Consider the following 72,089-nt stretch of genomic DNA (forward strand, 5'->3'; position numbering starts at 1 on the left):
GGCAGCCTGCTCCCCCTACTGGCCTGTGACAGGAGGTATTGCATGCTAATGGCCCTTGACTAGAGGACCTCCCCTTTGCTCTCAGACACAGCTTTATTATACATTTGTGGCATCCAGGCCAGGGTGACACACATTGTGGTCCTGTTCTTGTCACAGTTTGGGCAGCGACCATTATTTCCTCTTCTCTTCTGATCGAGAAGTTCCCTTATCACTCATCTTGTAAAGTGGCACAGAGCGGTAGTCGTGACTGAACGTCTGTCTGATTTCGCTCTGGCACTTTACAGACAATGGGTGTCCCAGTCCCAGTGTGTTCTAGGGTGTGGGGTGCAGCACATTCTCTTGTAGGCCGCAGGCCTCCACTGCCTTCAGGCTTCTTTCCTCAGGAGCCGCCGCACACAATTTAGGGGACACAAAGTTCTTTGTAACAGTCAAACATATACTTGACAGTTCTAGTTCATCAGGTGGGTACAGACAGGATAAGGCACAGCAATTCACATTATCCTCCTTCTTAGCATAACTCCTCTTCAGCCCTGTTGCTAGCTCATCCTGTATTTCTCGTCCACCTCTGCAGTGCACCCGGGACTGGCCTTCAACTTCCATCTATGCAGGTCCCTGTCCATCTTCCTTTGTACTTCAGAGTACACAAAGTGTCCGGCAGCTCCTATACCAGACCTTAGGCTCTGGACGTGACTGGAGCGACTGCTCTGGATCCCAGTAATGCCTCCCACTGCCTGGAACAAGTGACACATGCTGCCCCTAGCAGCCCACCGCACCTGAACTTCACCTTCACTATGCACTTCACTAACTCTCACTGAACTCACACTATTCTGACTCCATGACTAAGCTGCAAGCATAGGGCGCTGTGAGACACCGTTTCTAGGCTGTCTCTTTACCGTACTCACACATAGTGATGTTTTCAGATAGTTTAACTCGACTGCAAGAAGCACATTGTTGAAGATTTATTTTCTAGCAGAATACTCGATGATGTGCAAATGTACAGCAGGTAAAAAGACTTTTTTAGAAACGGGCTGGAAGCACATAAGCTTCTAACATGGCTGAAGATGGTGAATGAGGAAGAAGAATGGAGAAGAAGGGAGGGGTTACTGACATCACAGCTACATCTGAGAGAGACAGGGAGAGACAAAGGACAAACTTATAAGAAAGGAAAACCTAACTGCATAGCAACAAAACAGCAACTTAATGATAGTGCAATATGGTCTGTAAGATTCCCAAATCATGGGACATGGCGCACACTATCAGGAAGTGCCCCTCTTTTTATTAACACTAGTGCCCATCCACTGCACTAGTTCTATCAATAACTATTTCCTATCTCATATACTAAACCTATTATCCTTATCCTATGTGTTATGCAATTCAAAAATTCTATAAACAAATTAGGAAATCCCAGAATTATAATAGAAACCCTAAAATACAAATGTTATTAAATCTCATTAAAAGCGGGACATATATCACCCTAAGTGAAAACAAATTAGTCACACCCCTAACGATAGACCCTTATTCAGACTGCCAGAAGAGGCACTTCTCAATCAGAGGCAGGCCACACCCATTGAGTACTATATACAGTGGGTACGGAAAGTATTCAGACCCCTTTACATCTTTCACTCCTTGTTTCATTGCAGCCATTTGGTAAATTCTAAAAAGTTCATTTTTTTTCTCATTAAAGTACACTGTGCACCCCATCTTGACTGAAAAAAAACAGAAATGTAGAAATTTTTGCAAATTTATTAAAAAAGGAAAACTGAAATATCACATGGTCATAAGTATTCAGACCCTTTGCTCATATTTAAGTCACATGCTGTCCATTTCCTTGTGATCCTCCTTGAGATGGTTCTACTCTTTCATTGGAGTCCAGCTGTGTTTAATTAAACTGATAGGACTTGATTTGGAAAGGCACACACCTGTCTATATAAGACCTCACAGCTCACAGTGCATGTCAGACCAAATGAGAATCATGAGCTCAAAGGAACTGCCTGTTACGATGTTAGTAGATACCCTGAAGTCCAATGGCGTGGGCCAAAAGCAGAGACTGAGACAAGAGTAGTGTGAAAGTCTATTTTAAACTCAAGTGCAAAAGATCACAGCAAACAGTTTATGAAGGTAAGTTCATTCCAAACAATACTTCTTAGAACCTAATCTGTAAGGCACGGCCTTCATTACTATTAGGGTATGTAAACGTTAACGATAGTCCAAGTTTACTTAGGTACAGTAATATGCAAACAGAAATAAGGATAGTAAGCAGACGTAGGTATTCCTCAGTTGATTGTGGACTCACGTAGTGCAGAAGAGAAGACAAACTGGAATATGGATTTGGATATTGAAGAATGCAGAAGGTGCAGCGGAGCAAACAGCGATGTCTTAAACCAGAATGAGGGAAATTATGCCAGAATGGGGACAATATGCCAGAGAGGGGCCCATGATGGGGGAAAATGTTATAGCATGAGGTCTGACCCAATTCCCAACTCCATTTGCTGAAATGCAGCCCCAAACTTACAGGACCCTTCACCGTGGTTATGCATCACTATTGACCACAGACACTCATTATTGTTCTGCTCTCCAGCCCTTCAGTGAACAAACTCCCTACAGTAACAACCACATTTTTCATATTTTGGCTCAACCGCGCACATCTTGCCAATCCCCCCCCCTCCTTCCCCGTTTTCTCTGTTTTAATGCAGTGACTCAGCGTCACTTGGCCTTGTTTTGATGTGGAAGATATGGCTTTTTCACCATAATTCTGCTATGAAGACCACTTCTGGCCAGTCTTCTCTGAACAGTAGATGAGTGAAGCTGAGTCCCACTGGTTGTTGCCAGTTCTGAGCTGATGGCACTGCTGGACATCTTCCGCTTTTGAAGGAAAGTAACCATAATGTGTCATACATCTGCTGCACTAAGTTTCCTTGGCCGACCACTGCATCTATTGACCTCAACCTTGCACATTTTCTTGTGCTTCTTCACTAGTGCTTGAATGACACATCTTGAACCCTCAATCTGCTTTGAAATTTGTGCCTTAGAGACCTTGCTGATGTAGTATAACTTCCTTGTGTATTCTTGCTCAGTCTTGCCATGGTGTATGACCAGACACCTGACTGCATTATTACAAAATCCCTGACTTTGCGCAGGTGTACCTAGAAGAATTGACGCTGTTTTAAAGTGAAAAGTTGGTCACACCAAATATTGATTGGATCTAGATTTTTCGTTTGTTCATTCACTTGTATTTTGTTAATTGATTAAATAGATCATTAACATTTCTATTTTTGAAGCATTCTTACTTTACAGCATTTTTTCTACACATTTCTAAAAATTATTTTTATGTGTCTTTTATTTGCTCATTAATAATCTGATATACCTTTTGGTATTTTGTGTATAGTTGTTTTTTTGCTGTTGGGGTAAATTGTAGGATATTGATTTCAGAGGGGTTTCCTGATCCTTTGATTGTAGGAATGAGTGGTATATATGTGCTAATAAATTAGGACAAACGTAGGAAATTTAGGAAAAAAATTGGACATATCGGCAGTAATAACATGCTGATTGTGCTGTCATGAAGATGACTTGAATTTCCACCATTAAGAGAACAGCATTGCTGGTCATTTATATTAAGTAAATTGGATATTCATTCTTCTCGATTGTGATGTCATGAAGATGACTTGAATTTCAACCAATCAGAGATCAGCATGTTTCAGGTCACCCAGATAGAACAGTCCATGAAACATGAGTCACGGCCACTGTGAGGTCATAATGCTGATTAGAATTTCCACCAATCAGAAAACAGAATTGCCCAGAAGAACCACCCAGGAGGTATGAGTCATCGCCACTGTGAGGTCATAATGCTGACCAATCACAGAGCAGCCATGCCCAGATTTTCCACCAATCACAGAGCAGGCACCCCCAGATTTTCCACCAATCAGAGATAAGCAGTGGGTATAAATAGCAGCCACACCCAGATTTTCCACCAATCAGAGATCAGCAGTGGGTATAAATAGCTGCTGCCGCCTGCCCGGCTTAGCCTTGCACTGGTTGGGTCTCTCTCTTTTTCTCTCTCTTGGTATCTCCCGGTATCTCTCCCTCCCCTCTCTCTTCTCTCTCTCTCTCTTTGACCCAACGGCCCTCTTAAGGGCTACCCCAAATGTGTAAAAGATAGAACCAATATTTGTGTTGTTTGTCCGTTTTATGAGCCTTTGATTAACCCCTTCCCACTCTTTGCTATATATATATATATATATATATATTTATTATGTGCAGGTGGGCCTTAAAGGGATTTTCCAGGACAAACATTTTGATGGCTTATCCCCTGGTTAGCTCATTAATATCAGATTTGTGGTGGTCCGGCACACGGCACCTCCACTAATCAGCTGTTTGCAGCTTCGGCCGAGGTCAGATGTAAACAGTGTTGAGGAGCTGAAAAATCACTGATCTGTTCACTCTGTAGTGGCCGCTCCCTGGTGCTGCAGATCAGCTCCTATTACATGAATATTAGCTGATCTGCAGGACCCACAGTACAGTGAATGGAGCTGTGATGTTCAATCTTCACACTATTTACACTTGAGCGCTGCAATCAGCTGATGGGTAGAGCCGGTGCCGCGTGTCGGAGCCCCACCGATCTGATATTGATAACCCATCCCCAGGATAAATCATCATTATTATACTACTCATACATGAAGAAAGCGAGGTGGCACACCGATTTAATAAAATCTTCTTTTATTCCATTTCCATTAAAAATACAGGGAAGCGGCGCCTTTTGCGGACGACGGCCGTTTCGCGTGTCTATCACGCTTCTACGGGTCGAGGCATATGGTCATGGGGGTGTGCAGGGGTTAAAATACTCCCGACCCCACCCCCTGCACCAAACAGCCATACAAAATGTTACAACAAAAAATACATTAAAAACAACCACCCAGGAGGTATGAGTCATCGCCACTGTGAGGTTATAATGCTGACCAATCACAGAGCAGCCACACCCAGTTTTTCCACCAATCAGAGCAGCCATACCCAGATTTTCCACCAATCAGAGATCAGCAGTGGGTATAAATAGCCGCTGCCGCCTGCCCGGCTTAGCCTTGCACTGGTTGGGTCTCTCTTTTTTCCCTCTCTTGGTATCTCCCGGTATCTCTCCCTTCCCTCTCTCTTCTCTCCCTCCCCTCTCTCTTCTCTCTCTCTCTTTGACCCAATGGCCCTCTTAAGGGCTACCCCAAATGTGTAAAAGATAGAACCAATATTTGTGTTGTTTGTCCGTTTTATGGATGGAGCGAGACATGATGTCCCAGATGTGTCCCGGATTCAGGTCTGGGGAACGGGCGGGCCAGTCCATAGCTTCAATGCCTTCATCTTGCAGGAACTGCTGACACACTCCAGCCACATGAGGTCTGGCATTGTCCGTCATTAGGAGGAACCCAGGGCCAACCGCACCAGCATATGGTCTCACAAGGGGTCTGAGGATCTCATCTCGGTACCTAATGGCAGTCAGGCTACCTCTGCCGAGCACAAGGAGGGCTGTGCGGCCATCCAAAGAAATGCCACAGAACACCAGGATTGGCAAAGTCGCCACTGGCGCCCTGTGCTCTTCACAGATGAAAGCAGGTTCACACTGAGCACATGTAACAGACGTGACAGAGTCTGGAGACGCCGTGGAGAGCGATCTGCTGCCTGCAACATCCCTCAGCATGACCGGTTTGGTAGTGGGTCAGTAATGGTGTGGGGTGGCATTTGTTTGGAGGGCCGCACAGTTCCCTTTATTTTTTGAGCAGTGCATATACATATATAAAATGTTCCTCCCCCACCATGTGACATACTGCATACCTCATAGGGACAGCAGTCAGGAAGCACCAGTAGTACCAGCAGCTCCCACAGTACAATGCAAATGTAGCATTCTCAGCGTGTACTGACCAATGCTGTCCACCAGGTGGCATCAGCAGGAAATTACAGGGATGAGACAAGCACTGCATGACAGCCCCGCCCCAATCTGCCCTATACCAGACACGCCCCCTACCAACGCCCCACCCCCGCTGCCATGACAACCGAATTGTTTAATGGCAGAATGAGACCTTATATGAGCAAAGAAGTAGCGGCCGGAGAGCGGGGTCCGCACAGGTGAGCGCCCCCATAACACAGTGTATGTACTGCACGTCAGCTCTATGGCAGACTGTCACCTGTGCTGGATCCAGTACGTGTTACACTTATATCTGTACAGAGACACAGAGGACGCAGCGGGGCCCTGTTGCTATATATTTGTGTGTGTGTATATATACAGTATATATATATGTGTGTGTATATACAGTATATATATATATATATATATATATGTGTGTGTCTATATACAATATATATATGTGTGTGTCTATATACAGTATATACTGTATATGTGTGTGTGTATATACAGTATATATATATGTGTGTGTATATATACAGTATATATGTGTGTGTGTCTATATACAGTATATATATATGTGTGTGTGTGTATATATACAATATATATATATATATATATATATGTATATATATATATGTATATATATATATATATATGTGTGTGTATATATACAGTATATATATGTGTGTGTATATACAGTACAGAAAAAAGTTTGGACACACCTTCTCATTTAAAGATTTTTCTGGATTTTCATGACTTTGAAAATTGTACATTCACACTGAAAGCATCAAAACTATGAATTAACACATGTGGAATTATATACTTAACAAAAAAGTGTGAAACAACTGAAAATATGTCTTATATTCTAGGTTCTTCAGAGTAGCCACCTTTTGGTTTGATGACTGCTTTGCACACTCTTGGCATTCTCTTGATGAGCTTCAAGAGGTAGTCACCGGAAATGGTCTTCCAACAATCTTGAAGGAGTTCCCAGAGATGCTTAGCACTTGTTGGCCCTTTTGCCTTCACTCTGTGGTCCAGCTCACGCCAAACCATCTCGATTGAGTTCAGGTCTGGTGACTGTGGAGGCCAGGTCAACTGGTGTAGCACCCCATCACTCTCTTTCTTGGTCAAATAGCCCTTACAAAGCCTGGAGGTGTGTTTGGGGTCATTGTCCTGTTGAAAAATAAATGATGGTCCAACTAAACGCAAACCAGATGGAATAGCATGCCACTGCAAGATGCTGTGGTAGCCATGCTGGTTCAGTATGCCTTCCATTTTGAATAAATCCACAACAGTGTCAGCAGCAAAGCACCCCCACACCATCACAACTCCTCCTCCATGCTTCACGGTGGGAACCAGGCATGTAGAGTCCATCCGTTCACCTTTTCTGCGTCGCACAAAGACACGGTGGTTGGAACCAAAGATCTAAAATTTGGACTCATCAGACCAAAGCACAGATTTCCACTGGTCTAGTGTCCATTCCTTGTGTTCTTTAGCCCAAACAAGTCTCTTCTTCTTGTTGCCTGTCCTTAGCAGTGGTTTCCTAACAGCTATTTTACCATGAAGGCCTGCTGCACAAAGTCTCCTCTTAACTGTTGTTGTAGAGATGTGTCTGCTGCTAGAACTCTGTGTGGCATTGACCTGGTCTCTAATCTGAGCTGCTGTTAACCTGCGATTTCTGAGGCTGGTGACTCGGATAAACTTATCCTCAGAAGCAGTAGTGACTCTTGGTCTTCCTTTCCTGGGGCGGTCCTCATGTGACCCAGTTAATTTGTAGCGCTTCATGGTTTTTGCAACTGTACTTGGGGACACTTTCAAAGTTTTCCCAATTTTTCGGACTGACTGACCTTCATTTCTTAAAGTAATGATGGCCACTCGTTTTTCTTTACTTAGCTGCTTTTTTCTTAACATAATACAAATTCTAACAGTCTATTCAGTAGGACTATCAGCTGTGTATTCACCTGACTTCTGCACAACACAACTGATGGTCCCAACCCCATTTATAAGGCAAGATATCCCACTTATTAAACCTGACAGGGCACATCTGTGAAGTGAAAACCATTTCCGGTGACTACCTCTTGAAGCTCATCAAGAGAATGCCAAGAGTGTGCAAAGCAGTCATCAAAGCAAAAGGTGGCTACTTTGAAGAACCTAGACTATAAGACATATTTTCAGTTGTTTCACACTTTTTTGTTAAGTATATAATTCCACATGTGTTAATTCATAGTTTTGATGCTTTCAGTGTGAATGTACAATTTTCATAGTCATGAAAATACAGAAAAATCTTTAAATGAGAATGTGTGTCCAAACTTTTGGTCTGTACTATATAATCAAAAGATGTCAGCAGAACATCGGATGGAGTCAGTTTATTATCTGCAATGGAGCAGCTTAACATTGTATGTACCTTTGACATTGCTATGTAGTCCAAACCATCAGAGCAGTTAAAGACCACACACTGCACGGCCAGCGCCTTGGCCAAATCTTTGGTGGTCTCAGTTTTTCCTGTGCCGGCCGGACCTTCTGGAGCTCCACCAAGATTTAGATAAAAAGCACCGATCTACCAATGAAACATGAAAGAACTGGTATGAAATATCAATAATAATTGCTAATAAGTTTCATGCATCATACAAAAGTCAAAAACATTTCTGAGCATAACCCATCACATCATAGCAGAGTCCGCTAGCATCGGTCAGTGAGCGGAGTGATGACCAGGCGTGGGGAGCTGCCCAGGTACTCATAGGCGGACTTCACATTGCAGTTGATGATTCGCACTCTCGCATTCTCATTCTCCCAGTAATAGCGGAGTTGGGCAAGCCACCGGAAGTCTGTTCATGAGAAACTCCTGAGGAATGTAGGAAAAGATAGTCAACCTCTAAGACACTGCAGAATCACAAGGGAGAGTTTCTAAAGGGAAGGCAAATGCACATACATTATAGGACAAAACTCCTAGTCACCGAATTCTGCTTTTTTCATTTAGTCCCATTGCCCACGGTGTATAACATCCGGACTCTCAGCCCCCAGATTATAAAATCCGGCCTCTCGCCTCCCCCGGTGTATAACATCCACCCCTCGCCCCTAGTTTAGTATAACATCTCTCCCCTCGCCCCCCCCGCCAGTGTATAAAATCCATCCCCTCAACCCCACTGTATAACATCCAACCCCAAGCGCTCCATTGCATAACATCTGGCCCCCAGGGTATAACATCCGGCCCCCAGCCCCGGTGTATAACATCTGTCCCCTCGCTCCCTCCCCCTGGTGTATAACATCCGGCCTCTCGCCCCCCCGGTGTATAATATCCGTCCCCTCGCCCCCCCCGCCAGTGTATAAAATCCATCCCCTCAACCCCACTGTATAACATCCAACCCCAAGCCCTCCTTTGCATAACATCTGGCCCCCAGGGTATAACATCCGGCCCCCAGCCCCGGTGTATAACATCTGTCCCCTCGCTCCCTCCCCCTGGTGTATAACATCCGGCCTCTCGCCCCCCCGGTGTATAATATCCGTCCCCTCGCCCCCCCCCGCCAGTGTATAAAATCCATCCCCTCAACCCAACTGTATAACATCCAACCCCAAGCCCTTCTTTGCATAATATCCGGCCCCCAGCCCCGGTGTATAACATCTGTCCCCTCGCTCCCTCCCCCTTGTGTATAACATCTGGCCTCTCGCCCCCCCGGTGTATAATATCCGTCCCCTCGCCCCGGTGTATAATATCCGTCCCCCCGCCCCTGGTGTATAATATCCGTCCCCTCGCCCCTGGTGTATAATATCCGTCCCCTCACCCCTGGTGTATAATATCCGTCCCCTCGCACCTGGTGTATAATATCTGTCCCCTCACCCCTGGTGTATAATATCCGTCCCCTCGCCCCTGGTGTATAATATCCGTCCCCTCGCCCCTGGTGTATAATATCCGTCCCCACGCCCCCCGGTGTATAATATCTGTCCCCTCACCCCGGTGTATAATATCCGTCCCCTCACCACGGTATATAATATCCGTCCCCTCGCCCCTGGTGTATAATATCCGTCCCCTCACCCCTGGTGTATAATATCCGTCCCCTCGCACCTGGTGTATAATATCTGTCCCCTCACCCCTGGTGTATAATATCCGTCCCCTCGCACCTGGTGTATAATATCCGTCCCCTCGCCCCTGGTGAATAATATCCGTCCCCTCGCACCTGGTGTATAATATCTGTCCCCTCACCCCTGGTGTATAATATCCGTCCCCTCGCCCCGGTGTATAATATCCGTCCCCCCGCCCCTGGTGTATAATATCCGTCCCCTCGCCCCTGGTGTATAATATCCGTCCCCTCGCCCCTGGTGTATAATATCTGTCCCCTCACCCCTGGTGTATAATATCCGTCCCCTCGCCCCTGGTGAATAATATCCGTCCCCTCGCACCTGGTGTATAATATCTGTCCCCTCACCCCTGGTGTAGAATATCCGTCCCCTCGCCCCTGGTGAATAATATCCGTCCCCTCGCACCTGGTGTATAATATCTGTCCCCTCACCCCTGGTGTATAATATCCGTCCCCTCGCACCTGGTGTATAATATCCGTCCCCTCGCCCCCGGTGTATAATATCCGTCCCCACGCCCCCCGGTGTATAATATCCGTCCCCTCACCCCGGTATATAATATTCGTCCCCTTGCTCCTCAGTGTATAACATCCAGCCCTCGGACAGTATAACATCTAGCCCCTCGTACCCCTAGGGTATAACATCTGGCCCCTCGGCCTTGTATAACATTAAGACTCTCGCCCCCCACCAGTGTATAACATCAATCCCCACGCCCCCCGGTGTATAACATCCGCCCTCCCATGCGGTGTGCTGTTACTAACATATGACAGAACGGCTGGTGGTGCAGAGCTCTCTGATACCAGCGCGGTCCTGTAATAGGAGCCACCGGGGTAACAAGTCTGGATATTACATTTCTTCCCTCCTAAATCTTCCCCCATCACATGTGAGTGATATTATTAAGGAGTGGAAGGAACTGCAGCAACTCAGGAGACCCCAGAACATTACAGAGCGGGGTCACTGAGTGCTGAGGAGCAGAGGGCAGAACGCTCTCCTGACTCCATAACTGCAGAGTCCAGATCTACTTTGGTAACAACATCACCACAAACACTGCGCCCCCGCCTGGAGCTTTATGGCCGAGCAGCTGCATGCAGCCTTACATCACCAAGCACGATGCCGAGCGTCGGATGGAGTGGTGTGAAGCCGCCACCACAGGACTCTGGAGGAGACCTGTTCTGTGCAGTGACGGATCACACTTCTCTATCTGGCATCTGATGGACGAGTCTGGATTTGGTGAATGCCAGGAGAACGTTACCCTATTAACTGCATTGTGCCCGCTGGGCAGTTTGGTGGTGGAGGTATGGCCTTGTTTTTAGGGGGTGGTCTAGGCCCCTTAGTTCCAGTGAAAAGATATCTTAATGCTTCAGCACAAGACATTTTAAACAATTGTAGCTTCCAACCCTAAGGGAATAGAAGAGCAGAACTGTTTCCCACACGTTCTCAACCTCAACCCCACTAAACACCTTTAGGATGATTAATTAGAACAAATACTGGAGAATGGCAGCATAAATATGTCACCGCCACATAGGGAAGAACAATGTCAGGCACACATCAATTACATTGCCATATGTCTGCTCAGGCTTAGAATGGCTGACCACTCGGAGAATGACATAATACCTACAAAGAAACCGAACAAAAGGTCATTAAAGGAATTGGCATAAAACCCCTTTATTAGTTCATCCATGGTTATAGAACGACACTGCACAGAGGAGGGCACACACACCATTGATAGAAAATATTACAAACCGCACCTAGGCCATCCAAACCACTGACTATAAAGAAGATCAATTGTGGCAATGAGTCATATACAGGGGACGCCGACACCTACAGATGCCAAAACATTCCTATATAGGGACCACCATCTCAATATGCAGAAATGACTACTGCCCCATAGACGTCATTGTAAGTACACCCCAAGATTGCTTTACTGTGACAAGATCAATTGTGTCCTATGAAAACTCAAAGAAAAGAGGGGGGAATATAACATAGATATGGAAAGAGCATAGGAATATGGTGAAATGTATGAAGGTGCTCGGCATACTGAGCTGTGATATCTGTAGAGGGACGGACTCCATATTAACATCCTGGATATGGATTAGAATAGGAGGCCATAAAAGCCCCTGTAGGTGTAATGTGGAGGGGGCACAATACCTTTCTCCATGTAGTGTATAATAAATAGAACATGGAATTGGAAAGTTTGCTGCCAGCCATGATGTTTGCACAAACCTGTTTCGATCATTTCCCTGACCACGTCACGAGCGTGCCCCTCTATGGTGACGAGAGCCCCCAATGTGCTGCGAGTCTGCTGGGACAATTTGCCTCCTCGCAAATTGCTCCAAATACCCAGATGTACCTCTATAAAACCCTGCTACAAACAGCATGGAAAACTCAATGCAGATGGATTAATTTTATGCTGGTATTATGGGAAATCCCATACATTGTCTTCCCTTATTGGTAGATATGACGAGAGTAGAGATGGGCGAATGGATTTGCAGGACTCTGGTCCAACAGTCCGGTCAGTATTCCACGGCCGCAGGACCGGAGCCCCGTGAACCGGCATCTCCGGCTCCTCTTTTGATGTCGATGTCATAGTTGTGGTGTGAGGCACAAATGACATCACGCCTGGCCGGCTAATCAAAAGAGGAGCCAGGGATGCCGGTATGTAAGAGGCGGTTAGCAAGGCTCCCATCCAACAGCCACAGACTACTAACCTGCTCTCTTAGACCAAGGTCCTGCAAATTTAGTTGCGCATCTCTAGACAAGATGCATGAATCAATGCAAAATCCCAACAATACTATGGAGCCTTTTGGGTACCTTCAAGATATTGAGCCGCTGTACAACTGCAACCCCCAGGAGAAGACCCCTGGGCAAGAACACTACATGGGCTCTTTGCAGTCTAATAACGTACTGTTAAATAAGCTGCTTGCATCTTTGGATGTGAATGTGGGTCCCCTTACCTCTGTTGCACCAATGGTATATCCCCCCCTGGAAACTCCTATAAGCTGCGTCTCTGGGTATGACAGTCTATTAGCAGGAGAACTCATGAAGTCTGTCTATGAATGTATATATATGTATTTCTCCCAGAAAATTATTACAATTACACGTTTTGTTGTTCACATGTTTATTTCATTTGTGTATATTGGAACAACACAAAAAGAAGATATTAGTCAACAATTTTGGTTCTCAAGTCCTCAGACAGTTCTCTTCTCCTCTTTCTGTTCTCCCTGCTTAGTGTGGCACGTAACAACGCAAAGACTGAGTCAACTTTTCCCCTTTGTATCAGGTTTCAGGTGTGATTTTCATATTGCCCGCACCTTTTACTTGCCACAGGTGAGTTTGAACGAGCATCACATGCTTGAAACAAAATTGTTTACCCACAATTTTGGAAAGATGCCAACAATTTTGTCCGACCCATTTATGGGGTTTTGTGTGAAATTATATCCAATTTGCCTTTTTTTGTGTTGTTCCAATACATACAAAGGAAATAAACATGTGTATAACAGAAAATACACATGCAATTTTTTATGGAAAAATACTTCATTTTCTGGAACAACTTCAAGGGTGCCAACACTTCCGGCCATGACTGTTTATAGTGAAGCAACCTTGATCAGTAAAGGAGCTTATGCCGTACCTCCGGGCCACTGCCGATAGCTTCATGCACTTCACTTGTCCAGAACATGAGACACACAGAGCACGACCTGTCCCGGCCATTCCCTCACCCAGTCTTTTCTTGCAGTCGCAGGGTATGCCTTTTAAAAAAGAAAGTTAAATTACGTTGACAGAAGCATTTAAGAGAGGGACAACCTTACTAGTATTATCTAGCAAATTAATTTCTACCGATTGCAGGTAGAAGATCTGCTACCTGGCTCTATTGCAAGAGATACATCATCCACAAATCATTCACTGCCGCCAAATAATCTTATACAAATATAAAAGAACTAGATGGTGGCCCGATTCTAATGCATCGGGTATTCTAGAATAGGTATGCGGCCGACCGGGTGCAATCAGCAGAGCTGTGTTTAAATTTGGCGCCAAAATCGCTGATTGGTCGCGTTCGGCAACCGCGACCAATCAGCAAAGCGGTGTTTAAATTTGGCGGCAATATCGATGATTGGTCGCGGGCGGCGGCCGCGACCAATCAGCGAACCGTGTTAGTGAGGACTGGAGAGCGTGTTTAAATTTGGCACCAAAATCGCTGATTAGTCGCGACCAATCAGCCGAGCGGTGTTTAAATTTGGCGCCAATACTGCTGACTGGTCATGGCCGCCGACCGCGACCAATCAGCAGAGCGATGCACAGCGGGTTTAAATTCGGCGCCAAAATCACAGATTGGTCGCCGGTCGCGACCAAACAGCAGAGCATTCTTTAAATTTGGCGCCAAAATCGCTCATTGGTCGAGGCCGGCGACAGCGAACAATCAGCAGAGCGTTGTTTAAATTTGGCGCCAATCTCGCTGATTGGTCGCGGCCGGTGGTTGCGACCAATCAGCAGAGTGAGGTTTAAATTTGGCGCCAATACTGCTGACTGGTCACGGCCGACAACCGCGACCAATCAGCAGAGCGTTGTTTAAATTTTGCGCCAATACTGCTGATTGATCTCGGCCAGCGACCGCGATCAATCAGCAGAGCGTTGCTTAAATTTGGCGCCAATCTCGTTGATTGGACGCGTCCGGCGTCCGCGTCCAATCAGCACAGCAGTGTTTAAATGTGGCGGCAAGATCGGTGAATGGTCGCGGCCGCTATTTAAATGTGGCGCCCAAATCGGTGATTGGTTGCGGGCAGCGGACGCGACCAATCAGCAGAGCGGTGTTTAACTTTAGCGCCAAGATCACTGATTGGTCGGGTGTGGAGAGCGCGACCAATCAGCGAATCGTATTGGTGAGGAGCGGGGAGCGGAATCGTATTAGAGAGGACAGGGGAGCGCCCCTGCCTGTGCGGCTACTTCCGCTGCGAGAACCCGGGACATGAGCGGGCGCTCGGAGCAGAAGTATCCCGACCCGCAGCACCGCTCCCCGGTCCTCCCTTCACAACCTAGCCGCTGATGTCGCCACAGTATCCGCAGGGTGTTACAAAGGTCCGAACATTTGTGTTCAAAATCGCTGATTGGTCGCTGGCGCTGCCCGCGACCAATCACCGATTTGGGCGCCAATTTTAAATATCGGCCGCGACCAATCACCGATCTTGGCTCCACATTTAAACACCGCTGTGCTGATTGGTCGCCGACGCTGGGCGCGACCAATCACCGATTTAGCCGCCACATTTAAATTTAAATAGCGGCCGCGACCAATTGGATGTCAGCGCCGCTCCCCGGTCCTCCCTTCACACCCTAGCCGCATGGATGTCAGCGCCGCTGCCTGTGCGGATAGTTCCGCTGCAAGAACCCGGGACATGAGCGGGCGCTCGCAGCAGAAGTATCCGGACTCGCAGCGCCGCTCCCCGGTCCTCCCTTCACACCCTAGCCACTGATGTCCCCACAGTATCCGCATGGTGTTACAAAGGTCAGGACATCTGTGTTAAAAATCGCTGATTGGTCGCTGGCGCTGGCCGCGACCAATCACCGATCTTGGCGGCAAATTCAAACACCGCTGTGCTGATTGGTCGCCGACGCTGTGCGCGACCAATCACCAATTTTGGCGGCACATTTAAATAGCGTCCGCGACCAATCAGTACAGCGGTGTTTAAATGTTGAGCCAAGATCGGTGATTGGTCGCGGCCGATATTTAAATTTGGCGCCTAAATCGGTGATTGGTCGGCGGCAGCGTCAGCGACCAATCAGCGATTTTTAACACAAATGTCCGGACCTTTGTAACACCATGCGGATACTGTGGGGACATCAGCGGCTAGGGTGTGAAGGGAGGACCGGGGAGCGGCGCTGCGGGTCGGGATACTTCTGCTGCGAGCGCCCGCTCATGTCCCGGGTTCTCGGAGCGGAAGTATCCGCACAGGCAGCGGCGCTGACATCCATGCGGCTAGGGCGTGAAGGGAGCACCGGGGAGCGGCGCTGACATCCAATTGGTCGCGGCCGCTATTTAAATGTGCCGCACAAATCGGTGATTGATCGCTGACTTGGCCCGCAACCAATCACTGATCTTGCGGCCAAAGTTAAACACTACGGTGCTAATTGGTCGCGGACACTGACAGCGACCAATCACCGATTTGGGCGCCACATTCAAATATCGGCCGCGACCAATCACCGATCTTGGCTCCACATTTAAACACCGCTGTGCTGATTGGTCGCCGACGCTGGGCGCGACCAATCACCGATTTTGGTGCCACATTTAAATAGCGTCCGCGACCAATCCGCACAGCGGTGTTTAAATGTGGAGCCAAGATCGGTGATTGGTCGCGGCCGATATTTGAATGTGGCGCCAAAATCGGTGATTGGTCGCTGTCAGCGTCCGCGACCAATCAGCACCGTAGTGTTTAACTTTTGCGGCAAGATCCGTGATTGGTTGTGGGCCAAGACCGCGACCAATCACCGATTTGTGCGGCACTTTTAAATAGCGTCCGCGACCAATTGGATGTCAGCGCCGCTCCCCGTTCCTCCCTTCACACCCTAGCCGCATGGATGTCAGCGGCGCTGCCTGTGCGGATACTTCCGCTCCGAGAACCCGGGACATGAGCGGGCGCTCGGAGCAGAAGTATCCCGACCCGCAGCGCCGCTACCCGGTCCTCCCTTCACACCCTAGCCGCTGATGTCCCCACAGTATCCGCATGTTGTTACAAAGGTCCGGACATTTGTGTTAAAAATCGCTTATTGGTCGCGGGCGCTGCCCGCGACCAATCACCGATTTGGGCGCCAAATTTAAATATCGGCCGCGACCAATCACCGATCTTGGCTCCACATTTAAACACCGCTGTGCTGATTGGTCGCGGCTGATATTTAAATTTGGCGCCCAAATCGGTGATTGGTCGCGGGCAGCGCCAGCGACCAATCATCGATTTTTAACACAAATGTCCGGACCTTTGTAAGACCATGCGGATACAGTGGGGACATCAGCGGCTAGGGTGTTAAGGGAGGACCGGGGAGCGGCGCTGCGAGTCCAGATACTTCTGCTGCGAGCGCCCACTCATGTCCCGGGTTCTCGGAGCGGAAGTATCCGCACAGGCAGCGCCGCTGACATCCATGCGGCTAGGGTGTGAAGGGAGGACCGGGGAGCGGCGCTGACATCCATGCGGCTAGGGTGTGAAGGGAGGACCGGGGAGTGGCGCTGACATCCAATTGGTCACGGACGCTATTTAAAAGTGCCGCACAAATCGGTGATTGGTCGCTATCTTGGCCCGCGACCAATGACTGATCTTGGCGCCAAAGTTAAACACTATTGTGCTGATTGGTCGCGGACGCTGACCGCGACCAATCACCGATTTGGGCGCCAAATTGAAATATCGGCCGCGACCAATCACCGATTTTGGCGCCAAATTTAAATATCGGCCGCGACCAATCACCACAGCGGTGTTTAAATGTGGAGCCAAGATCGGTGATTGGTCGCGGGCAGCGTCGGCGACCAATCAGCACAGCGGTGTTTAAGTTTTGCACTAAGATCAGTGATTGGTCGGGTCCGAAGACCGCGATCAATCATCGAATCGTCTTGGTGAGGACCGGGGAGCGGCGCTGCCTGTGTGGCTACTTCCGCTGCGAGAACCCGGGACATAGCGGGCACTCACAGCAGAAGTATCCCGACCCGCAGCGCCGCTCCCCGGTCCTCCCTTCTGCATGGAGGTCAGCGACGCCGGCGGTCCTTCCGCTGCTACCGGCCGGGAGATGAGCGCCTCGCGGCGCTCATCTTCCGGCTGCATCTCCATCCCGCAGATGGGTCCGTCGGTCGGGTTCCTTCTGCTGTTGCCGGCCGGGAGATGAGCGCCTTGCGCCGGTCATCTCCCGGCTGAATCGCCGCTCAGCTCCGTCCCGCAGATGAGCCGCTAACGGCCGCCATCTTTTTTTAGAAATCCCCCGGCGCTGATTGGCCGCTGCCGGACCAATGAGCGACGCGGGATTTCCTGGACAGACAGACACACAGACAGACAGACAGACGGGATAAGACGATTATATATATAGACTAGATTAGTTCCAATTAATGCTTTTGGTCTGTAGGTAGATCCGTACCATTCGTGACCGAGCAATAACATCATGCACGCTCCTTAACATGACATCTTCCCCTTGGATGAGCCACTTCTCCACGGCCCCCCGAGCCTCGGAGGTGGAGATGGTCTGGATGAGCTCTACGCGTTCCCCCTCGGTGCTGTACATGGCTTTGATGTCCAGGTTAGGAAGGAACTCCAGCTTTGCGATGCCTTCAAAGCCCTTCTTTAGATGTGGTTGGACCCGCAGAGGATCTTTAGTCTCAGAGAGAATTTCTAGCATTTCGTCGTTGGACAGGAAGAAAAAGCTAAAGCGAAAATGCACAATATGATAAAGATGTCATTAAAGTATTGGGTCAGGCGCCATTTGTATTAGTGTCTATGTGAGAAAATAGAAAAGCAAAGCTTTAAAGTAAAGATTCAGTCCCCATACACATTGGATTAAAATAGTTTAAACCTGACGATTGCAGCAGGACCGGCCTACCCACTGATGTGTATGGGGGTCTCCTGACTCTCCCCCGATAGAGGATGTCAGGGCCAGAAGGATCGGGCAGATGGGATTTCAATACCCGGTCTTTTGGTTCTCAGGGGAGATAACCCGCTGCCGGAGGTGTCCAGTACCGACTTTCTCCTCTCTCCCCATTAAAACCACATGACTGTTCAGCAGAATAGGTGGGAGTCAGGAGAAATAGCCAAATAACCATTCAGACCACGGGTATCTCATATGTCATGCGTATGGTTAGCTTAAAGGGGCTATCCAGCTTTGGGAACTTTTTTTTATTTAACTGAAATGTGTATTCCCATCTCCAGGATTCTACCCCAATATGTAGTATGCGTAATAATAATAATATTAGCAAATACCTCCAATTAGAAGTTTAGTATAGTTCTTCTGATTTGTTTTGTCGCTTACCCCACGTGCAGGGCATTGCAGTAGCTTAGGTTACGACCACTAGCAAATAACTGTCACTATATGAGTGGTCGTAACCATGGATACCGAAGCTACTGCAATGCCTTGCACATGGGGAAAGCGACATAGTGAATCAGAAGAACTATACTACACTTCTAATTGGAGGTATTTGCTAATATTATTATTATTACTACGCCTACTACATATTGGGATAGGATCTTGGAGATGGGAATACCCATTTAATTGCGAGTATTTGCGACAATTCAGTTTCATTAAAAATGTTGCACCGTTAGGCTTTTTGTTTCCTGCACATTCAGCTTTGATGTGATCTGTGGTCATAAATCGGCTAAGAGGAGCTGAAAAAAGACAGATTAAAAATAAGTCCAATAGCCAGCGCAACACAGAGCCAATAGAAGGCAAACAGTGCAAAATTATTAATGAAATCCAATTACAAAAATGATTTCAATGCGTTTAAATAAGAAAAAAAAATATTTAAGGAATATATACAATCATTGCAACAAGTGAAAGGACTATACCGTGGGAAAAAAGCCTCTTCTTCTCCAGATAGGCATTCAGCCCTTTCATGATTTTATCCAGAAGCACATTGCTGTCCTGAAGTTTCTCCAGAAGTCCGGTCAGAGAAGTGGCGCTTAAAACCTAAAACAAAGTAGATAGCCCATAAGTAAGATTCCATTATATAGTTATAGAGACTGAAAAAAGGTCACATTCATTGACTATTGTGCCAATAGTTTATATTAAAAGAAAAATTAGAACCTATTTGGATAGAAAATAGAAGATGCGGGAGGCTGGAGTCCAGGCAGTGCGGAGCCCCATAACCCGGGATCCTTGTGATGGAAGCATCAGGACACGGACTCTTGGAAAACATCAATCCTGGATGCAAGATGACCGTGCTTTCTTGTATCAGTCCACCATGAAGCATCCATTTACCTTCGGGTCTTTAACGCAATGTTTCATGATCTCTCTCCAGTTTCTGTCCACAGTCTGGAATAAGCGTCCTTCTTCAGGCATTTGCTGCATGATGTCCTCAGAAGAGAAGATTAAAGCCACTGGGTCGGCACCTTCAGCCATTCATCAATGGTTTCCTGGATCCTTATCAGTCGTTCCTCCCATTGCTTAAAGGAGGAGAGCAAAAAGTTAATTACACATAAAATGAAAAGGATAGAAAAAAAATGCTATCATTTTAGAAGATAAATTATCAATGGATATGAATTCTGAATTGTTGGACATTTGTAGGGAAAGTTTGGTGAGACTCCTTGATACCATCCCCTTTACATGTAAGCTGGAGCCACATGTAACTTTAGCCTCGGAGATCCTAATGAAACCTTAGCTTCTGCTAATAAGCAAGTGAAGATTTTAAGCTGAGTGACAACATTTACTGTGGGTGGGAACTCCTTAATCCCTTCAGGACCGGATAATTTTTTGTTTTGCATTTTTTCCTTCCCTTCTTCAAAAAGCCATACATTTTTTAATTTTTCCATTGATATAGCTGCAAGAGGCTATGTAATGTGCTGTAGCTTAACCCCTTCCCAACATATGACATACTGTTAAGCCATATGCCATGTTCCTGCAGATGTGCAAAATTTGGACCTGGGCCCCCACCAGCATGTCGGTCAGATGTATGGGCCCTTGTAGCATTCTAGATCCGATAATGATGCGCGTGTTCGTCCCTGCCTTGGATGTTTCCCATTGTAGCCCCATCCTATAATAATGTCTCTCATTCTAGGCCCCTTCCTGGTATAATGTTCCCCATCCTGCGCCCCTTCCTGTTATAATATCCCCGATCCTGGGCCTCTTCCTGTTATAATATCCACCTTCTGTGTATAATACCCCCCATCCTGAGCCCCTTTCAGCAATAACGTCCCAATCCTGGGCTCCTTCCTGGTATAATGTCCTTGGTCCTGGGCCTCTTACTGTAATAATGTCCCCCATCCTGGCCCCTTCCTGTAACAATGTCCCCAATCCTGGTACAATGTCCCCCATCCTATAACAATGTCCTCCATCCTGGTATCCTGTCCCCCATCCTAGGCCCCATTCTGGTATAATGACCTCCATCCTTGTGCCCTTCCTGGTGTAATGTCCTTCATCCTGGCCCATGTCATGGTATAATGACCCCCATTCTGGTATAATGCTCCCTATCCTGGGCCCTTTCCTTGTATAATGTTCCCCATCCTGGGCCCCTTCTTTATATAATGCTCCCCATCCTGGGCCCCTTCCTTGTCTAATTCTCCCCACCCTGAGCCCCTTCCTTGTCTAATGCTCCCCATCCTTGGCCCTTTCCTGGTATAATGTTCTGTCGTTCTTTTCTAATACATTAAATAAACAAAAATAAATGATTCTTCTTACCTTCCTGCGCTCCCACGACATGCGGCGTCTTCTGTAGCTGATTTCAGTGTGCCGGCAAGGGCAGCGCATGACGTCACTTCCATGCGTCGCTCGTGACTGGCACGCCGACATCAGCTACTGGCCTTTGATTGGCTGGCGGCATGCATTGCAGCTCAGGGACCCGGCATGTCCCTGCGCAGCAATATACTTCAGCCGAATGTGCGTCCTCAGACTGTGGAAGTGCCATAAATATATGAGATGGGAATACCACTCTGCCACTGTGCGTTCCTTTATGCACTTTACCCTCCTTTTTGGCACTCTTTGTGGTAAGAGACTACCTTAAAAAATGTTTTATGTGACATGTATCTGATTATTTGTGGGCAGGAGCATTATTTAGATGGATACCTGATGCATATGGCAAGTGTAAATCCAATGACTATGGAATACTTATGGATTACTTTTTGATATATTATTACACTCATTGGATTGTCTTGATATACTAACCTTATGCTATATTATCTATATTGCTCATGTCCCACTGTGACCATATGCGTGACCATATATGTATACTTTGTAACATATCTTGCTACATTGGTAATCTAATTAGTGTCTTTATACTATCCGTATTATGTCATTTCTCTTTTTACTATGTACGTTTTTTAACTTGATGGAATAAAAATTTATATTTTTTACGCCAATTAACTCTTTCTTCTCCTATGTACCCATGTGTTTCATGAGTTGGCTCAGTTTGGCAAATCTGGGATATATTTCCCCCCGGATATGCCAACTTTACCCCTATAGGGTCTATTTAGTTGTATCACTCTGAGTCTATGTCTGATCCAGAGATACAATAATGAACATGAATCCTTATATATCACGGATCTTGCAGCCGCCTTTACCTGCTTGGACATAAGTGTTACATAGTTACATAGTTACATAGTTTAAAAGGCCGAAAAAAGACAAGCGTCCATCCAGTTCAGCCTATTTCTTGTGCACTGCAGCTATTCCGCAGCGTTGGTCCAGGGGAAGGCAAAAAAAAACCATGCGGTATAGGCCAATTTACATCATTGAGGAAAAATTCACTTCCCGACTCCAATCTGGCAGTCAGATTAAATCCCTGGATTAATTAACTATCACTAAGCATAAGATGTAATTTTATTGTTCTCAAGAAAGGCGTCCAGTCCTCTCTTGAACTCATTAAGTGAGTTGGACATCACCACTTCCTCTCCCAGAGAATTCCAGAGTCTCACAGCTCTGACCGTAAAGAATCCCCTTCCATGCTGGTGCAGGAACCTCCTTTCCTCCAGACGCATAGTGTGCCCCCTCGTCTTTGTCACCATCCTTGGTATAAACAGGTCATGGGAGAGATCTCTGTACAGCCCCCTGATGTATTTATACATGTTTATGAGGTCTCCCCTAAGCCTTCTCTTTTCCAACGTAAATAGGCCTAATTTGGACAACCTCTCTGGGTATTCTAGTCCCTCCATTCCCTTTATTACCTTAGTCGCCCTCCTTTGTACCCTCTCTAGCTCCAATATGTCTTTCCTGAGTACCGGAGCCCAGAACTGTGCACAATATTCTAAGTGCGGCCTTACCAGCGCTTTATACAGAGGAAGAACAATGTTCTCATCATATGCCCCTATTCCTCTTCTGATGCATGCCATGACTCTATTTGCCTTCGCAGCTGCTGCCTGACACTGGGCACTCCAATTTAATTTGCTGTTAACCAAGACGCCCAGGTCCTTCTCCATGTCAGATTTCCCCAACGGTTTCCCATTTAATATGTATGGGTGACTGCTGTTTTTCTTTCCCATGTGCATGACCTTACATTTATCGGCATTGAACCCCATTTGCCATTTTTTGGCCCAACTCCCCAATTTATCTAAATCCTCCTGTAGCTGTGCCCTATCCTCATCTGTATTAACTACGTTACAAAGTTTAGTATCATCTGCAAATATTGCTATTTTACTATGCAACCCTTCCACTAGATCATTAATAAGTATATTAAATAATATAGGGCCCAAGACAGACCCTTGAGGCCCCCCGCTAGTCGAGACGCAGTTATAAAAGGAATCCAATTTGTCCGCATTAATCAACTGCAGGGCATCTTGATTGGCAAATAGATTGATCACTTTGGGGTACCAAGTGTTCAGCAACTTTTCTTCTGTCTTGGCACAAGCCAAGGATACGCTGTTCCTCAGGGATTCACATTCTACAGGACCCCTGGACCCGACAAAGAATAAAGCACTTTATCATATTAAACCTGACAGGGCACACCTGTGAGGTGAAGACCATTTCCGGTGACTACCTCTAGAAGCTCATCAAGAGAACGCCAAGAGTGTGCAAAGCAGTCATCAAAGCAAAAGGGGGCTACTCTGAAGAACCTAGAATATAAGACATATTTTCAGTTGTTTCACACTTTTTTGTTAAGTATATAATTCCACATGTGTTAATTCATAGTTTTGATGCCTTCAGTGTGAATGTACAATTTTCATAGTCATGAAAATACAGAAAAATCCTTAAATGAGAAGGTGTGTCCAAACTTTTGGTCTGTACTGTATATATCCACCCACATACAGTATACATATACACACATATACAGTATACATATATACACACCCATATACAGTATACATATATATACACACATATACAGTATACATATATACACACATATACAGTATGCATATATACACCCATATACAGTATACATATATACACACATATACCAGTATACATATATATACACCCATATACAGTATACATATATATACACACTTATACAGTATACATATATACACACCCAGTATACAGTATATATATATACACACCCATATACAGTATATATATATATATATATACACACCCATATACAGTATACATATATACACACATATATAGTATACATATATACACATATATACACACATATACACACACATACCAGTATACATATATATATACACACGCCCATATACAGTATACAGTGGTGGCCAAAAGTATTGGCACCCCTGCAATTCTGTCAGATAATGCTCAATTTCTTCCTGAAAATGATTGCAATCATAAATTCTTTGGTATTATTCTCTTCATTTAATTTGTCTTCAATGAAAAAAACACAAAAAGAATTGTCCTAAAGCCAGATTGGATATAATTCCACACCAAACCTAAAAAAGGGGGTGGACAAAAGTATTGGCACCCTTTGAAAAATCATGTGATGCTTCTCTAATTCGTGTAATTAACAGCACATGTAACTTACCTGTGGCACCTAACAGGTGTTGGCAATAGCTAAATCACACTTGCAGCCAGTTAACATGGATTAAAGTTGACTCAACCTCTGTCCTGTGTCCTTGTGTATACCACATTGAGCATGGAGAAAAGAAAGAAGACCAAAGAACTGTCTGAGGACTTGAGAAACCAAATTGTGAGGAAGCATGAGCAATCTCAAGGCTACAAGTCCATCTCCAAAGACCTGAATGTTCCTGTGTCTTCCGTGCGCAGTGTCATCAAGAAGTGTAAAGCCCATGGCACTGTGGCTAACCTCCCTAGATGTGGACGGAAAAAAAAATTGACGAGAGATTTCAACGCAAGATTGTGCGGATGGTGGATAAAGAACCTCGACTAACATCGAAACAAGTTCAAGCTGCCCTGCAGTCCGAGGGTACAGCAGTGTCAACCCATACTATCCGTTGGCGTCTGAATGAAAAGGGACTGTATGGTAGGATACCCAGGAAGACCCCACTTCTTACCCCGAGACATAAAAAAGCCAGGCTGGAGTTTGCCAAAACTTACCTGAGAAAGCCTAAAACGTTTTGGAAGAATGTTCTCTGGTCAGATGAGACAAAAGTAGAGCTTTTTGGGAAAAAGCATCAACATAGAGTGTACAGGAAAAAAAAAGAGGCATTCAAAGAAAAGAACACGGTCCCTACAGTCAAACATGGCGGAGGTTCCCTGATGTTTTGGGGTTGCTTTGCTGCCTCTGGCACTGGACTGCTTGACCGTGTGCATGGCATTATGAAGTCTGAAGACTACCAACAAATTTTGCAGCATAATGTAGGGCCCAGTGTGAGAAAGCTGGGTTTCCCTCAGAGGTCATGGGTCTTCCAGCAGGACAATGACCCAAAACACACTTCCAAAAGCACTATAAAATGGTTTTAGAGAAAGCACTGGAGACTTCTAAGGTGGCCAGCAATGAGTCCAGACCTGAATCCCATAGAACACCTGTGGAGAGATCGCAAAATGGCAGTTTGGAGAAGGCTCCCTTCAAATATCAGGGACCTGGAGCAGTTTGAAGTGACCGCGGGCAAGGCCGCGCATTGGTATCTATGATCTGGCCCAGCAAGATCCCCACACACAGACTCTATCTTGACAACCGTATCTTTACTCGCATACATTTTTAACACAGCAAAGAAAAAAAAACAATAAATGACAACCGTAAATATGCACAGTAATAACGTGTACTGATAAGCTGACCCTCACTGTCCCTACTCACACGTTACCAGTCCTTTACTCCAGAAGGATGTGTCCCCCGTCGCAGGCCTGTCTGTCTTTGCAGGAAGGCGTCCCAGCCGGAAAAAAAACAGGAACAGCAGAATTCGCGGAAACGAAGGAAGGGATACTTCGGCCTCTCGCCAGAGGTCCCGCTTACAGTCTCTCTGATCCGGATAGAAGCTCTGGTGGGTCCCCTTATGTAGTCCACACTCCAGTAGCAGGGAGTGTAACAGCTGAATCCTTCAGCAGTGCAGGAGCTGGGGAAGGCTCCGAGGATATGGTGTCAGATAGAAGAAATCACGTTGAGAGTCTCTCCTGCGCCACACACGAGGGCCTGCACACCGTCCTGGCTCTTTTCACAGACCACAGCAGACTCTGCGCGCGCTTTTTCCTGCTTCCCACTTTGGTCACGTGACTCTCTAGGGCGGGACACAGGAGGCTCAGTCTTTTTCTCTGTCATCACACCCTGCGCAGGTGCAACCTCTGGCCACAAGGTGGCAACATCATCCTGTGTAATCACTTCTGTAACAGGCTCTATATCAATTATCACAGAACAGCCAGAGACGGCCAGCTCACTACAAGTTTGCCAAAGAAGAATGGTCTGCAATTCCAGCAGAGCATTGTAAGAAACTCATTGATGGTTACCGGAAGCGGTTGTTCGCAGTTATTTTGGCTAAAGGTTGTGCAACCAAGTATTAGGCTGAGGGTGCCAATACTTTTGTCCGGCCCATTTTTGGAGTTTTGTGTGAAATGATCAATGATTTTATTTTTGCTTCATTCTCTTTTGTGTTTTTCCTTGCAAGCAAATTAAATGAAGATAATAATACCAAAGAATTTGTGATTGCAATCATTTTCAGGAAGAAACTGAGTATTATCTGACAGAATTGCAGGGGTGCCAATACTTTTGGCCAGCATTGTACATATATATATACACACACATACAGCATACATATATACACCCATATACAGTATACATATACACACATCTACAGTATACATATATATACACCTATATACAGTATACATATATACACACCCATATACAGTATACATATATACACAGTATAGATATACACACACATATACAGTATACATATATATACACACACATACAGTATACATATATACACACCCATATACAGTATACATATACACACCCATATACAGTATACATATATACACACCCATATACAGTATACATATACACACCCATATACAGTATACATATACACACCCATATACAGTATACATATATACACACCCATATACAGTATACATATATATATACATACAGTATGCATATACACATATACAGTATACATATATATATATACATACATATAGAGTATCTATAATATAACGCTACAAGCGTCCCTCTGTCTGAAGCCTTTATAGTCTGCGCTAGTGCGACACGCCTGCACAGTCTGGCTCCAGACTGAAGAACGCATGGAGCCGTTACAGGTAAGAGGAGTGTATGGTGCTGGAGATCACGGTATGCGTATACACTGAACACATACCGCGATCTCTGGCGCCATACTTACATACTTACCTGACCGGGATGAGCGCTACCGCGGCGCTTCTGTTCGGTCCGGAGTCCGGGGGAAGAGGGAGGCATTGAAATCGGCGCATGCGCATAGCGCTATCTGGTGCCATTTTACTGAAGATACATTTGCAATGTGTCTTCAGCAAAATGGAGCCGGACAGCGTGGTATGAGCACACGCGTACTTCGGCGCCGCACTCCTCCCCCGGCCTCCAGCAGAACGGGAAACAGCGCTGGAGCACAGGGAAGAAAGGTGAGTATAAGTGTTTATTTTCTTGTATGTGTGTGTAGCATGATAGGGATGAGGGGTGCCATACATACCAGGATTGGGGGGTGAGGGGTGCCATACATACCAGGATTGGGGGGTGAGAGGACCATACATACCAGGATTGGCGGGTGAGGGGATTATCCATACCAGGATTGGGGGGTGAGGGGTGCCATGCCTACCAGGATTGGGGGGTAAGGGGACCATGCATAACAGGATTGGGGGTGAGGGGACCATGCATAACAGGATTGGGGGTGAGGGGTGCCATGCATAACAGGATTGGGGGTGAGGGGTGCCATGCATATCAGGATAGGGATGAGGGGTACCATGCATACCAGGATTGGGGATGTGAGGGGGTACCATAGATACCAGAATAGGGATGAGGGGGTACCATGCATACCAGGATTGGGGGTGAGGGGTACCATGTATACCAGAATTGGGGGGTGAGGGGACCATGCATACCAGGATTGGGGCTGAGGGGTGCCATGTATACCAGAATTGGGGGGGGACCATGCATACCAGGATTGGGGATGAGGGGTGCCATGCATACCAGGATTGGGGAATGAGGGGTGCCATGCATACCAGGATTGGGGAATGAGGGGTGCCATGCATACCAGGATTGGGGGTGAGGGGTGCCATGCATACCAGGATTGGGGAATGAGGGGTGCCAAGTATACCAGGATTGGGGGTGAAGGGTACCATGCATACCAGGATTGGGGGGTGAGGGGTGCCATGTATACCAGGATTGGGAGGTGAGGTGACCATGCATACCAGGATTGGGGAATGAGGGATGCCATGTATACCAGAATTGGGGGGTGAGGGGACCATACATACCAGGATTGGGGGGTGAGGGGACCATGCATACCAGAATTAGGGGGTGAGGGGTGCCATGTATACCAGGATTGGGGAATGAGGGATGCCATGTATACCAGAATTGAGGGGTGAGGGGACCATGTATACCAGGATTGGGGGATGAGGGGTGCCATGTATACCAGGATTGGGGGTGAGGGGTGCCATGCATACCAGGATTGGAGAATGAGGGGTGCCATGTATACCAGGATTGGGGGGTGAGGGGACCATGCATACCAGGATTGGGGGGTGTGGGGACCATGCATACCAGGATTGGGGGGTGAGGGGACCATGCATACCAGGATTGGGGGGTGAGGGGACCATGCATACCAGGATTGGGGGGTGATGGGTGCCATGTATACCAGGATTGGGGAATGAGGGGTGCCATGCATACCAGGATTGGGGAATGAGGGGTGCCATGCATACCAGGATTGGGGAATGAGGGGTGCCATGTATACCAGGATTGGGGGTGAGGGGTGCCATGCATACCAGGATTGGGGGGTGAGGGGTGCCATGTATACCAGGATTGGGAGGTGAGGGGACCATGCATACCAGGATTGGGGAATGAGGTGTGCCATGCATACTAGGATTGGGGGGTGAGGGGACCATACATACCATGATTGGGGGGTGAGGTGTGCCATGCATACCAGGGTTGGGGGGTGAGGGGACCATACATACCATGATTGGGGAATGAGGTGTGCCATGTATACCAGGATTAGGGGGTGAGGGGTGCCATGCATACCAGGATTAGGGGGTGGAGGGACCATGCATACCACAATAGGATGGGGGCAGCACAAATACCAGGATGGGAGACCATATACCAATAAAAATGCTCGCCACCCGGGCGTAGAACGGGTTCAATAGCTAGTACATATATACACGCATATATACAGTAATACAGCATATACATACACATATATACTGTATATACACACACACACACGCATATATACAGTAATACAGCATATACATACACATATATACTGTATATACACACACACACACACACATATATACAGTAATACAGCATATACATACACATATATACTGTATATACACACACACACACATATATATATATATATCTGGCGACAGGGCCCCGCTGCGTCCTCTGTGTCTCTGTACAGATATAAGTGTAACACGTCCTGGATCCAGCACAGGTGACAGTCTGCCATAGAGCTGACGTGCAGTACATACACTGTGTTATGGGGGCGCTCACCTGTGCGGACCCCGCGCTCCGGCCGCTACTTCTCTGCTCATATAAGGTCTCTCTTTCTGCCATTAAATAATTCGGTTGTCATGGCAGTGGAGGCGGGGCGTTGGTAGGGGGCGTGTCTGGTATAGGGCAGATTGGGGCAGGGCTGTCATGCAGTGCTTGTCTCATCGCTGTAATTTCCTGCTGATGCCACCTGGTGGACAGCATTGGTCAGTACGCGCTGAGAATGCTCACATGGTGGGGGAGGGGCAGCTTATATATGTATATACACAGTCACAATGCAGTTAGGGTTATGTTCACACAGTGTTTTTTTAAACGTTTTTTTCCACATTATAAAACTCAGTGTTGTCAGGAAAAGCATTGCCTGTATTTTTGATGTATGCCTCATACAAAATACATTTTTGAAGATTTTTTTTAATCTTCCATCCTATACTCGGGCACTGGCTGTATATTGATGAGGCCCCGGGACTTGCTTAGATCCGCTGGGTGGCATTGCCAGCTACATTGCAGTAAATGGGTGACCTGAAATCCCACATTTATCCTGTGACCAGTTAGGGACTGTTTTTTCTTAAAGAAGGGGCTCGTGTTATTAATCCCAGACAATCCATTAATGGAGTTTCCAGTAGTATAATAATGATGATTTATCCTGGGGATGGGTTATCAATATCAGATCGGTGGGCTCCGACACGCGGCACCGGCTCTACCCATCAGCTGATTGCAGCGCTCAGATGTAAATAGTGTGAAGATTGAACATCACCGCTCCATTCACTGTACTGCGGGTCCTGCAGATCAGCTAATATTCATGTAATAGGAGCTGATCTGCAGCACCAGGGAGCGGCCACTACACAGTGACCAGAGCTCTGATGTTCAGCTCCTCAACAATGTTTACATCTGACCTCGACCGAAGCTGCAAACAGCTGATTAGTGGGGGTGCCACGTGCCGGACCACCACAAATCTGATATTAATGAGATAACCAGGGGATAGGCCATCAATATGTTTGTCCTGGAAATTCCCTTTAAGGCCCACCTGCACATACTATGTATATAATATATATATATATGGCAAAGAGTGGGAAGGGGTTAATCAAAGGCTCATAAAACGGACAAACAACACAAATATTGGTTTCTATCTTTTACACATTTGGGGTAGCCCTTAAGAGGGCCGGAGAGAGAGAGAGAGAGAGAGAAAGAGAGAGAAAGAGAGAGAGAGAGAGAGAAGAGAGAGAGAAGAGAGAGAGAAGAGAGAGAGAGAGAGAGAGAAAGAGAGAGAGAAAGAGAGAGAGAAAGAGAGAGAGAGAGAGAGAAGAGAGAGAGAAGAGAGAGAGAAGAGAGAGAGAGAGAGAAGAGAGAGAGAAGAGAGAGAAGAGAGAGAGAGAGAGAAGAGAGAGAGAAGAGAGAGAGAGAAGAGAGAGAGAAGAGAGAGAGAGACCAAGAGAGAGGAAAAAAAAGAGAGACCCAACCAGTGCAAGGCTAAGCCGGGCAGGCGGCAGCGGCTATTTATACCCACTGCTGATCTCTGATTGGTGGAAGATCTTGGGTGTGGCTGCTCTCTGATTGGTGGAAAATCTGGGTGTGGCTGCTCTGTGATTGGTCAGCATTATGACCTCACAGTGGCGATGACTCATACCTCCTGGGTGGTTCTTCTGGGCGGTTCTGTTTTCTGACTGGTGGAAATTCTAATCAGCATTATGACCTCACAGTGGCCGTGACTCATGTTTCATGGACTGTTCTATCTGGGTGACCTGATACATGCTGATCTCTGATTGGTGGAAATTCAAGTCATCTTCATGACATCACAATCAGCATGTTATTACTGCTGAGATGTTCAGTTTTTTCCTAAATTTCCTACGTTTTGTCCTAATTTATTAGCACATATATACCACTCATTCCTACAATCAAAGGATCAGGAAACCCCTCTGAAATCAATATCCTACAATTTACCCCAACAGCAAAAAAACAACTATAAACAAAATACCAAAAGGTATATCATATTATTAATGAGCAAATAAAAGACACTATCACATAAAAATAATTTTTAGAAAGGTGTAGAAAAAATGCTGTAAAGTAAGAATGCTTCAAAAATAGAAATGTTAATGATCTATTTAATCAATTAACAAAATACAAGTGAATGAACAAACAAAAAATCTAGATCCAATCAATATTTAGTGTGACCAACTTTTCACTTTAAAACAGCGTCAATTCTTCTAGGTACACCTGCGCAAAGTCAGGGATTTTGTAATAATACAGTCAGGTGTCTGGTCATACACCATGGCAAGACTGAGCAAGAATACACAAGGAAGTTATACTACATCAGCAAGGTCTCTAAGGCACAAATTTCAAAGCAGATTGAGGGTTCAAGATATGTCATTCAAGCACTTGTGAAGATGCACAAGAAAATGTGCAACGTCGAGGTCAGTAGATGCAGTGGTCGGCCAAGGAAACTTAGTGCAGCAGATGTATGACACATTATGGTTACTTTCCTTCAAAAGCGGAAGATGTCCAGCAGTGCCATCAGCTCAGAACTGGCAGCAACCAGTGGGACTCAGCTTCACTCATCTACTGTTCAGAGAAGACTGGCCAAAAGTGGTCTTCATAGCAAAATTGTGGTGAAAAAGCCATATCTTCCACATCAAAACAAGGCCAAGTGACTCAACTATGCATTAAAACAGAGGAACCAGGGTGTAGAAAATTGGCAGGATGTGCTCTGGACGGTTGAGTCAAAATATGAAAAATGTTATTACAGAAGAGATTTTGTTCACTGAAGGGCTGGAGAGCAGTACAATAATGAGCGTCTGTGGGCAATAGTGATGCATAAGCACGGTGGAGGGTCCAGTAAGTTTGGGGCTGCATTTCAGCAAATGGAGGTGGAAATTGGGTCAGAATTATTGGTTCCCTCAATGCTGAGATATAGAGGCAGATACTTATCCATCCTGCAATATCATCAGGGAGGTGTCCGATTGGATCCAAATGTTTTCTTCAGCAGAACAACAACCCCAAACATACAGCCAATGTCATTAAGAATTATCTTCAATGTAAAGAACAAGGAGTCCTGGAAATGATCTGGTCCCACCTAGTGGAGTAACTAGAGTCTGATAGGCCCCCACCGGCATGTTGGTCAGATGTATGGGCCCTTGTAGCGTTCTGGATCCTATAAAGAAATATGTGTTCTCTCCCTATGTAGTAATGTCCCCCATCCTGGCTCCTTCTTGTAATAATCTCCCACATGCTGGGCCTTATGCTATGACATTTTCCCCCACCTGTGCCCCTGTCTGGTAATGTCCCCATTCTGGCATCATTTACTTCATTCTGGTTTAATGTCCCCATCCTGGTATAGTGTCCCCATTCTGATATAATGTCCCCATTTTGGTATAATGTCTCTAACCTGGTATAATATCCCCCATGCTGGTGTAATGCTCCCAATTCTGCTATAATGTCCCCAAAGCTGGTATAATGCCCCACATCCTAGTATGGTATCTCCAGTTCTGGCATAATGTCCCCCATGCTGCTATAATATCCCTCATACTGGTATAATATCATCATTGTGATGTAATGTCCCCATTCTGATATAGTGTCACCCATCCAGGTATGGTGTACCCCATTCTGGTATAGTGTCCCTTATTCTGGTATAATGTCCCCAATTCTGGTATAATGTCCCCAATTCTGATATAATGTCCTCATTCTGATATAATGTCCCCATCCTGGTATAATGACCCCCCATCCTGGTATAATGACCCCCCATCCTGGTTTAATGACCATCATACTGGTTTAATGCCCCCCATCCTGGTACAATGCACTCCATTCTGTTACAGTGTCTCACATTCTGGCATAATGACCTAATTCTGGTATAATGTACCCATTCTGGCATAATGTCCCCCATCCTGGTATGGTATCTACTGAGATGCCATCCTGGGGATGGGTTATCAATATCAGATAGGTGGGCTCCCACACGTGGCACTGGCTCTACCCATCAGTTGTTTGCAACGCTCAGATGTAAATAGTTTGAAGATCTGAACATCACTGCTCCATTCACTGTACTGTGGGTCCTGCAAGTCAGCTAATATTCATGTAATAGGAGCTGATCTGCAGCACCAGGTAGCAGCCACTACACAGTGACCAGAGCTGTGATGTTCAGCTCCTCAACAATGTTTACATCTGACCTCTGCCGGAGTTTCAAACAACTGAGTAGTGGAGGTGCCACGTGCCGGACCCCCACAAATCTGATATTAACTCCTTACTGATGTCAGGCGTAATAATATGTACCTGCGACCTGGGCCTATTGGACCAGGTGCGTATTATTATGCCTTGGCGATCGCACCCATACAGAGGCTGTGCTGGCGCGATCGCTGCCGGGTGTCAGCTGATTCTCACAGCCAACACCCGATGCTTTGTGCCAGGAGTGGGGCCGCACCGCTCCCTCGAAATGTTGCGAACTAAGTCGATCGCAGCATTCCGGGAGCAGGGGGGAGGTAAGCGCGACTCTCTTACCTTGAATCAAAAACTGCACTGTGAGCACGGGGTCCCGATCGTTGCTATGATGACCCGATGTCGTCATGACAACATCCGGGTCACCAGAAAGTTACTTTGATCATGCGCAGTGCACAATCAAAATAACTTGTGCGTGTGCAGCGCTGACAGGCTGCATGCATAGAGATGCTGCTGCTGCATCTCTATGCTGTACAAGCGATCGGCCTGCAAAAAATGAAAGTCCCATAGTGGGACAAAGTGTAAAAGTAAAAAAAAGTGTAAGAAAGTGAAATATATATATATATATATATATATATATATATATATACACATAATCAAAATATTTGGGTATATATATATATTGTATATGTGTGTGTATATATATGTATACTGTATATGTGTGTATATATACAGTACAGACCAAAAGTTTGGAAACACCTTCTCATTTAAAGATTTTTCTGTATTTTCATTACTTTGAAAATTGTACATTCACACTGAAGGCATCAAAACTATGAATCAGCTGTGACGCCTCTTACTCGAAAAAGCCCTTTTCTTTACCCTGGGAGATGGGGGACTCGGAGTCAGGTCCTGTGATGGAGAGATGGGGTGTAGCCGTGGCCCGGACCCGACCCGTGCTCAGGGCCGTCACAGTAAAAAAAGAGATGGTGTATGCTTGTCCGGGTTGAGTGGCTGATTAACGACTACGCCACCGGTGGTACCTGGTGAAGGGCCACCAGCGCCGCTTCAGTCCGCTGAGGCATGGTGTTATGGCGGTCAAAGTTATTACTACTCCCCACAGGCGGAGCGTGGCCTCAGGGCAGAGGGACAGGATGGAGGGGGTAGTAGTGAAGGAATGCGGGCTCCGCGTCTCGTGGTGTGGCGCAGAATGAACAGTCCGGAGGCCGTAGGGGTGAACTTCCAAGGCTTTACTCACATAGATGGCATGAGGAAGGTGACTCCCTGCTCCCCGCGGAGTCCTTCGGTCACCAGAGACGGGGGTCCGACAACCTCCGAGTAAGTCCAGCATTCAGTCGGGACACTACACCAGAGTGTTCCTGAACTACGGGCCTAATCCTTTCCTGTCAGTGTGTGTGCAAATAGGCCGGGTCTCCCTCTGAGCTCCTCTCAGAACAAGGGCTCGGGTGGCAGCTCCGCTCCGTCCGGTACCCGGTGGGATCCTCAGGGCCTACCGGGCTTCCCCGACCAGGACATGGAGTAGCAAGGTCGGGTGTCGGGGGTAGGTACCCCTCTTGCAGCCGGACTCCCTCTGAATATATCAGGTTGGCGAGGACAGGTGGCGTACACCGCTCCGTCTGCATCCTGCCTGGGATCCATTTGCTGTGGAGTCACACTCTTAAGCTCCAGGCCTTCTTGGTCATGGTCATTGACCGGGTTGAGACATTCCCCGTCTGCAACTTGCCTTTCGTCCCAAGACCAGGGTACGAGGGCCGTGTCTCCGACCTCTGCAGGCCCACACAGGGTCCACTATCAGAGTGGGAGAGCACAGTAACACACAGTATTTAACAGCACAAAGACCAAAACCAAAGATAGCTTTTTATTAAATATGAAATTTAAAGTGTAACTAACTTGTAGGTCCTCCACCCACACCCACTAACTGGTTCCCCTCACTCTTGGTTCCCCAGTCTCCCTGTAACATACTAGCCCCCTCTGGTGGAGAAGTGTGGTGTTGGATGCAAAGATTGGGTCACGACTATCACACTGTTCTTACCTCAGAGGAGGAACACTACACTCCATTAAAGAAGTGCAGCATCCCTGTGGCGGTCGAACCCTCAGGGGCGCCACACAACACATGTGGAATTATATACTTAACAAAAAAGTGTGAAACAACTGAAAATATGTCTTATATTCTAGGTTCTTCAAAGTAACCACCTTTTGCTTTGATGACTGCTTTGCACACTCTTGGCATTCTCTTGATGAGCTTCAAGAGGTAGTCACCGGAAATGGTTTTCACTTCACAGGTGTGCCCTGTCAGGTTTAATAAGTGGGATTTCTTGCCTTATAAATGGGGTTGGGACCATCAGTTGTGTTGTGCAGAAGTCAGGTGGCTACACAGCTGATAATCCTACTGAATAGACTGTTAGCTGCTTTTTTCTTGCCATAATACAAATTCTAAGCAAAGAAAAACGAGTGACCATCATTACTTTAAGAAACGAAGGTCAGTCAGTCTGAAAAATTGGGCAAACTTTGAAAGTGTCCCCAAGTGCAGTTGCAAAAACCATCAAGCGCTACAAAGAAACTGGCTCACATGAGGACCCCCCAGGAAAGGAAGACTAAGAGTCACTACTGCTTCTGAGGATAAGTTTATCCGAGTCACCAGCCTCAGAAATCACAGGTTAACTGCAGCTCAGATTAGAGACCAGGTCAATGCCACACAGAGTTCTAGCAGCAGACACATCTCTTCAACAACTGTTAAGAGGAGACTTTGTGCAGCAGGCCTTCATGGTAAAATAGCTGCTAGGAAACCACTGCTAAGGACAGGCAACAAGCAGAAGAGACTTGTTTGGGCTAAAGAACACAAGGAATGGACATTAGACTAGTGGAAATCTGTGCTTTGGTCTGAGGAGTCCAAATTTGAGATCTTTGGTTCAAACCATCGTGTCTTTGTGCAACGCAGAAAAGGTGAACGGATGGACTCTACATACCTGGTTCCCACCGTGAAGCATGGAGGAGGAGGTGTGATGGTGTGGGGGAGCTTTGCTGGTGACACTGTTGGGGATTTATTCAAAATTGAAGGCATACTGAACCAGCATGGCTACCACAGCATCTTGCAACGGCATGGTATTCCATCCGGTTTGCGTTTAGTTGGTATCACGGTCTCCACACTTTCCTTGTCTGCTAGGTTACTATTGTGTGGAGGCTGTCAGTCTGTTTTGGGTTTGCTGGGTTGTTTCTGCAATCATCTGTGTTCACTTCCCTTGATTAGTCTTCTACTTAAGCATGCTAGCTCCTTCACCCAGTGTCAATTGAACATTTGGTATTACCTGATCTTTCTGTGCTCTGTGCCTGACCCCGCCTGACTATTTTCCCTTACCTGGATTTTGACCATTTGCTTGTTATCTGACTACTCTTTTGTCTGCTCCCTTTGTACTGCGCCATCTTCCTGGACTTGACTTTGGATTGTTTGACCTCCCTATTTTTATCTAGTAAGTAGCTCTAATATTATATTTCTTTCAGTAATATTAGTCTTTTCTCTCCTCTTCTGAGACTGTTATTTCTGTAGTGACTCGCGTCACAGTTGGACCATCATTTATTTTTCAACATCACAATGACCCCAAACACACCTCCAGGCTTTGTAAGGGCTATTTGACCAAGAAGGAGAGTGATGGGGTGCTACGCCAGATGACCTGGCCTCCACAGTCACCAGAACTGAACCCAATCGAGATGGTTTGGGGTGAGCTGGACCACAGAGTGAAGGCAAAAGGGCCAACAAGTGCTAAGCATCTCTGGGAACTCCTTCAAGATTGTTGGAAGACTATTTCCAGTGACTACCTCTTGAAGCTTATCAAGAGAATGCCAAGAGTGTGCAAAGCAGTCATTAAAGCAAAAGGTGGCTACTTTGAAGAACCTAGAATATAAGACATATTTTCAGTTGTTTCACACTTTTTTGTTAAGTATATAATTCCACATGTGTTAATTCATAGTTTTGATGCCTTCAGTGTGAATGTACAATTTTCATAGTCATGAAAATACAGAAAAATCTTTAAATGAGAAGGTGTGTCCAAACTTTTGGTCTGTACTGTATATGTATACTGTATGTGTGTGTGTGTGTATATATATATATATATATATATATATATATATATATAATATATGCTCTGTCCTCAGTGGCTAGCGGTACACTGCAGGGCGCGGACCTGCGCCCCGCAGTGTGCTGCCAGGACCTGCGGTGAAGTCAGCGTTCACCTGATGGTCACGTGACCATCAGGTGATCAGTGCCGTCAGCGATCACCTGATGGTTACGCGACCATCAGGTGATCAGTGAAGTCAGCGGTCAGCTGATGGTCGCGTGATCATCAGCTGATCAGTGCTGGCAACAATCAGCTGATGACCACGTGACCATTAGCTGATTGCTGACGCCGGTAATCAGCTGATCAGTCTCATGTCCGATCAGCTGATGTTCAACCTGAGAACATTTGCAAGAATGTTCCCATGGTGGTAAACTCACAGGGGCTCATCAGCTGATCTTCAGCTGATGAACCACAGTGACCCCCTGAAGTACTGTATTCTGACTAGGGGTGATTTTACACCCCTGTCAGTATACAGTACAGACCAAAAGTTTGGACACACCTTCTCATTTAAAGATTTTTCTGTATTTTCATGACTATGAAAATTGTACATTCACACTGAAGGCAACAAAACTATGAATTAACACATGTGGAATTATATACTTAACAAAAAAGTGTGAAACAACTGAAAATATGTGTTATATTCTAGGTTCTTCAAAGTAGCCACCTTTTCCTTTGATGACTGCTTTGCACATTCTTGGCATTCTCTTGATGAGGTTCAAGAGGTAGTCACCGGAAATGGTTTTCACTTCACAGGTGTGCCCTGTCAGGTTTAATAAGTGGGATTTCTTGCCTTATAAATGGGGTTGGGACTTTAATTTGTGTCGTGCAGTAGTCTGGTGGATACACAGCTGATAGTCCTACTGGATAGACTGTTAGAATTTGTATTATGGCAAGAAAAAAGCAGCTAAGTAAAGAAAAACGAGTGACCATCATTACTTTAAGAAATGAAGGTCAGTCAGTGCGAAAAATTGGGAAAACTTTGAAAGAGTCCCCAAGTGCAGTTGCATAAACCATCAAGCGCTACAAAGAAACTGGCTCACATGAGGATCGCCCCAGGAAAGGAAGACCAAGAGTCACCTCTGCTTCTGAGGATAAGTTTATCCGAGTCACCAGCCTCAGAAATCGCAGGTTAACAGCAGCTCAGATTAGAGACCAGGTCAATGCCACACAGAGTTCTAGCAGCAGACTCATCTCTTCAACAACTGTTAAGAGGAGACTTTGTGCAGCAGGCTTTCATGGTAAAATAGCTGCTAGGAAACCACTGCTAAGGACAGGCAACAAGCAGAAGAGAATTGTTTGGGCTAAAGAACACAAGGAATGGACATTAAACCAGTGGAAATCTGTGCTTTGGTCTGAACAGTCCAAATTTGAGATCTTTGGTTCCAACCACCGTGTCTTTGTGCGACGCAGAAAAGGTGAAAATATGGACTCTACATGCCTGGTTCCCACCGTGAAGCATGGAGGAGGAGGTGTGATGGTGTGGGGGTGCTTTGCTGGTGACACTGTTGGGGATTTATTCAAAATTGAAGGCATACTGAACCAGCATGGCTACCACAGCATCTTGCAGCGGCATGCTATTCCATCCAGTTTATGTTTAGTTGGACCATCATTTATTTTTCAACAGGACAATGACCCCAAACACACCTCCAGGCTGTGCAAGGGCTATCTGACCAAGAAGAAGAGTGGTGGGGTGCTACGCCAGATGACCTGGCCTCCACAGTCACCAGACCTGAACCCAATCGAGATGGTTTGGGGTGAGCTGGACCGCAGAGTGTAGGCAAAAGGGCCAACAAGTGCTAAGCATCTCTGGGAACTCTTTCAAGATTGTTGGAAAACCATTTCCGGTGACTACCTCTTGAAGCTCATCAAGAGAATGCCAAGAGTGTGCAAAGCAGTCATCAAAGGAAAAGGTGGCTACTTTGAAGAACCTAGAATATAAGACATATTTTCAGCTGTTTCACACTTTTTTGTTAAGTATATAATTCCACATGTGTTAATTAATAGTTTTGATGCCTTCAGTGTGAATATACAATTTTCATAGTCATGAAAATACAGAAAAATCTTTAAATGAGAAGGTGTGTCCAAACTTTTGGTCTATACTGTACATTAGAATACTTTATTCTGGCCGTGTTTTATTGAAAAAGCGCCGTTCACTTTACTACACGGTTAGTATTGGGGATCTTATGCGCCATTTCTGGGACTGCTGAGGGGTGATATTAATAGCCGCGAAGGGGGCTAGTATTCATGACCCCTTCCCTGGCTATTAATATCAGCTCACAGCTGTCTAGTTTAGCCTTTGCTGGTTAGGTTTTATAGGGGGACCCCATGTCAATTTTTTTCTGGGCTGCTCCTGTAATCTAGTCAGTTAAGGCTAAACAAACAGCTGTGGTTTGATATTAATAGCCAGGGAACATTGTTGGCTAATGGAGCCTTCTGCGGCTACTAATATCAGCCCCCACAGGTGGAGGTCCTGGGGAGAGGTCTTACATTTTCTCCAACTAATGCTTTCAACTTCTTCACAGGGATAAAAGATCTACACCTATTTTCTCGCAAATTGGTATTGAAGAAGTTGCATCACAAGAGCCCGGAGGTTATGGATGCAGCAGTGACTGAGAGAGAAGCATTGAGATGTTTGGAAGAACTGGCAGAGGAACACTGCAATCCTTCACGAGGTGGGTTCCCTCAATCTATTATGCCGAAATCTACAAGGTTCCCCCCTTATCTCTATGCCCTGCAGTAGAGATTTTCACCAAACTTGTCACTGAAGATTTCCTTAGATTACCAACAAAACGGAAATTTGATAATCTCACATATAACCAACGCCGAGCTTTACAACAGCTTCAGGAACTCAGTGACGTGGTTATCAAGGGTGTAGATAAGGGGGGCAACATTGTTATTTGGCCTATCAACAAGTATGAGCGGGAGGCTTTCCGCCAATTGAGAGACCCCAATACCTATGTTAGATTGCCCTCTTGTCTTTTGACCCACTTCACTGCTAGGCTGCAGGACATCCTAACCCAGGCTCTGGAGTGCTCAATAATCTCCAAAAAGGTTTATGAGGGCTTGACAGTGGCCTTCCCCAGGATCCCCACCTTTTACCTTCTACCCAAAATCCACAAAGATCCAGTCGACCCTACAGGGTGTCCGATTGTGTCTGGTATTGGGGGACTATGTGAACCCATATGTAGATTTATTGATCACTATTTAAAACCCTTAGTGACCAATTTACCATCATACATCAAAGACACAACGGACGCCCTTACTAGGGTCGACGGTATCACGGTGGATGAGGGGACTCTCTTGGTCACTGCCGACGTTGAAAGCCTGTATACCAGCATTAACCACACTGATGGTTTGAACGCGGTGCGTCTCTTTCTCGGAGCCTCCGACCTGGATAGTCCCTTGTGTGAACTCATCCTTGAGCTGATGGAATTTGCCCTGACTCATAACTTTTTTGTTTTCAAAGATCAATTTTATCTCCAGAAGCGTGGCACAGCCATGGGGGCGGCCTGTGCCTCCTCATATGCCAACCTCTTCCTAGGGCTGTGGTAAAGGGAAATCTTTGATGGGGATACCATCCCTGCTGCCCACCATGTGCTGTGCTGGCTGAGATATATTGATGACATTTTATTTTTGTGGCGGGGCTCTATACAGCAGCTCGGAGAGTTCATGGACTGTCTTAACTAGAGATGAGCGGTGTTCGACTAGAACTGTTCGCCAATCTCAAATTCGAGCTGTTTTGGGTGGTGTTCGAGTTGTTCGACGAACTCGAACGATTTGAGAAAAATTCGGCTGTTCGAGGTTATGTTCGATAACTGTTCGTGCACCAAAAGCGTGTCCTGCATGTCTGGTGCTATTTAGAGCACCAATCATGCAGGGATTGTCTGCCACTCACTGTAATGCCACAGCCATGGTGGTTGTGGCATTACAGTGGTTGCCCAAATTGATGGGAACAGTGCTCACAGTGAAACATGAAAAGCCGGCAATTCAGCAGCGGCATACACCGGTACCCGACAATTTAGAACCGAAAGAATAGAGCTTCACACATAGATTAGATAGATATAAACATGTCAGCCACATATATACGAAGTACAGTGAAAGTGCTGCTTACTGTACTTGTCATTTAGCGTAAAGGATTTATCAAAAAATATAATAGTGTTTTCATGCACTGTCTCTTTAAAAAAGCCGGCCGGCAATTCAGCAGCGGTACCCGACAATTTAGAATAGAAGGAATAGAGAATCACACATAGATTAGATAGATAGAAACATGTCAGTCACATATATATGAAGTACAGTGACAATGTTGCTTACTGTACTTGTCATTTAGTGTAAAGGATTTATTAAAAAAAATAATAGTGTTTTCATGCACCGTCTCTTTAAGAAAGCCGGCCGGCAATTCAGCATCTGCACCCGACAATTTATAACAGACAGAATAGAGCTTCACACATAGATTAGATAGATAGAAACATGTCAGTCACATATATATGAAGTACAGTGATAGTGTTGGTTACTGTACTTGTCATTTAGTATTAAAATAAAGGATTTATTATTAAAAAAATTGGCGTGGGGTTCCCCTTAATTTTAGGCTCTAGCGGAGGTTAAGCAGACGGCTGGGGCAGATGTTTGAAGCCTGGGAAGGGGGTAATACCCACGGAGCTTCCCAGGCTACTAATATCAGCCCCCAGCTGAATACATAGCCTTTACTAGCTATTAAAATGGGGGAACCCCCCAAAAAAATGACGTGGGGTCCCCCCTAATTTAATAGCTAGCAAAGGCTAGGCAGACAGCTGGGGGCTGATATTAATAGCCCAGGAAGGGAGCCATGAATATTGGCCCCCTCCCAGGCTAGAAACACCAGCCGTCAGCCGCCCCAGAAATGGCGCATTCATAGGATGCGCCAATTCTGGCACTTAGCCTCGCTCTTCCACGCTGCCCTGTAGCGGTGGCAGGGGGTAATAGGGCTGGGGTTGATGTCAGCTTATAATGCCAGCTGACATCAAGCCCAGGTTAGTAATGGAGAGGCGTCTATAAGACACCCCCATTACTAACCCCATAGTCAAAGTTAAAAGAAAACACAAACACCCAGAATAAAATCCTTTAATTGAAATAAAGACACAATCCTTTATTGTTCTAAATTAAACCATACTTACCATCACGCCCATTCCAGCTGAAGCCAACGATCTCCTGCAATAAAAGAAAAATAATAAAGCAACCTCATCCTTACCTTTCCATGGTTCCCAGGACAGCTTCAGCTCTGCTACAACGAGATGACAGGCTGGACCTGCAGAACGCTGCCATCCAGCCTGTCATCCCGCAGACACTGAGAAGCGCAGGCATGCTTGCGCTCTGCAGTGTCTGGCTGTGACGGCATAAAGATGAGCCGAGGTCATGTCCAATGAACTCGGCGCACCTCATGCACGTCACTGACAGCGTGGGAAAATTCTCCTGCACTCAGCGCTTCAGCGTGGGAGAATTCTCACACTGAAGCGCTGAGTGCAGGAGAATTCTCTCACGCTGTCAGTGACGTGCAGGAGGTGAGCTGAGTTCATTGGACATGAACTCGTCTCATTTTTATGCCGTCACAGCCAGACACTGCAGAGCGCAAGCATGCCTGCTCTTCTCAGTGTCTGCGGGATGACAGGCTGGATGGCGGTGTTCTGCTGCGGTCCAGCCTGTCATCTCGATGTAGCAGAGCTGAAGCTGTCGTGGGAACCATGGAAAGGTAAGGATGAGGTTGGTTTATTATTTTTCTTTTATTACAGGAGATCGTTGGCTTCAGCTGGAATGGGCGTGATGGTAAGTATGGTTTAATTTAGAACAATAAAGAATTGTGTGTTTATTTCAATTAAAGGACTTTATTCTGGGTGTTGTGTTTTTTTTAAATACTTTACTAGAAATTCATGGTGGTCATGTCTAATATTGGCGTGACCCCATGAATTTCGGGCTTAGGGCCAGCTGATAATGCCAAGCTGGCCTTAACCCCTTTATTACCCAGTGAGCCACCGCACCAGGGCCCTGGATGAGTTGGGTACAGCGCCAGAAGATGGCGCTTCTATGAACGCGCCATTTTCCGGGGTGGCTGCGGACTGCAATTTGCAGCGGGGGGGGCCCAGAAAGCTTGGGCCTCCCTGCGCTGCAGATTCCAGCCCCCAGCTGCCTAGTTGTACCTGGCTGGACACAAAAATAGGGCGAAGCCAAACGTATTTTTTTTTTAATTATTTCATGAAATTCATGAAATAATTAAAAAAAAATTGACGTGGGGCTTCGCACTATATTTGTGTCCAGTCAGGTGCAGCAGGCAGGAACGGGCTGCCCCCAACCACCAGCTGCCTATTTGTACCTGGCCGGACACAACAATATAGGGAAGCCCTTTTTTTCTTAATTATTTCATGAAATAATTTAAAGAAAATTGACGTGGGGCTTCGCCCTGTTTTTGTGTCCAGCCAGGTACAACTAGGCAGCTGGGGGCTGGAATCTGCAGCGCAGGGAGGCCCAAGCTTTCTGGGCCACCCCCGCTGCAAATTGCAGTCCGCAGCCACCCCGGAAAATGGCGCGTTCATAGAAGCGCCATCTTCTGGCGCTGTACCCAACTCATCCAGGGCCCTGATGCGGTGGCTCACTGGGTAATAAAGGGGTTAGGGCCAGCTTGGCATTATCAGCTGGCCCTAAGCCCAAAATTCATGGGGTCACACCAATATTAGACATGACCACCATGAATTTCTAGTAAAGTATTTAAAAAAAACACAACACCCAGAAAAAAGTCCTTTAATTGAAATAAACACACAATTCTTTATTGTTCTAAATTAAACCATACTTACCGCCACGCCCATTCCAGCTGAAGCCAACGATCTCCTGCAATAAAAGAAAAATAATAAAGCAACATCATCCTTACCTTTCCATGGTTCCCATGACAGCTTCAGCTCTGCTACATCGAGATGACAGGCTGGACCGCAGCAGAACGCTGCCATCCAGCCTGTCATCCCGCAGACACTGAGAAGCGCAGGCTTGCTTGCGCTCCACAGTGTCTCTCTGTGAGGGCATCCAGATGAGCCGAGTTAATGTCCAATGAACTCGGCTCACCTCATGCACGTCACTGACAGCGTGGGAAAATTCTCCTGCACTCAGCGCTTCAGCGTGGGAGAATTCTCACACTGAAGCGCTGAGTGCAGGAGAATTCTCCCACGCTGTCAGTGACGTGCATGAGGTGAGCTGAGTTCATTGGACATGAGCTCACCTTATGCACGTCACTGACAGCGTGGGAAAATTCTCCTGCACTCAGCGCTTCAGCGTGGGAGAATTCTCACGCTGAAGCGCTGAGTGCAGGAGAATTCTCCCACGCTGTCAGTGACGTGCAGGAGGTGAGCTGAGTTCATTGGACATGAGCTCACCTTATGCACGTCACTGACAGCGTGGGAGAATTCTCCTGCACTCAGCGCTTCAGCGTGAGAATTTTCCCACGCTGTCAGTGACGTGCATGAGGTGCGCCGAGTTCATTGGACATGAACTCGTCTCATCTTTATGCCGTCACAGCCAGACACTGCATAGCGCAAGCATGCCTGCGCTTCTCAGTGTCTGCGGGATGACAGGCTGGATGGCAGCGTTCTGCTGCGGTCCAGCCTGTCATCTTGATGTAGCAGAGCTGAAGCTGTCGTGGGAACCATGGAAAGGTAAGGATGAGGTTGCTTTATTATTTTTCTTTTATTGCAGGAGATCGTTGGCTTCAGCTGGAATGGGCGTGATGGTAAGTATGGTTTAATTTAGAACAATAAAGGATTGTGTCTTTATTTCAATTAAAGGACTTTATTCTGGGTGTTTGTGTTTTTTTGTAGCTTTGACTATGGGGTTAGTAATGGGGGTGTCTTATAGACGCCTCTCCATTACTAACCTGGGCTTGATGTCAGCTGGCATTATAAGTTGACATCAACCCCAACCCTATTACCCCCTGCCACCGCTACAGGGCAGCGTGGAAGAGCGAGGCTAAGTGCCAGAATTGGCGCATCCTATGAATGCGCCATTTCTGGGGCGGCTGACGGCTGGTGTTTCTAGCCTGGGAGGGGGCCAATATTCATGGCTCCCTTCCTGGGCTATTAATATCAGCCCCCAGCTGTCTGCCTAGCCTTTGCTAGCTATTAAATTAGGGGGGACCCCACGTCATTTTTTTGGGGGGGTCCCCCATTTTAATAGCTAGTAAAGGCTATGTATTCAGCTGGGGGTTCATATTAGTAGCCTGGGAAGCTCCGTGGGTATTACCCCCTTCCCAGGCTTCAAACATCTGCCCCAGCTGTCTGCTTAACCTCCGCTAGAGACTAAAATTAAGGGGAACCCCACGCCAATTTTTTTTAATAATAAATCCTTTATTTTAATACAAAATGACAAGTACAGTAACCAACACTGTCACTGTACTTCATATATATGTGACTGACATGTTTCTATCTATCTAATCTATGTGTGAAGCTCTATTCTGTCTGTTATAAATTGTCGGGTACAGATGCTGAATTGCCGGCCGGCTTTTTTAAAGAGACAGTGCATGAAAACACTATTATATTTTTTAATAAATCCTTTTCACTAAATGACAAGTACAGTAAGCAACACTGTCACTGTACTTCATATATATGTGACTGACATGTTTCTATCTATCTAATCTATGTGTGAGGCTCTATTCCTTCTTGTCTAAATTGTCGGGTACCGGTGTATGCCGCTGCTGAATTGCCGGCTGGCTTTTTTAAAGAAAGCGTCTTCTGAGCAGTTTGTCAGCTTTTGGACACCTTTGAAGGTGTTTTCTATGTGTTTCTATGTGTTTTTGTTTGCCTGCCATTGGTTTTAACGGTGTTCGAAGGTGTTCGACGAACAGTTCGACGAACAGTTCCTCGAACATCCCGGTGTTCGAGTAACCGAACCGAACCCGAACACTACGGGGGTGGCTCAACACTAGTCTTAACATGAATCAATATAACATCAAGCTGACCTATATACATGACACTAAGAGGGTGGACTTTCTGGACATATCCCTGTGTGTCGACATCCATGGGGGCCTGCAGACGGACGTGTTCAGAAAGCCCACCTCGGTCAATGCTTTGATTCATGCGGGATCTGCCCACAGTCCAGCCACAATTGGAGCTGTCCCGGTCGGACAGTTCCTGAGGATGAGGCGCATCTGCTCTACTGAACAGAGCTTTCAGCGTCAGGCACAGGACCTTAAACAGCGCTTCCTGCAACGTGGTTATAGTCGGAGATGTATTAGGAGGGGGTATGATAGAGCATGTAAGACTCCTCGTACTGTCCTCCTGCATCCGAAAATACGATCTTCGGATAGGGAAGAAACCATACGTTTCATCTCCACCTATAACCACGAATGGGATAGCATGAGAGCCATCCTTCAAAAACATTGGAGTATCTTGATGGTGGAGCCCTCCCTGAGGGGACACCCGGGGTCTCTTCCATCAATGACACCAATGAGATGTCGGAATCTTGGCGACATATTGACCAAGAGTCACTACGTTGCACCGGTAACGCGACCCTTTGGCTCTGGGGGCCCTATTAAAGGCAATTATAAATGTGGACACTGTGTGGCCTGTCCAAATGTTTTGCGGTACACCAGCTTTTGTTCAGCTGATGGCCACAGAACATTCGATATCAGACACCATATTTCCTGCGGTACATCCAACATCATTACTATGCCACGTGTAGCTGCCCCATGATCTATGTTGGTTTAACCACAAGGGAACTACGGGTTCGCACACGTGAGCATATTTGTGACATTGCAGCAGCTACCTCGGCGAGCGATCTAGCTCAGCTAAAAACAATACCACGGCACTTTAAATTGAAACATAACTGTAATCCCCGCTCTTTCATGGTGCGTGGTATTGATGCAATACACATGGGGATACGGGGTGGTAATGCCAAAAAGCTATTGGCTCAGAAAGAGTCACAATGGATTGTACGATTAAACACTGTGACACCTTATGGCTTGAACGAATCTCTGAGCTTCTCTCCATTCTTATAGCCACAATCTATGCATTTCTTATTTGGAGCTATATAATCTCCTTACACATGCATATATTGGGTGGTTGTTCATTATTTATATTTTATTTTTTCATTTTATTTTTCATTCTGGTTTTTATCTGTGGCCTTTCTATTTGTGTTTTCTTTTTGGTTTCAGGAGTGTATAGATTTGGCTGCTTCCCTAACCCAATTTGATTTGGCGAATTCTGTGATCACATCCATTATGGGATATATGTCCTGATGAAAGCATTACAAATTAGAATACACACCTATGCCGGGATGATGCTGCTGAATATGGCTAATCTCTATTACTCTGTAGTGGCATTTGTATTATTACTGTTTCATCCCTGTATTGTTATACTGTTATACTCTCTCGTGGCTGCTCCTAGTCGTTGTCCCCGTTCTTCTCCTTTCTTATATCTACAATTGGCAGTGCCATTCACTGACGTGATGTGCGCGTGCGTGTATGATGGGGGAGATTGCGTCGCGCGCTTGCCTGGCTGTCTCCATGCCTCTCTGCGCCTGCGCGAACCTTTTTGGTTCGCGCTTGCGCAGTAGCGGCTTGACGGCCGGGTCGTGCGCGGTGCGCCCCTCTCGCCCGCGCGCATGCGCCGTTACAGCTTTACTTCATGTCATGTGATTTGTGGGACACGCCCCCGGTTTAGCTGGCTACTTCCGGGTGCGCGCCCCGCATCACAGCTGCATGTATTTTCGCTAGTATCAAAGGGATATGGACATATATATATATGCCTTGGGGGCGCCATACATCTATCACCCGCCCTTGAGAAAGCGGTTTTACCGCGAAACGCGCGTCAGGCTCCATGCTACCACCACACTCTCTTCTCTCCCCCTCCTCCCCTCTCTGACTGTGAGAGCTTTCTACAAGTAACATACTTCTCATTATATATTTTGCCCTGGTATTAGGTAGATGTTGGTGCGCCCCCTTGACATATGGCAATGCTTTTCTCTGTTACATTAAGAATACTCCTTTACCCGACACAAGTGACAAGTGGAATGCTTTTATTATATATAGCACATTCATTGCTTCCACTATTTATGATTCATGTTTTGCCTTGGGCTAGTGTGCAATCCTATCTATATCAAAGGGCTAAAACCATTGTCTTATTAGTGCATATATTTGAGTATTAGTATGTTCCTACTCAGTCATCTTTTACCTACAATTTGTCTGGTCTAAATACCTATTTTTCTATATATGTTTAAATAAAGATACTTTTTTGCAATGATATGCTGAGCTTTCCTCCTTTTTTTGATATGATGTTTTCAGCGTGCTTTTGGACGGATGTTCGCCATTTGGCTGGCTATCCGCCCACCTTTTTGTAGCTATTGTGTGGCTTTTTTCTGTATTATTAATATCAGCCCCCAGCGGTCGGCTTTCCCTCTGCTGGTTATAAAAATGATGCGGGAGCCCACACCATTTTTTTTTTCTTAGGCTCTGTGCCCATAATTCAGACGTAGCAGCGCTTTGGAAGCAAAGTTTTCCTGCGTCCAAAATGCTGCATTCTATTGAACACAGGTAAATCCACATGTGTTCACTGAACCATGCTGATTTACCGCATTCAATACATTCTGGTGGTCAATTTTCTGTTGCAGAGACTAGCGACTCCGCAAGAGAACTTGACATGCTGCGGTCCTGAAAGACGCACCGCATGTCAGTGTCCACGGGTGATTCGCAGCCTCTGATGCACGCATAGTGGACGTGGGATTTCTAGAGATCCCATCCACTATGCTGTAACATCTGGACGCTGCGGGTTTGACGCTGTATAAACACGCCGCATCAAACCTGCAGCGGCTCCTGATCGTGGCCACGAACCCAAACTCACACGCTAGTCTCTGCTGCAGATTTTGACCGACCTGAAGTGTCATTATATGTGGTGGATTCACATGTACCGACAACAAAAGTGCGGCGTTAGAACATCACGTTTTGGATGCAACATAAATACGTTGTGTCCAAAGCGCTGCTGAGTGCTGATTGGGGGATGTAGCGGCTAACAAACCAGCTGTGAGATGTTATTTAATGGCCAGGGACCATGTTTGCCTAATGGCACCTTCCCAGGCTAAAATTAGCATCTCACACAAGTCGCATAAATTACATGAATAGAAATGCTAATGAAGATTGATTGAATGGGACTAGCTGACACCCAGCTCTTTTGTTTAGTGATGTCAAGGTGTCAATTAGACCTTTTCATGACCAAACTTTAATTTAAAAAAGCATAGACACAGTGTAAACACTTTATCTGAAATACATTATGGTAATCCAAGAGCTTAAGCAATGTCCCACCACCTTTATTTAGCTCCAAAAAGCATTCATTGATGTACAAAAACACTTAAAAAAGCGCATGTAAATCCGCATGCCTTTTACTCTGTCGCCTCTTTGGGGGACACAGGACCTTGGGTGTTATGCTGCTGTCCACTAAGGGAACACTATGCATAATCTGAAAAAAGATTAACCGTGGCTCCTCCTCTGCAGTATACACCCCTGAACGGCATCAGCCTTCTCCAGTTTTTGCTTAGTGTCGCATAGGAGGCACACCTAAAACTTTTACTCCGTTTTCTCCGACGGGATTACAGATGAAGAAAAGTGGGTCTACTGCGAGACTCCCGGCATGGCTCCTTCCTCGGCCTCTTATTACGAGGTGCACGGTTGAAGTCGAGATGGCTATTCCCCATGTCGCTCCTTCCCCAGCCCCTCGGGTGCTGGTTCGAAGTCGAGACCCCCCTCCTTCCCCAATTCCTTTTGGTTTCTGGGTTGAGGTCGAGGCGAGGATATAGCCCCCTGACGGTGACAGCAGCACCTCCCTAATCCCCACCCTGGGGGTATTAGGTTGAAACGCCTCAGGTAGGGCCTGTACAGGCAGCAGCTCCCAGCAGCCAGCACACTACGGCTCAATCCAGGGACCCCAGTCCTGCTGCGGGCTCCTGTTGGGGCCAGGGGGTGTGCAGGCAGGCATGACACAACAGAGGCACATGCCTCCCTGCGCCCTGTTTCTGCGGCAGCACCAGCTCTATGGTGCCTCAGGGGGACTCTTCACAGGGCCCCCCCTTCCGCTCATACCCCACCGCTATCCTGCCTTTAAATCCGGGGGGGTCCGGTTCAGATCCGTCCCCCTCCTGGACTTCCGCGCCAGCCTGGAGTCCCTTTGGGCATCAGGCATCTAATTTAGGCCGCGGCTTCGGCCTAGCCAAAGCCACCACCTCCTCTCCCCGGCCCGCCCCCCCGGATGACAAATATGACACTCTACAGTGTCATAGAGGGGGCAGATCGAGACTGAAAGGGCGTGATTTCACACAGTTCTGCCGCCCTTTTCAGCTCTCAACCCCACTTCTTTCTTAACTTTACTCCGGCGGCCATTATCTGCTGCAGGATAAGGGAAGACCAGCCAGTCTCCGGGGGGCACAGGACTGTGGATCTTCGGCGCTGGAACTACGGACACACTGGTGGGATAAGATCACAGCTTGAGTTCTTCCTCGGCTGTGAATCCATTATTCCTTATAGGCTCCTCTGCATAGCCAACCCTGTAGGGCCCTCTGCATAGCCACCCCAGTGCACTATGCCTGGCTCAAGGTCCAAGAGAACCAGGCAGGACTGTTATTATGCACTCTGTACAGCCTGCAGCAATACTCTCCCCAGTGGCAGCACGTACCCGTGCTGCCAGGACTGCATCCAGACTACTGTGCCAGAGCCCCAAGAAACCCCTGTCAATGCTTCGGTGTCTAATTCCATGCCGAAATGGGTCACTCAGATGTCGCAATCTATGACGCAGTCTATAGATAACCTAACCTCCACATTGCTTCAGGCTCTGCAGAGTCATGCCTCGGCTATGAACGCTACCCAGCAAAGGGAAGGCTCGACTCAGGGACATGACGACCCGGGCACATCCACGTCTAGGTCACGACGCAAGCGGACCCACAGGTCACGTTCATCTGCGTCATCCTATAGCACACGGTCATCCCCTTCTAGAGAGAGACACCGTAGTTCCAGGTCATCTAGACCGTCCCCTACCAGGGACAGACAATGCAGTTTTCCATAGCGATCCCCGACCAGACCTCCACCCCGGTTCACCCAGCAGGAGATGCCTTAGCGATACACAGGATTCGGAAGGCATCTGTAATTCCGACTCAGACAAGGAAACTGAAGGGTCCCTGATCCCAATTCCCCCTAGCAATACAGCGCTAGTTGAGGACGTAACCTCGTCCATCCATCGGGTGCTGGACATTTCTGATCCGCCCCCGGAGGCACCACAACACAAGATTTCCTTTTGAAGGAGTTCTGAAGCCGCCTAAGGTCTTCTTTGACCACCCAGAGTTTAAGTCGATCCTTAAAAAGCAGTTCTCACAGCCTGAGTAGAAGTTTACTAATCGCAAATATCTGGAGGCGCGGTACCCCTTCTCACAGGAGGCCACCAAGGAATGGACAGATCCACCCGAAGTGGATCCCCCAGTCTCTAGGCTAGCAGCACAGTCACTCCTTTACAAGCTGGCCTCCAAGTATCTGCTCCTGAGCTGTTGGACCAAGCGGTTCAAATAGCAGTTGTAGCAGATTGCACGCTTCATGCAGCTCTGGATTCTGCAAGGGGTGCAGCGGGGATAGCATCAAACGCCATCAATATTCGGTGTATCCTCTGGCTGCGGGAATGGAAAGCAGATGCAGCCTCTAAGAGGTCCCTCACGCACCTCCCGTACCTCAGTGGTCGACTTTTTGGTGAATAGTTGGACACGATGATATCCAACGCCACCGGGGGTAAGAGTACCTCTCTCCCCCAACTGCAACCCAAACGCACTTACAAGAAGAGTAGCCAAACTCGATTCCGATCCTTTCGGAACTCTTCGTGCTGGTCCGTCTCGAGGCCAGCACAAAATAGCAACCACTCCCCACACAGGGACAACTCACGGTCGACTCAAAAGTCAGACAAGACCTGGCAGTCAAAAGCAGGCTAGTCAAAGTCCAAAGGAGGAAAATCTCAGACTTCCTCCTCATCATGACTCATGGACTCCGGAAGACACCCCACCTATAGGTGGCCGACTTTTGCTTTTTCATCAAGTCTGGCTGCCTATTACAGAAGACAGGTGGGTCAGGGAACTAGTGTCTTCGGGATGCAAAATAGAGTTCACTTCCAACCCACCAAACAGACTCTTTCTTTCTGTTCCCCCAAAACCGCCAGCCAAGGCTCGTGCCTTCCGCCAAGCGGTCTTCTCGCTTCTTCAAGCATGAGTCATATTACCGGTCCCCGCGGCCGAGGGTTCTACTCCAATTTATTCGTAGTCCCCAAGAAAGGAGGAGGCATACGGCCCATACTGGACCTAAAACAGCTCAACAAATATGTACGGGTACGTCACTAACGCATGGAGTCCCTTCGGTCAATCATTGCGTCCATGGAAAAGGGAGAATTTCTCGCCTCCATAGACATACAAGACGCATACCTGCATATACCAATTGCACCTCCCCATCAGAGATTTCTCAGGTTCGCAATCGACCAGGACCACTACCAGTTCGTGGCTCTCCCGTTCGGACTCGCCACGGCTCCCAGAGTGTTTACCAAAGTCATGGCAGCCACCATGGACGTCCTGCACTCCAGAGGCATAGTAGTCGTTCCATACCTGGACGATCTCCTTATCAAGGCTCCCACCTTCAAGGACTGCGAGCTCAGCGTCTCAATCACAATCGACACTCTGAGTCGCCTGGGCTGGTTAGTCAACCTACAAAAGTCATCACCAACCCCGAGTCAGTCTCTGACCTTCCTGGGAATGCTACTCAACACCTTCAGGGGTCTAGTGCTCCTTCCCAAGGACAAGGCACTGCCTCTCCATCTAGAAGTTCGCACTCTCCTCAGCAAACCCCCTCGATCTCTCCGGTTTGCCATGAGAGTCCTTGGCAGGATGGTGGCGGCAATAGAAGCGGTCCCATTTCCCCAGCCTCTCCAACTAGCCATCCTCAAGTCATGGGACAGGAACCCTTTTTCTCTCGACAGGGAGTTCCAGCTGACGTCGTCAACCAGGAGGTCCCTGCACTGGTGGCTCAAGCCAACCTCACTAACAAAGGGGAAATCCTTTCTCACGGGTCAATGGAAGGTTCTGACCACCGACGCGAGCCTGACGGGTTGGGGTGCGGTGCACCTACACCACAGAGCACAGGGCAAGTGGTCCCCAGCGGAAGCGACCATGCCCATCAACATCTTGGAAATTCGTGCCATCCTTCTGGCGTTGAGAGCCTTCCATTTCTTACTGGCAGCCTCTCACATTAGAGTACAGTCGGACAATGCCACGGCTGTGGCATATGTGAATCACCAAAGGGGGACCCGCAGTGCCCAGTCGATGCGAGAAGTGACACACATTCTCCACTGGGCGGAAGACACAGGTTCGATTCTGTCTGCGGTCCACATTCCGGGGGTGGACAACTGGGAAGCAGACTTCCTCAGCCGGCAAGGAATGGACTCGGAAGAGTGGTCTCTCCATCCCGAAGTTTTTCGACAGATCTGCCATCGCTGGGGGACTCCGGACGTGGACCTAATGGCATCCCACTTCAATGCCAAGGTCTCCAACTTCATGGCCAGAACACACGACCCGTGGGCGCTAGGAGCGGATGCCCTGGTTCAGGACTGGACCCAGTTCCAGCTCCTGTACATTTTTCCACCTCTCCCCCTGATATCCAGAGTCGTGAGGAAGATCAAGCAAGAGGGAGTTCCAACCATCCTAATCGCACCGGACTGGCCCAGACGTACATGGTATGCCGACATCGTACAGCTCACAGCAGACGTCCCCTGGCATCTCCCCGACCGCCTGGATCTTCTGTCATAAGGCCCGTTCTACCACCAGAACTTAGGGGCCCTCAAATTGACGGCGTGGCCATTGAGACCTGGGTTCTAACCCAGTCAGGGTTCTCGCCGGACGTCATTGGAACCATGATCAGGGCACGGAAGCCAACCTCTGCTAAGATTTATTACCGTACCTGGAAAGCCTTCTTTACCTGGTGTGAATCTCGTGGCCAGACCCCATTCCCTTATTCCCTCCCCAGGGTACTTGGGTTTCTACAATCGGGTCTGGAGGCCAGACTGTCCCTGGCCTCCCTTAAGAGCCAGGTATCAGCTCTCTCAGTGCTTTTTCAAAGGTGCATTGCTAACAAGCCACAAGTAAGGACATTTCTTCAGGGGGTTTCACGATTGGTTCCCCCCTACAGACGACCACTAGAAGCGTGGGACCTCAACCTGGTGCTGACAGCATTGCATGAAAAACCCTTTGAACCCCTTAGGGAAGTCCCACTCTGCTTCTGTGACACCCCAGGGGTCTGGTTGCCACAGTGATAGAGATATTACGTCTGAGAGCAGGTGGGAGGTCTCTTGGTCAGGGATCCGATGCATGCCACACCTCCTGCCCAGTCCTGGGAGGGGAAGAACTTCCCCTATATAAACCTGGGGCTGAGGCAGGGTTAGTGAGTAGAGAAGAAGCAGAGAAAAGAAGCAAATATAGGAAGAAACAACAGGAGCTCTGTGGGAGCAGTGTTACAAGGAGTCAGGGGCTGGCAGCTGCAGAGCTCGCCCTGACTGAGAAGATTTCTTACCGGACCCGGAGTCCGAGGCTGTGGGGACTAACTCCTACCCAACAGCAGAATCCGTCAGGCAGGGGATTCCAGGTCCTCTGGCCAAGAAACCTGAAGGCACGGTCACACGCATGGGACCAGCACCGCCATCGTGGAGCGGAAGCTACTAGAAGGCCCCCAGAATCTGAGACCATCACCTTGTGAAGCAGGTTTTGCTATTACTTATCCCTTTTATTTTAATAACTGTTTATGCATACATGTAAATTGTCTCCTTTTATAATATCTTGTATATATTTTGTAAACACTGCCCACCTTTTGGGAGTAAATCATTAATTATTTACCAGTTTTGTTCTTCTTGTCCTATGTCGAGCAAACACGTTCCTCACCCGCTAATTCACGTTACCTACCAGGTACCCGATCCACCTGTTAAGCGATCGGTGGTGGCAGTATACCAGTATTTATGTGATATTGTGGTTTGAGGGTGGCTGGTCGGAGGTATATATACGTTCCTGGAAGGAACTGGTGGTATATATACGTCCTGTCACATCACGTGCCGCAATAGTCGACATAAATGAGAGCAGCTGCACCCGTGCTTATCCTCTGTCAATACCGTGTTTGACCAGCAGGATAAGGGGGCGCCAGAGAGCTGCAAGGTCTGACCCAAGAGTGGGTGTTGTTTTCGTGACAAATTGCAAATGACTTGAAACTAAAATCCTCCATAATCCGAACTTCCCACTCCCGTCTCCAAGATTTCTCGCGTGCTGCGCCAATTCTCTGGAATGCACTACCCAGGACAGTTCGATTAATTCCCAATACCCACAGTTTCAAGCGAACCCTAAAAACACATTTCTTTAGACTGGCGTATCACCTAAACACACTCTGTCCATCCCAGCTTTCCCCCATATTAAAATCTTCTTCAACTTCGGGTTCAAACCAACCATGCACATAAAAGCCTCTGTCAGGACTGCACACATACTGGCTGGCGACCAGTCCATGTATTATTATTTATCCTATTCAGTATATCAAGGCTGCATTATACAATATATGTACTTTTTACCTTTTGTGTCTCCCCCACTTCCTCATAGACTGTAAGCTCGCGAGCAGGGCCCTCACTCCGTTCGATATGAGATATGCTTATTCTGTATTGTCTGTATAAGTCCCCCCTAAAATTTGTAAAGTGCTGCGGAATATGTTGGCGCTATAAAAATAAACTATTATTATTATTATTATTATTATTAAGGCCCCGAGTCACCGGCCATACGGGTGAGCACCACACGGCACACTCAGGGACGTGGGCTACTTTTACCCGCCTCTAGCAAGGTAGCCAGAAGAGTACAGTTAGTTTGGGAGGCCTACAACTCCGCCTGGCCAGGGGAGATCCCATCTGCTCAAGGACTGACCAGGCCCCAATCGCTAGCCAGTACTCCGGGAGGGTCTATCTTTGTCACCAGTAAAGACCCTGAACTACACAGTACCGTCTCCGAGTGGTTCCTGCTACCCCCATCATCCACGTCGGCTGCCCTGAGGCCATACCCCTCCCGTTGGGGGTTATACTATCACGCTGCACAATCCTACCACCGGCCTCAGCGGTCTGCCCTGCAGCAGCAGCTCCCTGGCTGCACTCAATGGGTGGCGTAGTCATCTAACATCTACTGCTAAAACATCGCCACTTAGTCTGACCCCCTGGGCACGGACCGGATCACCGCCACGAGACTACAACCCTCAACAGATCCGGCTCCGGGTAAGCTCCCGCGTGCGCAACGCAGCGCGACACAGGCCCAGGGGCGCGTCAACTTTTGGCGTAGTCGGCAGGATTTCGTGCCCGCAAACACCGGGTACTGCGTGCCTGAAAAAGAGACTTTTAAAACTTACCTGTGGTGAAGATTCCCGCCATCCGGCGCCATCTTCAGCCTTCTCCCCGCCATCGGTGAAGATTCCCGCCATCCGGCGCCATCTTCAGCCTTCTTCCCGCCATCCGTGAAGTTTTCCCGCCATCCGGCGCCATCTTCAGCCTTCTTCCCGCCATCCGTGGAGTTTTCCCGCCGTTGGACGCCATCTTGTGGACGCCGCGCGGGAAGAAGAGGGGCGTGGACTCCGAAAACGCGCGAGAACTGAAGCCCCGCCTCACGTCCGGACGTCGCGTAAGGTCCTGGAAGGAGCCCAGCAGACGCCGACGTCACAGGAGCGCGACGGAAGGTCCTCAACCCTGACGATCCACTGCGGAGCCGCGGCCTACGGAAGAGGATCATCGCAAGGTAGGCCACGGTTCACTAGGGGGGAGAAGGATGTCGGATACGGAGGAGAGCTTCACCGCTCCAACCCCCGCCAGCGCCACCGCTGTCGCGGTCATGCCTTTCACCATGCCCTATATCCCGGGGGCAGCCTGGCTACCCCAGTACTCAGGGGAGTCACATACCCTGCAGGACTTTAGAGAAAAACTGGATAGCCTCTTCCAGGTGTACCCCCTCACAGAAGAGCAAAAAGTAAGCATCCTGGTGGCCCAATTAACCGGGGCAGCCCAAAGGGAGGTAAAGTCCTGGCCACCTGGGGGTAGGACTGTCGCAGGGATACTAACCCGGCTGAGGGACACCTTTGATACCCGCACCTCAGCCGAGATCAAGCTTAGATTCTACGGGTGCAAACAGCGGGCACATGAGAGTATAAGGGACTATGCCCTGAACCTACAAGAGGCCCTGAGAGCCATTAAGCAGACCGACCCTGACGGCGTGGGAGACGAGGACAGGCTGTTAACTGAACAATTTATAGAGGGTTTATATTGCAATGCCCACCGAACCCAGTTGCGGGCAATGGCCTTACAGGACCCTCATCTGGGATTTGCACAGTTCAAGGACAGAGCCATCCGGGTGCTCCGAGAACCGGCACCAGGTGGCGTTGTGACCCACAGACGCCCCACTACCACCTACCACCCGGAGGCGGCGCCCTTGTCGGCAGGGCCTGTGGGAGCTGATGCGCAGGCTTTGAACAATGACTCGGCTCCATGCCTGCACCATCAGGTCCAAGAGCTAGCTAAAAGCGTTGCTGCGCTAACCCGAACTGTGCAGTCTTTACAGGTTTCCACTCCAGGGAAGATCCAGCTGGCATCCGGACCGGAGGACATCCCGTGGCGTCGACCAAGGAGGACCCCACCGGCCAGAGGAAGACCCAGCGACCGATACAACGAGGACGGACAACCCATCTGCCGCCGCTGCAATCAACCCGGACATATGGCAAGGTACTGTCCTTTAAACTGGCACAACCTAGGGTAGAGGGCCAACCCCTAGGAAAAAGATCATCAGGCCCATCGAACTGGCGCGACAAATATGTGGGAGGACGTCCAGTCTTACCAGTGGTACTGGATGGCATTCCTATGAGTGCCCTACTGGACACCGGGTCACAGGTCACCACCATCCCGTACGTGCTCTTCAAGCAGTACTGGAATGACTCGGATATTACCCGCTACCCTGACGACGACTTGAGTATCATCGCCAGCAATGGTCAGCCCGTGCCTCAGATCGGATTTAAAGAGGTGACCATTAAAATTGGTAGAGTTGAACTGGCAGCACAGGGACTGATCATTGTAGACATTGACAAACACGAGAGTCACCCAAAGATAACTCTAGGAACTAATGTAATTGAAAATTGTCTTGCAGAGGTGATTTTCCTTTTACAGCAGGTTGCCAAGAACGCCAGCTCCGGCGAGCAGCGAGTGCTCCAAAAAGAGATCCGGGCACTGATGCGACGGCAACAGGTGGAACTCTCCGGCGGTGAGATTGGTAGCGTGAGAATGTGTGACCCTTTCCCTATTGCCATGCCCCCAAAAAGTGAAATGATGATTTGGTGCCGGGCAGCTATTGGTCTGAGGGGTAGAGATTACCAGGCAATGGTAGAACCAGTTTACTCAGACAGTAGGCCCACCATCTTGACAGCACGGGGGGTGGTTAATGTACGCCATGGGAGGGTGCCCGTTCGCATAATCAATATCGGGAAGAGGGAAGTGTACCTGCCCCGGTATGCCACGCTAGCCAAATTATATACCATTAACCAAAATGCTATACAATCTGTGGAACCATTGCCTCCATCTCACCCGGAGGAAGGTAACGGCTCTAAGAAAACAATGGAGGACTGGTGTCAGCAACTACATTTGGGTACTGACTCCACTCCCTCACACCAGAAACAGGGAGTCTATCGGGTGGTTCAAGAGTACGAGAGAGTGTTTAGTAAACACCCGTTAGACTTCGGGCGAGTCAAGGGGGTAGAACACCACATCCCCACGGGAGACCATCCTCCCATAAAAGAGAGGTATCGACCCGTACCCCCTGCACACTACCAACACGCCAAAGGGATGCTTAGAGACATGAAGGAGGCTGGGGTGATCAGGGATAGCTGTAGCCCCTGGGCAGCTCCACTAGTCTTAGTCAAAAAGAAAGACAACACCATGAGGATGTGTGTAGATTACCGGAAAATCAACCGTATCACACACAAGGATGCGTACCCCTTACCAAGGATAGAGGAGTCTTTGGCTGCTTTAAGATCTGCTAACTTCTTCTCTACCTTGGATCTCACTAGTGGGTACTGGCAGGTTCCTGTAGCAGAGGCGGACCGGGAGAAGACCGCATTCACCACCCCGATGGGACTTAGCGAGTTTACCTGCATGCCGTTCGGACTCTGCAACGCACCAGGAACCTTCCAACGATTAATGGAGTGCTGTCTGGGCCACAGAAACTTCGAGACGGTCCTGTTGTACCTGGACGATGTCATCGTATATTCCAAGACTTATGAGGACCACCTGAAACACCTGGCGGAAGTGTTCGAAGCTCTGGCAAGCTACGGCCTAAAGGTGAAACCCTCCAAGTGTCACCTCCTGAAACCAAAGGTGCAGTACCTGGGACACGTGGTGAGCGCTGACGGAGTGGCTCCCGACCCTGATAAGATCACCGCAATTAAGGAATGGCCAAGTCCCTCCAGTGTAAAGGAAGTGCGGCAGTTCCTCGGGTTGGTAGGCTACTACCGCAGGTTCATCCCCGGTTTCACCAAAAAGGCAGCTCCTATGCAGGACCTCCTGATAGGCCAGTCCCGGAAGGCCAAGAACCAGAAGCCGCCCTTCAGATGGGAGAAGTTGGAAGAAGAGTCCTTCCGCCAGCTGAAGATGGCCCTCACGGGGGATGAAATCCTGGCGTACCCGGATTACAACCAGCCCTTTATCCTCTACACTGACGCAAGTAACATCGGGCTAGGAGCCGTGCTGTCCCAGATCCAGCAGGGGAAAGAACGAGTAATCGCTTACACCAGCCGAAAACTGCGACCCACCGAGAGAAACCCTGAGAATTACAGCTCATTTAAGCTAGAGTTCCAGGCAGTGGTGTGGGCAGTCACCGAACGCTTTAAGCACTACCTCGCTTCTTCCCGGTTCGTCGTGTACACGGATAACAACCCGTTGACACACCTGGACACGGCAAGACTCGGTGCCCTAGAGCAGAGATGGATGGCCCGCCTGTCCAACTACGAGTTCACCATCAAATACCGGGCAGGACGCTCCAATACCAACGCGGACGCCCTGTCCAGGATGCCAAACCTACCGGACGTAGGAGAAGATCCAGAGGGACTGGAAGAAGTCGAACTCCCCGCGTTTCACCGTCATGGGACTATCCAGTATTCCCATCGGGTAAGGAGTAAGCAAGGCGCTACGCTTAACCCCTTACCTCACTACAACTGGGCGGAAACGCAAGACAGTGACCCTGCCGTCCGGCTGGTGAAGGAGATGCTGACTCGGCCAGAGGCTCGCCTTGACCCAGACGCTCCGGAGGAAGCCAAGCAACTGTGGGCTGAGAAGAGTCGACTGTTCCTTTACAAGGGGAAGTTGTGCCGCAGAATGGTTAACTCCCGGACGCATGAACTAATCTGGCAAGTAGTGGTGCCACGAAGAGACGCAGCCATGGTGATGGAGGCATACCACGACGGGGCTGGACACTTCGGATGGAAGAAGCTGGAGTTCCTGCTGCGCGAGCGGTTCCACTGGGTAGGCATGAGGGGAACCATCGAGAGGTGGTGCAGAGACTGTGGCCTGTGCAACCTAAGAAGGAAGGACCGTGCCAGCCAGAAGACTCCCCTGCAGTCCATCGTCACCCGGCAGCCGTTGGAACTGGTAGCCTTGGATCATGTAAAACTGACCCCAAGCAGAAGTGGCTACGTCTACGCACTAACCATCGTGGATCACTACTCCCGGTTCTTGGTTGTCGTCCCCGTCAAGGACTTAACAGCTCGAACAGCAGCGAGAGCCTTCCAGCAGCATTTCTGCCGTCCACACGGGTACCCGGACCAAGTGTTGACAGACCAGGGACCTGCCTTTGAAGCGGAGGTCTTCCAAGAATTCTGCACTCTGTATGGCTGCCGGAAGATAAGGACGACACCCTATCATCCGCAAACTAATGGACTTTGTGAGAAAATGAACCAGGTGGTAATGGATCTTCTGAAAACGTTGCCCCTGGAAGAACGCGGTCTGTGGCCTGAGAAGCTGCCCGATCTGGTGGACCTATACAACCACATCCCGGTAGGTTCCACCAACTGTACCCCGGATTACCTAATGAGGGCGAGACCTGGTAAGTTACCTGTTGACCTGGAAATGGGAGTCCTGACATCCGAGGACACTTCACCAGAAGCAGACTGGGACACAGAGAGGCAGCAGCAGTACCGGAGAGTACAGGAGAGCGTGGAGCGAAGTCTCTGTCAGGCTAGGGAAAGACAAGAGAAAACTTACAACCAGTATGCTCCCGCTGTTCCCCTGGTACCCGGAGAGCAGGTCTTGAAGAGAAAAAGACGGCTCCACAAGTTGGACGACCAGTGGGAGAAGGACCCGTACACCGTACTGCCCTCAAGCCACGACAACCCAAAGGTCTGTACCATCAGTAAAGACGGGGGGGGAAACCACAACCATTGTATCCCGGGATCACCTGAAGAAGTGTCCCGAACAGCTACGGAACCCTGAAGAGGAACAAGAAGACCCTCGACCCGTAGAGGAAAGGGAAGACATGGTTAGTACTGTGCTCGGAGACTTCCCTCGGTCTTGGACTCAAGTCAATGGCGCAGTTGTGGTACCCGTACTCACCTTCCTCCAACCAGCATCCCAAGTACCTACGGAACAACAGGTAGAGCTGGAAGAACAGCCGGTCCAGGAGGCAGAAGACTCCACACAAGCAGAACAGGAGGATCAACCCTCTGCTTATAGTGAGCCTGCCGTACCCCTAGTGAGCCAAAGAGCCGGTAGACAGCTGCCCAGTTTACCCTTGACAGCTCCTACACCCTGTAGTTCAGGGCTAGACAGTCAGCTCCGTAGGTCCACTAGGGCCACTAGGGGCCAGTTACCCGCACGTTGGAGGATTTGAAGTGTATAAATTGTTTTATTTGTGGTTACCTGTTTATTGTTGCTTGTGTATAATTATGTGTTTCTAGTTATTTTTAGGAGTCCTTGGTGGATTTACCGGGAATCCTTTGCACATAGTTGGAGCGTAACCCAGGACGGACTAAAGACTGTTAAGGACTCGGGGCAGGACAGACCCCTACCTGGTTACGTCTCCCTGTTTTGGTGAAATGGACACCTTTGTTTTCTTCAAAACTGCACCCGGTTGCGGACACGCCGTAACCATCTTTATGTGTTTTTCTTATTGTATTATTATTGTTTATACCTTGTTATGTTTTTCTAAAAAATATGTTTAGTCCCGGAGTACTAAATTTCACTAGGGGGGAATGTGACACCCCAGGGGTCTGGTTGCCACAGTGATAGAGATATTACGTCTGAGAGCAGGTGGGAGGTCTCTTGGTCAGGGATCCGATGCATGCCACACCTCCTGCCCAGTCCTGGGAGGGGAAGAACTTCCCCTATATAAACCTGGGGCTGAGGCAGGGTTAGTGAGTAGAGAAGAAGCAGAGAAAAGAAGCAAATATAGGAAGAAACAACAGGAGCTCTGTGGGAGCAGTGTTACAAGGAGTCAGGGGCTGGCAGCTGCAGAGCTCGCCCTGACTGAGAAGATTTCTTACCGGACCCGGAGTCCGAGGCTGTGGGGACTAACTCCTACCCAGCAGCAGAATCCGTCAGGCAGGGGATTCCAGGTCCTCTGGCCAAGAAACCCGAAGGCACGGTCACACGCATGGGACCAGCACCGCCATCGTGGAGCGGAAGCTACTAGAAGGCCCCGAGTCACCGGCCATACGGGTGAGCACCACACGGCACACTCAGGGACGTGGGCTACTTTTACCCGCCTCTAGCAAGGTAGCCAGAAGAGTACAGTTAGTTTGGGAGGCCTACAACTCCGCCTGGCCAGGGGAGATCCCATCTGCTCAAGGACTGACCAGGCCCCAATCGCTAGCCAGTACTCCGGGAGGGTCTATCTTTGTCACCAGTAAAGACCCTGAACTACACAGTACCGTCTCCGAGTGGTTCCTGCTACCCCCATCATCCACGTCGGCTGCCCTGAGGCCATACCCCTCCCGTTGGGGGTTATACTATCACGCTGCACAATCCTACCACCGGCCTCAGCGGTCTGCCCTGCAGCAGCAGCTCCCTGGCTGCACTCAACGGGTGGCGTAGTCATCTAACATCTACTGCTAAAACATCGCCACTTAGTTTGACCCCCTGGGCACGGACCGGATCACCGCCACGAGACTACAACCCTCAACAGATCCGGCTCCGGGTAAGCTCCCGCGTGCGCAACGCAGCGCGACACAGGCCCAGGGGCGCGTCACTTCTATCCCAGAAAGTGGTTTTCCTGGTGGCAATCACCTCGCTACGCAGGGTGTCTGAACTAACAGCACTCACCTACAGATGGCCCTTCCTGGCTTTTTACCAGGACAAGGTAGTTCTCCATACGGTCCCATCCTTCCTTCCGAAGGTTGTGTCCAACCTCCACCTCAATGAGGAAATTTCACTGCCATCCCACTGTCCGGTCCCGGTTGATAGAGTGGAGAATGCTCTGCATACGCTTGACCTTGTCAGGGCATTGCGTATCTATGTGTTTAGGACTGCGCCCTTACTGAAATCTTATTCTTTTTTCCTTCTTCTGGAAGACGGTCGCAAGGGTCTGCCAGCTTCCAACGCTACCCTTGCCAGGTGGATCAAATCCACCATACAAGAGGCCTTCCGCCTCAAATTCTCCTCTTCCAGCAGGTATTACGGCACACTCTACACGTGCGGTTGGACCTCCTGGGCCATTCGGCACCAGGCTTCGGCACAACAATTGTGTAAGGCAGCCACCTGGACTAGCCTACACACGTTTACCAAACACTACAGGGTTCATACCCAATCCTCGGCAGATGCGAGCCTGGGTAGGTGTATCCTGCAGGCGGCGGTGCCCCAATTATAGGGGCCTGTCTACACAATATTTGTCCATTGCTTTCCACCCAGGGAATGCTTTGGGACGTCCCATGGTCCTGTGTCCCCCAATGAGGCGACAGAGTAAAGGAGATTTTTGTGTGCTCACCCTAAAATCTCTTTCTCTTAGCCTCTAATTGGGGGACACAGCTCCCACCCTGTTGCCCGTTTCGGGCCGTTGTTATGTTGAGTTCTCATATTGTTTTTTTTTTTGAGCTCGTACATAGTTATATGAAAAAGTTTGGGCACCCCTATTAATCTTAAGCTTAATGTTTTCGAAAAATTGGTGTTTTTGCAACAGCTATTTCAGTTTGATATATGTAATAACTGTTGGACACAGTAATGTTTCTGCCTTGAAATGAGGTTTATTGTACTAACAGAAAATGTGCAATCTGCATTCAAACAAAATTTGACAGGTGCATAAGCATGGGCACCTCACCAGAAAAGTGATATTAATATTTAGTAGATCCTCCTTTTGCAAAAATAACAGCCTCTAGTCGCTTCCTGTAGCTTTTAATGAGTTCCTGGATCCTGGATGAAGGTATTTTTGACCATTCCTCTTTACAAAACAATTCCAGTTCAGTTAAGTTTGATGGTCGCCGAGCATGGACAGCCCTCTTCAAATGATCCCACAGATGTTCAATGATATTCAGGTCTGGGGACTGGGATGGCCATTCCCGAACATTGTAATTGTTCCTCTGCATGAATGCCTGAGTAGATTTGAAGCGGTGTTTTGGATCATTGTCTTGCTGAAAGATCCATCCCCTGCGTAACTTCAACTTTATCACTGATTCTTGAACATTATTGTCAAGAATCTGCTGATACTGAGTGGAATCCATGCGTCCCTCAACTTTAACAAGATTCCCGGTGCCGGCATTGGCCACTCAGCCACAAAGCATGATGGAGCCTCCACCAAACTTTAATGTGGGTAGCAAGTGTTTTTCTTGGAATGCTGTGTTTTTTGCCGCCATGCATAACGCCTTTTTGTATGACCAAACAACTCAATCTTGGGTTCACCAGTCCACAGGACCTTCTTCCAAAAAGAAATTGGCTTCTCCAAATGTGCTTTTGCATACCTCAGCCAACTCTGTTTGTAGCGTGCTTGCAGAAACGGCTTCTTTCGCATCACTCTCCCATACAGCTTCTCCTTGTGCAAAGTGTGTTGTATAGTTGACCGATGCACAGTGACACCCTCTCCAGCAAGTTGATGCTGCAGCTCTCTGGAGGTGGTCTGAGGATTGTCCTTGACTGATCTCACCATTCTTCTTCTCTGCCTTTCTGATGTTTTTCTTGGCCTGCCACTTCTGGCCTTAACAAGAACTGTCCCTGTGTTCTTCCATTTCCTTCCTATGTTCCTCACAGTGGAAACTGACAGGTTAAATCTCTGAGACACCTTTTTGTATCCTTACCCTGAACAACTATGTTGAATAATCTTTGTTTTCAGATCATTTGACAGTTGTTTTGAGGAGCCCATTATGCCACTGTTCAGAGGAGATTCAAACAGGAGAACAACTTGCAAGTGGCCACTTTAACCCCTTAATAACATCTGACGTACTAATACGCGTCTGTGCCCTGGGACTTAAGAGCCAGACCCGTATTAGTACGTCATATCTTTAATGCGGCACCGCGACTTAAGTCGCGGTGACAGCATTAAAGTTACGGTGCCATCTTACCTCCTGGTAGATGGCGTCATCATCCCGGGGGCTGTCGCCGCCCAACCGCACCAGCGATCGCTGTGATTGGCTGTTCAAATCTGAACAGCCAATCACAGCATTTCTCACTGTTTCCGGCAATGTGATTGCCGGAAACAGTGATCTGCAGCCTAGGATCGGTGCTCCTATGAGCACCGATCCTAGACTGTTGCTAGGACACCCCAGCCCTGGCCCCGGACTGCTATGATCGGTGCGATCGCCGATCACATCGATCGCACCGATCGTAGCGCGAATGCGCGGTGACAGGGCGGTCATGGTGCGGTGACCGGCTTGTGACCTGCCTGTCACCGCCCCATGACCCCCTGTAATGTGATTCAATCCCCCAGACTGCTGTGATTGGAGCGATCGATGATGACATCGATCGCTCCAATCAGAGTACCTGAATACAGGTGACCAGGCGGTCACAGGGAGGTGTCACCCCTCTGTGACCCCCTGTGGTGCGTGCTCTGCTCCAGCCATGTCTGATTGGTGCAATCAGTGTCACCAATCAAATGGCTGGGGCACAACATGCACCACAGGGGGTCACAGAGGGGTGACACCTCACTGTGACCGCCTGGTCACCTGTATTCAGGTACTCTGATTGGAGCGATCAATGTCATCAATGATTGCTCCAATCAGATTACCTCCACCTGTCACCACCCCATCATCACCCTGTGACCGCCCTGCAGACCCTCACATTTGGTGAGGATTTCTACAGAGCGATCACATCTGATGTGTCTGTGCTGGGCCTTGTAGTGCCACAGAATATTCTGTGACACCACAAGACCATCTTCTCACTGTTCCAGTCGCTGCTGCTGCCGCTGCTCCTGGATCTTCTGTTCCAGCGTCCTGGATCTTCTGCTCCAGCTCCTGGATCTTCTGCTCCTGACCTGCTGTGGTTCCTGCTCCAGAGCCTGCTGCTGATCCTGCAGAGAAGACTTTGGTAAGTCTGTTCTCCCCTCATCCACCCCAATCCCCCCTCCCCCCTCTTTTTACCCCCCCCCCCCTTACCTTTTTTTTCTGCGTCCTGCAGCGGTCTCCAGCTCTGGTCCGAGTCTCCAGCTCCACTCCCGGTCACCAGCGCCGGGCTCCTGGTCACCAGCGCCGGGCTCCCGGTCTCCTGCTCTGGGTCTTCTGTTCCAGTCCTGCTGACCCTTTGGTAAGTCCATCTCTGATCTCCCCTCATCCACCCCAATCCCCCTCTTCCCCCTCTTCCCACTCCCCTGTCTTTTTACCCCTCTTCCCACTCCCCTGTCTTTTAACCCCCCTTCCCACCCCAGTGTCCCTGTTAATTCTTTTGCTTCTGATCTCCAGCTCCAGTACCGGTCTCCTGCACCGGGCTCCTGGTCTCCTGCACCGGGCTCCTGGTCTCCTGCTCTGGGTCTTCTGTTCCAGTCCTGCTGACCCTTTGGTAAGTCCATCTCTGATCTCCCCTCATCCACCCCGATCCCCCTCTTCCCACTCTCCTGTCTTTTTACCCCTCTTCCCACTCCCCTGTCTTTTTACCCCCCTTCCCATCCCAATCCGCCTCACCCCAGTGTCCCTGTTAATTCTTTTGCTTCTGATCTCCAGCTCCAGTACCGGTCTCCTACACCAGGCTCCTGGTCTCCTGCACCGGGCTCCTGGTCTCCTGCACCGGGCTCCTGGTCTCCTGCTCTGGGTCTTCTGTTCCAGTCCTGCTGACCCTTTGGTAAGTCCATCTCTGATCTCCCCTCATCCACCCCAATCCCCCTCTTCCCACTCCCCTGTTTTCTTACCCCTCTTCCCACTCCCCTGTCTTTTTACCCCCCTTCCCACCCCAATCCGCCTCACCCCAGTGTCCCTGTTAATTCTTTTGCTTCTGATCTCCAGCTCCAGTACTGGTCTCCTGCTCCGGGCTCCTGGTCTCCTGCTCCGGGCTCCTGGTCTACTGCTCCCGGGCTCCTGCGCCGGGCTCCCGGTCACCAGCTTCGGGCTCCCGGTCAACAGCGCCGGGCTCCTGGTCTCCTGCACCGGGCTCCTGGTCTCCTGCACCGGGCTCCTGGTCTCCTGCTCCGGGTTCCTGGTCTCCTGCTCCGGGCTCCCGGGCTCCTGCTCTGGGTCTTCTGTTCCAGTCCTGCTGACCCTTTGGTAAGTCCATCTCTGATCTCCCCTCATCCACCCCAATCCCCCTCTTCCCACTCTCCTGTCTTTTTACCCCTCTTCCCACTCCCCTGTCTTTTTACCCCCCTTCCCATCCCAATCCGCCTCACCCCAGTGTCCCTGTTAATTCTTTAATTCTTTTGCTTCTGATCTCCAGCTCCAGTACCAGTCTCCTGCTCCGTGCTCCTGGTCTCCTGCTCCGGGCTCCCGTCTTCCTGCTCCGGGCTCCCGGTCTCCTGCTCCGGGCTCCCGTCTTCCTGCTCCGGGCTCCCGGTCTCCTGCTCCGGGCTCCCGTCTTCCTGCTCCGGGCTCCCGGTCTCCTGCTCCGGGCCCCCGGTCTCCTGCTCCGGGCCCCCGGTCTCCTGCTCCCGGTCTCCTGCTCCGGGCTCCCGTCTTCCTGCTCCGGGCTCCCGTCTTCCTGCTCCGGGCTCCCGGTCTCCTGCTCCGGGCCCCCGGTCTTCTGCTCCGGGCCCCCGGTCTCCTGCTCCGGGCTCCCGGTCTCCTGCTCCGGGCCCCCGGTCTCCTGCTCCGGGCTCCCGGTCTCCTGCTCCGGGCTCCCGGTCTCCTGCTCCGGGCTCCCGGTCACCAGCGCCGGGCTCCTGCTACGGGCTCCCGGTCCTGAAAGAACAGAGAGGACTTTGGTAAGTAATCTGATCTCCCCTCATCCAACCCAATTCCCCTCTTCCCACTCCCCACACATTTGTGCGCACATCCAGCAGCCGCCGAGTATTGATCGGTGGCATAGTTCACCAATCCACACTCGTGCTCGCTGTTTGCACCACATACAGTATTTCCTTTTTCCACACACTCTAAATAAAGTACTGACACACACACACTCTCAAAGAATTGACACACACGCACCACATACATAACAAACAATGTCCTGCTCATCCCAAACTCATTATTCAGCGGAGGAGGCTTACGCTATTCTTGCCTCCGACACTGACAGTGAGGGTGAGGATCCCACATTTCTTTCTTTTTCCGACTCCTCGTCGTCTTCCTCCTTCTCTTCTTCCTCCTCTTCCTCAGGTTCTGCTGGCCCGTCCCGCCGTCGTCGCAGGAGAGATGTTCCAGCGCCCCCCACTACTGAGCCTATATGGACTTCGCCCCCCGAAAATTATGAGCCGCTGATTCCTGATTTCGTAGCGGAATCAGGAATCAAGTTTGACACCACCGGCCTCACAGAAATAGACTTTTTCAAAGTCTTTTTCTCTGAGGATTTTATAAACCTCATGGTGGGCCAAACTAATTTATACGCTCATCAATTTTTAGAACAAAACCCCTCTTCATCATTTTCTAACTGGTCTCCTGTAGACGCAGTAGAAATGATGAAGTTTTGGGGCCTGATCCTTCTTATGGGGAACTTGAAGAAGCCCGAGCTTCGGCAATACTGGAGTGTTGACGTTTTGTATAACACTCCAGTGTTCCGAATGGTCATGCCCCGGACACGTTTTCAGGCCATCTACAAGTTCTTGCATTACCAAGATAATGCAAGGTGTCCTGCATGCGATGACCCGAACTTTGATCGTCTTTTCAAAGTTCGGCCGGTCATCGAACACTTCAACAACAAGTTTGGTGAAGTGTACGTGCCCCAAAGGGACATTTGTGTGGATGAGTCCTTAATTTCTTTTAAGGGGCGGCTTGGATTCTGGCAGTACCTGCCCAGTAAGAGGGCAAGGTATGGGATCAAGCTGTATAAACTTTGTGAGAGTACCTCAGGATACACTCACAAGTTTAGAGTTTATGAAGGGAAGGACTCCCGGATTGAACCCCCTGAATGCCCCCCTGTTCTGGGAGTGAGTGGGAAAATTGTGTGGGACTTGGTGCACCCACTGCTTGATAAAGGTTATCACTTCTACGTGGATAACTTTTATACAAGTATCCTTCCAGTCCCTCTCTGCGCGACGTACCGCAGCCTGCGGTACTGTCCGCAAAATTCAGAAAGGCCTCCCAAAGACGCTAATTGGGCAGCTGCTCAAAAGGGGTGAGAGCAGAGCCCAATGTAGCGACCACCTGTTGATGGTCAAGTACAAGGACAAAAGGGATGTCCTTTTCTTGACCACCATACATGGTGATGGCAGCACACTCAGCACTGTACGAGGTTCCACTACACAGGTCGTCAAACCAGACTGTGTAGTGGGGTACAACAAGTACATGGGGGGAGTTGATCTCTCTGATCAAGTCCTCCAGCCATACAGTGCTTTGAGAAAGTCCAGAGTGTGGTACAAGAAGCTGGCCGTGCACATTGTACAGATGGCAATGCACAATGCTTTCCTTCTGTCACAATGTGCAGGCCAGACTTCTGCGTCGTACCTTCAGTTTCAGGAAACAGTTATCAAGGCCCTGATATTTGGCAGCAGTGACAGAGAGGGCCCCAGTACTTCTGGAATTGAAGGACCAAGAATTGTACCAGGCCAGCATTTCCCAGGGCAGATCCCTCACAGCGGAAAAAAAGGAAAGTCACAAAAGAGGTGCCGAGTGTGTTATAAAAGTGGAATACGCAAGGACACCATTTATCAATGTGACACCTGCCCTGACAAACCTGGCCTGTGTATGAAAGACTGCTTCAAAAGGTACCATACTTCGATGGACTATTGAATTAATTTCTGAAGTATGACAACCTGACGAACACTGCACAGCTGACGTAGTGTTCGTCAGGTTGTCATACATCAGTTGCAAAAAAGAAAAAAAGAAGCAAGACAAAAATATATCTCATACCCTACCATAATTATATATAAATGTAAAGCAAAGTTGCATAATAAATATAGGGTACTTAGTGAACTATTTTTGATCAAAAAAAGTATACAAGCCGTCCCACCAGCGGCAAGGTGACCCTAAATTGGGACGGTACCTATACTGCCTATATTAAAAACCTTACTGTATATCAAAGTTGAAGTAATGCATATAAAAGGGTAGACAAATAGGACCGGGTCCCAACTCCAGACCACCTAGGCCCGTGGTAAGCTACATATATACCAATCAGCTCAACAAAGGGCATGCCACACCCTTAAATTGCACAGAATGCAAACAAGTCAAAAAACCAGACAATGTGAACTGAGGTCTAAGATGGCAGACATACAAGAAACAGAGGCATGTTCACACTAGCAAAAAAGAAAAAAAGAAGCAAGACAAAAATATATCTCATACCCTACCATAATTATATATAAATGTAAAGCAAAGTTGCATAATAAATATAGGGTACTTAGTGAACTATTTTTGATCAAAAAAAGTATACAAGCCGTCCCACCAGCGGCAAGGTGACCCTAAATTGGGACGGTACCTATACTGCCTATATTAAAAACCTTACTGTATATCAAAGTTGAAGTAATGCATATAAAAGGGTAGACAAATAGGACCGGGTCCCAACTCCAGACCACCTAGGCCCGTGGTAAGCTACATATATACCAATCAGCTCAACAAAGGGCATGCCACACCCTTAAATTGCACAGAATG

General features: G+C 48.2%; 1 protein-coding gene across 2 annotated transcripts; it reads right to left on the reverse strand.

Annotated features, from left to right (window-relative positions):
* Window positions 1-8,135: 8,135 nt before the first annotated feature.
* Window positions 8,136-29,731, reverse strand: LOC141212760 (dynein axonemal heavy chain 12-like). Of its 2 annotated transcripts, XM_073665070.1 has the most exons (6): window positions 29,640-29,731; window positions 19,883-20,067; window positions 19,471-19,591; window positions 18,053-18,335; window positions 13,581-13,698; window positions 8,136-8,723 (listed from the first exon to the last, which is right to left on the reverse strand). In XM_073665070.1, the coding sequence occupies exons 2-4, from the start codon at window positions 20,021-20,023 to the stop codon at window positions 18,304-18,306; spliced, it is 294 nt and encodes a 97-aa protein (XP_073521171.1). In that variant the 5' UTR covers window positions 20,024-20,067; window positions 29,640-29,731; the 3' UTR covers window positions 8,136-8,723; window positions 13,581-13,698; window positions 18,053-18,303. The 2 variants fall into 2 exon arrangements, with proteins under 2 accessions (XP_073521171.1, XP_073521170.1); XM_073665069.1 differs by lacking the exon at window positions 8,136-8,723 and having other exon boundaries at window positions 12,877-13,698.
* Between the last annotated feature and the right edge of the window lie 42,358 nt (window positions 29,732-72,089).

The sequence above is a fragment of the Phyllobates terribilis genome, unplaced genomic scaffold (assembly GCF_046119375.1).
Source record: "Phyllobates terribilis strain yellow unplaced genomic scaffold, ASM4611937v1 Scaffold_185__1_contigs__length_3729836, whole genome shotgun sequence".
NCBI lineage: Eukaryota > Metazoa > Chordata > Amphibia > Anura > Dendrobatidae > Phyllobates > Phyllobates terribilis.

Coding starts and splice junctions, on each gene's coding strand:
- LOC141212760 (XM_073665069.1), bottom strand. CDS start 18,310: ATGCTAGAAATTCTCTCTGAGACTAAAGATCCTCTGCGGGTCCAACCA. Junction 13,699..18,052: donor TTATTGCTCGGTCACGAATG/GTACGGATCTAC, acceptor CTTTTTTAAAAG/GCATACCCTGCGACTGCAAG.